This window comes from Equus quagga, chromosome 8 (assembly GCF_021613505.1).
Source record: "Equus quagga isolate Etosha38 chromosome 8, UCLA_HA_Equagga_1.0, whole genome shotgun sequence".
NCBI classification, from domain to species: domain Eukaryota; kingdom Metazoa; phylum Chordata; class Mammalia; order Perissodactyla; family Equidae; genus Equus; species Equus quagga.
The window spans coordinates 99,883,776-99,955,864 of NC_060274.1; the positions used below are offsets into that span (position 1 = coordinate 99,883,776).

General features: G+C 39.2%; 1 protein-coding gene and 1 long non-coding RNA gene across 4 annotated transcripts; one reads left to right on the plus strand and one right to left on the minus strand.

Moving 5' to 3' along the window:
- Positions 1 to 4,658: 4,658 nt before the first annotated feature.
- Positions 4,659 to 46,450, minus strand: LOC124243467 (uncharacterized). Of its 3 annotated transcripts, none has more exons than XR_006889676.1 (4): positions 46,389 to 46,450; positions 45,372 to 45,474; positions 8,780 to 8,805; positions 4,659 to 6,689 (listed from the first exon to the last, which is right to left on the minus strand). It is a non-coding gene; the product is annotated as an uncharacterized LOC124243467 (long non-coding RNA). The 3 variants fall into 3 exon arrangements; XR_006889677.1 differs by lacking the exon at positions 46,389 to 46,450 and adding an exon at positions 46,212 to 46,377; XR_006889678.1 differs by lacking the exon at positions 46,389 to 46,450 and adding an exon at positions 46,037 to 46,374.
- Positions 46,451 to 46,558: 108 nt separating this feature from the next.
- On the plus strand, positions 46,559 to 54,284 carry LSM8 (LSM8 homolog, U6 small nuclear RNA associated). The gene is made up of 4 exons (XM_046669010.1): positions 46,559 to 46,714; positions 47,882 to 47,922; positions 50,949 to 51,076; positions 54,030 to 54,284. The coding sequence occupies exons 1-4, from the start codon at positions 46,684 to 46,686 to the stop codon at positions 54,118 to 54,120; spliced, it is 291 nt and encodes a 96-aa protein (XP_046524966.1). The 5' UTR covers positions 46,559 to 46,683; the 3' UTR covers positions 54,121 to 54,284.
- The last annotated feature ends 17,805 nt before the right edge of the window (positions 54,285 to 72,089 follow it).

Consider the following 72,089-nt stretch of genomic DNA (forward strand, 5'->3'; position numbering starts at 1 on the left):
CGATTCAGAAGTTTGGTTGGGGAAGTTCAAATGATCTAGTAAGAAGATAACGCCATAGGGATGTCTTGTGATTTCCATGAAATTAGCACTTAATAACCTTTCGTTATTATTCATCTCTTCAATACTGTAAACACTTACTGAGCACCTATGGTATGCTCAGATACTTTCTTAGTGTTCAGGATAGAAAGATGAATGAGACATAACTCCTGACCTTAAGGAACCTGCCATCTAATGGTCTGTATTCCATTTGAATTTGAATGGAAGCATTAGCTTTAAAGAGTGTGCTGTCAACTAACTACTATATTTAAAAAATGTATTTTCCTCTATTTTTTATAAATATAATTTTTTCTTTTTAAAAAGGTAATACCTGCTCATTACTGAAGAAATGTCACAGAAACGTGCAAGTTAGAAACTAAACCTCCCGTACTAGTGTCATCTATTGTTTGGAACTGTAAGATATTTCAGTGTGACCATATTCTAGACAGTGCTGAGGAATCATTAAGTAGCTATTTTGTAATAAGACCTTGGAATGTCTTGTCCTGAGAAAATGCAAGTAAGAAAGGGGGCAAAGACAACCCAGAGGCCCCATGCTGTCAAAATACAAACATGGTCAAGGAGTACTATGATATATATATATATCTCTCTCTCACACAACTATATACAAATATATATAAAATATATAACAAGGAAAGCCCAAAGATTCCTGTTGGACAAATTTGAAAGAAAGAAATATTTATTGAATAAATATGAAGAAGAACAAAGAAATCCCAAAGGAAAAAACAAACAAAAACTGTACAGAGGATTTCCAATAAAAGAGAACAGAGGAATTAAATAACAGCATACATCACAGTCAACAAAGGTTCAGAACTGACTCTTTCCATCCTAACATCAAATAGTGAAGACTAAAAAGCCAAAAGACCCTCTGCAAAATTTGGCCAGCAGGGCCTTGGGTGGAATGTCTCAATTTTCCCAGAGCCATCTGCGTCAGAAGCCACCTCGTGTTCCAGCCTTCCTTGGCACAAACAGCACGATAAGACTAGCAATGGCGATGTATCAAGGGAACATTTAAAAAAGTTTATTCCAGAGCACTCAGTGCATAAATCCTTTGCCATTCCTTGGAAGCAACAAATAAATTATCTCTAGGACCAAGGGAAAGGGAAGGAATCGAAAGGGCCATAATGGCAAGAAGTGAAGCTATTTACAACTATAGTCTTCAAACGATTGGTCTCAGGACAACTTCATACTCTTAAAAGAATTATTGAGGGGGTCAGCCCTGTGGCCAAGTGGTTAAGTTCATGTCCTCCATTTTGGTGGCCTGGGGTTCGCCAGTTCGGATCCTGGGCGTGAATCTACATACCACTCATCAAGCTATGCTTTGGTGGCAACCCACATAGAAGAACTAGAATGACCTACAACTAGGATATATAATTATGCACTGGGGCTTTGGGGAGAAAAAAAAAGAGGAAGATTGGCAACAGATGTTAGCTCAGGGCCAATCTTCCTCACAAACACACACACACACAAATTATTGAGGACCCCAAAGAGTATGTTTAGATGGGTTATAACTATTGATATTTACCAATTATAAATTAAAACTGAGAAAAAGTTTAAATAGTATTTAATACATTTAAAAATAGCAATAATAATCTCATATATGTTGACATAAATAGTATGTTTTTATGAAAAATAACTGTTGACTGACATGCCTCCATAAATGTTTCATACTCCAGACATCTTGCTGTGTATGCCAAGTATGCAAGGCTCTGACAACTCTTTACCCAGGTTTTCTCTTGGTTGTGTAAGCAGTGAGCAGCCTTGTGGGATAAGGTAAGGCCTCCCTCCAGGACAAAGAGCAGCCTTGCTTTCTGCTGCTATAAATGGCAGGTTCCTTAAGTTCAGACTTTCTTGTCATGCAATCTACTGTGTGTACAGGCATCCATCTAGGCCTGTCCACGTCGCCCTTGGGGAATTGGTGCTCACTGGGGGAAAGTGATGTAAACTTACTGACACTCTGGCTATTGGTTTTGCTGTGAGTAATAAAGTCTTTTGACTCTGACACAGGAATCTCATGTCTTCTGTCAGGCTTCATTAAACTGCGGTAAGCTAGCTTGTTAACTTGCAAGTAGGACAAAACCTCAGAGCCTTTACAGTTCTTGACAAGAACAACAAAAAATGTAATGAGAAGAGCAGCATCAACATTTTTGCAAATCTCTAACGTCTGACTTAATACAAGAGATGTTCTCATTTGATTCAGTCTCTTGCAATACATTGTTTTGGTTAAAATAGATGAAGAAAATCTGGCCTCATACTGACATATAACTGGAAAAGAAACAACTTTGTCAACCCCCTAAAAGGATCTCAGGATCCCAGTGGTTCTTGGACCACACTTAGAGAACTGCTGATCTACAGCTATGCAGCTTACTGCCCACATTAAGATGATTTTACTATTGGAAATTCTGCATTTATATGACTTACCTATATAACAAAATTCTTGCTCCAGAAGATGAAGTTGCAAATAACTTTAATTATTAGTTTCGTTACTGTTATTGTTGCTTTTGTTATTTGTTATTTGTTACAAGAAATTTCTGAAAATCCAATTATCCAAATAATCAACCCTAATCCTTCCCTCATCAGAGTAATAGATCATTCACGGGTCTCATGAAAGGCTGTTGATTCTCCAAAGCTAACTTCAAAACCCTTGCCTTCTGGGTCCACCAATCCTAACCAATTATTTCATAATCTCTGCCCAGTCCCAATCAACCTCCTATCACATTGAAAGACCCACCTTAAACTAGACTCCCCAATCCTTACAAATGCCCTGTGTTTGTTCTTCACTTTCTGAGACACTACTAGCAACACAGTGACCTCCTTTAGTGCAATAAGCAATAAACTTGGTTTTCCCCTATAAACAGGTTAGTTGGTAGTTATTATAAGATGTTGTCAACTGACAATCTATTCCCTATTTAGGTCACTGCTTCTCTAGTGAATGGGTCTCTGTTTTGAGAAAGTAAGCATCAAATGTGCTTATATGATCTTTCCTGCTTACATTAGGAAGAGAAAGTTCTGGGGTCCTTCATTACATGAAGAAATCTTAGTATTCAATCTATCATTAAATTTCAAAAAATTAAGGTTGCCAGATTTAGCAAATAAACTTAGAGAACACCCAGTTAAATTCCAATTTCAGAAAAACAGTGAATAAGTTTTTAGTACAAGTATGTCCCAAATATTGTATTGGCTGTCCCATGTTTTATCTGGCAACTCTACATAAAACCTGTGCTACAGGACTTGTGGCTCCACTTTAACAGCAAACATTTTCCATTTACTTATTATTTTTGTTCGTGAAAGGTCCTAACCATTTTACAAAACTGAATACAGTAATTACTTTAGTTTCCTTACTTTAAGTTGGTAGGCAAATTACAGATGAAGTATGAAAAGAGCAAAATTCCAAGGTAGAGGAAAAAAATTCTCACTCTGTCAAAGACTCCTGAAATTTCTGTTTTGTTTAAGTTTTTGAGCACCAAATTTTAAGGTTTCAAGCTATAATTGTGGGCTAAAAAACCCTCATGGTAGTATGAAAGCTGGATTCAAACTATAGAGAGAGAAAGTCATGGAACTGCAGATACTACACACAGTATGTGAGAAAGTAAGCTGAGAGATTGGGGTACAGAGGTGATGCCAAAGATATTATTATATATATAATAACAAGTGTCAAGAGCTTTCATGTCTTATAGGTCCCATATACTGAAATGGTACAATGCTTAGTCTAGATTTCAGGGCATAAATGTGTTATACCTAATGGTCAACCCCACGCTGATATGCAACATTTGTTGAGACTATCTAATGTTCAAGGTGAAGGAAGAATAAGAACAATCCTCAAACTGTTATAGGACTATAATTTTGCATAACTAAACCTTTTTGAGAATTAACCTTTTATGTATTAATAGCATCATGACATAGAGGAAAATATACCAAACTGAGAGGCAGAAGCCTTGGATTTTAGTCCCAGTTCTACAGCTAATTAGCTCTTTAATCTTGGGCACTCTGGTTGCTATGTTAGTTTGATAAGGCTGTTATAACAAAGTACACAGGCTAGGTAGCTTAAACAACAGAAATTTATTTTGACAGTTCTGGAGGCTAGAAATCCAAGACCAAAGTGTCAGCAGGGTTGGTCTCTTCTGAGGCTTCTTTCCTTTGTTTGCAGATGGTCATCTTCTTCTGTCTTCACAGTATCTTCCCTCTGTACATGCCTGCAATAGACTGAATGTTTGTGTCCCCCAAAATCCATATGTTGAAATGCTAGTCCTCAATGTGATGGATGGTATTAGGAGGTAAGGCCTTTGGGAGGTGATTAGGTCATGAAGGTGGAGCCCTCATCAATGGAATTAGTGCCCCTACAAGAGAGACCCCAGAGAGATCCTTTGCCTCTTCCACCATTGAGGATGCAGTAAAAAGCTATCTGGGAAGCAGGCCCTCACTAGACACCATATCTGCCGGCACTGTAACCTCGGACTTCCCAGCCTCCAGAAGTGTGAGAAATAATGCCTGTGTTCAAATTTCCTCTTATAAGGACACCAATCATACGGGATTACCATATGACCTCATTTTAATTTAATTACCTCTTTAAAGACTTTATCTCCAAACACAGTCACCTTCTGAGGTACTGGGAGTTAGGATTGCAACATATGAATTTTGGGGACACAATTCAGCCTATAATAGTTCTCCTTTCTGAGTCTTGTTTTCCTCTCTCATCAAATAGGGATATTGGAATTAGTCATTTCTAACATCTCTTCTCACTCTATGATTTATATATAATAAATCAGATTACCTGTTACACTTTATGGACTACAAAATTAAAACTAGTGAGTATAAGTCTTAAGAAAACTAATATTCATCAACAGAAGTATCTGAAATCATGATGCTATTATAATGTTAATGAAAACCACAGATGGTAAATGTGCATTTGAATTTCAAATAGTTGTAGCTTTTCAAATGTAGCGAAATGATTCAGCAAAATTTGCATGGTAGGAAAAATGTACAAATTATATTTCTCTTATTCCAGTAGGACCCAGAAGGTCACTGTGCAAATATCTGTTGAAACCGTCCCTGAAAAGGTTTTTTATTGAGGCTATGGAAATTAGGTAATTCTATAACACCATGGTCTATGGTTTGAGGATATAGGAAGAGATTGTGTTTGTGCTTCTTGCTTTTTTTTTTTCTGTAATGATTTTACAGCTAAGGTATAGCATGGTGTGTGTTTTCTCAAAGTTTAGCTTTCTTTATTAATGACCTAGCAGGGGAGAAACCTTTATCCCTGGATTCACCAGGAGACACTAAAAGAGAAAGCCACCTGTAACCTCTTCATGGTAGACAAAGAGGCCTCCATAAACTCTTCAGATGCAATTTGCTCATAGCCACAACACTATGAATGCCTTCAGTGAGAAATGATCTAGACTAGTGGGTAATAAAATTGGCCACAGGGAATTATCTGAGGAGTACTTTAAAAATAAGATTATCCAGGCCTCACTTCAGCATATTTTGATTCAATATATCTAGGATAGAGAGCAAGAGTCAAAATTTGACCAGGACGTTATCCTTATCCCCACCTAGGAAAATGTTGATGTGGCTGGTCTGCCTGGGTTTGACAATTGCTGATAGAACCCCGGATCTCATAAGCCTTGGGATCTTGGAATCTACCTACAAGACTCTATCACCCCCTGGAGCATTGGGATGGTTTGGTTTTACTTTTTTGCCAGAGATACTCTCTATTACACAAGGTCAAAACCATGTGTAAGGGAGCAGTAACATATGGTAAAGGTATGGAGATCCATCTGAGATACTTCAACATATTTAGAAAGTCCTGTTCCCTAATAATCAAGAACCTTAAGTTCCCAATTAAGTGTCCTAACTGTTTATATGAATTTGAAAAGAAAAGAGTTAAGACTGTTCTCTTGCTTGGCCTTATCCTGGGGTGCATTTTCACCCAGTCTGTACCATTCATTTGCAAGAAAAAATTTTGGAAGATTGTGAAATTTAGTGAGCACACTGTCTAGTTCATCAATACAGGTTATCTCTGCCTTTGCTTTTGACTATATTATTTTACAACACTTAGAGGTATACATTAACTGTTGAAAACCGTTAGTAATGAGAATAATTTTTTCCTTAGAAATGCAAATTTTGTCCAGTGTATCCACTGATTATTGCCCTGTGAATATGAACCTGTTTTGCCAATTTTCACCCATTAGTAAAAATCATGTCAGTATTCCTTATCTGACAATAAATATTTGGTATTTTGAGTTTTCATTTGAGTGGTTTATATCTCACTTCTTCTCTCATTAATTAATGAGTTAAATAAAAGATTTGATAGGTGTTCACATGTATGAGACTCATAATATCTACTTTTAAAATCTATCACTTAACCTGTTCATTTATTAAGCAAACATTTACTGACTACGTATGAGGTACCACATTTGTTACAATAGTGAGCAAAACAGAGGCAGCCCTTGTTTCTACAGAGCATACAACTGAAAGGGAGAAACAAAGAAGTAAGCAGGTTCTATGTAAGCAGGCAATTATAGAACAGTATCTTTGTGGTAGGCGTCCTCTGATATTGCCCCCAAGGATCCAGTATACTGGTATTCATGCTCTTGTGCCATCCTCTCCCCTTGAGTATGTGTTGAATTTATTGACGTCTATAAAAAAATTACAATAGAATAGAATAGTATAGATTAGAATAGAATAGGATAGAAGTGATGAGATGTCACTTCCAAGATTAGGTTATAAAAAATTACAGATGCTGTGTTGAACGCCCTTTCTTGTTCTCTTGCCTGCTCGCTCTGAGGGAAGCCAGCTGCCATGCTGTGAACTGCTCTATGGAGAGCCTCATGTGGAAAGGAACTGATGTCTCCAGCCAACAGCCACATAAATGAATTTAGAAGTGGATCTTCCATCATTTGAGACTTGAGATGACAGCAGTCCCAGACAAGCCCTTAACTGCAAACTTGTGAGAGGCCCTGAGCCAGAGAGGTACCTGGATTCTTTACCCATAGTAACTGCAAGATAATTAATGTTGTTGTTTTAAGCCGTTAAGTTTTAAGGTAACCAGTTATGCAGTAATAGATAATTATTACATTCTTTTTCTCAGAAAATTGTTAAAATATTCTATAGGTACCCCACCAGTAACCACAAAGTTTAGGGTCAGTGTGGAGATCTTGCTACTAATATTGTTATCCTTCAGTCCAATTGTCCAGGAGTCTGTTTCAGACAATCCAGGTCCAGTGAACCATAGTGGAAACTGCAGACACAATAGCACAAACATCCAGAAAGAAAGAAAAACTATCCTTCTCCCAGAGAGGATCTAATATGACAACAGAATTCTTATAAGTACTACAGAAATGACAATAGCAAAAGGGAAATGTTTGTGATGCTATATAAATCTTGGAATAGTTCTTTTTAACATAGCCCATAATTTTTTTTAATAACCTGACCTCTGTTTGAACCCTATGGTTTCTTCTTACATGTTTTCCTATACTACTTGCTTTTATTCCCCCTTTCTTGTGATCTCATCAGTTCCATATGCCATCCCCTTTTAAGAGGTAGCATGGACCAGTATGAGAAACAATACAGTAAAAGAGAAAGCTCATAGATTTTGAAACTAGAAATGCCTGGGTTTAAATTCTGGCTGTCAGTAATTGTAGAGCTTGGGTAAGTGTCTGAACCTTTAAACAGGGATGCTAATTACCTTTCAGAGTTGCCATGAATATTTAAGCTTCAAATTTTGAAGTAACGCATTGAAGGACTCAGCAGATGGTAGGTCTAATAAATAACAGTCATCATTATTATTACTCCCTTTCTCATGTTCTTTTTCTTAAAGCTGATCTTACAGCATCTCCAACATATTTTATTAAGAATCTGTTTGTCGGGGCTGGCCCCATGGTCGAGCGGTTAAGTTCGCACGCTCCACTTCGCCAGCCCAGGGTTTTGCTGGTTAGGATCCTGGGTACGGATCGTCAGGCCAAGCTGAGGCAGCGTCCCACATGCCACAACTTAGGACCACAACTGTAATGTACAACTATGCACTGGGGGGATTTGGGGAGAAAAAGCAGAAAAAGAAAAAGAACCTGTCTATCAAGCTGTATGTAATAGCAAAAGACATTACACATTCTATCCACAGGCTTCTCTTAGGATCTAGAAAATCCTATTTCACTGTAAAAGTACCTCAACAACATGGAAATGACAAGAGATTTTCACATAGTGAGGAATATGGGGTAACCATTCAGGTTTAAAACTGATTGAGCTTAAACTAAAAAAGCCTGACTTATAGTCTATCAAACAGACATTGCACATCTGCTTTAACCATTAAAGAATGCGCTCTCTTAAGATAAGAATGCATACTTCCCCTCCTACACCCCACTGGCAACGCCCGGATTAGTCCCTTTCCTGACATCAGGGTCATGTTGACCTGCTAATCCACAACTGGAAATCTCTTTGAAACTTTGATGACTATGTATCCTGGGTGTGTTGAATGTATGTTCTTTGTTTTAAAAATGTATAAGACTGTACTGAAAACCATGCTTCTCCGGAATGCTTTCTTCCTCTCTGGAAAAGGCCTTCCAGGGTTATAGTCTTCACTCTGGCTCAAGTAAACTCACCTATCTCTCTTACCTATAGAATGGTTATTGATTATTTTGCATCAACAGAAATATTGGTTCGTCAGTGCGTATTGAATGTAGAAGAAAGGTTGTTTTTAGGTATTTGCCAAGTAAAAGCACAGCAAACTTACAAGGTAATCCATAGCGTGCCCCATCCCTGAAAATAAAATGAAATAGAAAATGATTGACAATTTAAAACATTTAAAAATCTTTGAACTAAATTTAACTATATTTGGTTGCCTACTGAGTGGAAAACCTAGAGAATCAGGGAAAGGAGCGAGAGGGAGAATTCTTTTTAATCGCATATTTGCTGCCACAGTAGTTTAAAATTTTCATATAGGCAGATACTACCTAATCAAAATGTTATTAATTAAAATGTATTCACTCTGAATCATGTTCATATTGCACAATTAATCTTTTCCTTTCAGTTTCATTATTTCCAACATTTCCTTTTTCTCTTTTAGAAGAGAACACTAATTCTAAAAATTTTCTTTTTCGAAAGTAGCACAAGTATCAGTTTTTCACTCAGTGGAGACAGCCGCCCACAATTGCAGTTTCACCTCCAGTTTGACTGAGCATTTCACCCAGCTTTGATCATCTGCGGTCAGGAAGGAATTCGCTTCTCCTTTGGATCTCTCCCGGAGGAGAGAAAACAATAAACTTCCCACCAGCTTTCAAGCCAAGGATTTCTCATTAGCCACAGCTTCAGGCCGTTCGTTCTTGGCCCACACCCAGGATGCCTCTGGATACATCAGGCTAAAGCCTTGTTCTCTCTTCAAGATTGCTGGATCACTGGGCTGTGAGCTGCTCTGATATTCTGTCCATGTTCTTGGAACATCATAATAGTGCCTCTTCACTGAAGAGTCAGAATAAGACGAAGAGGGAAAAAAAGCACTTACAACTTAAAATATAGAAGCCATTTTAATTGTTCTTAAACTCAGTGAATAGTAGTAGTTATTTCAATGAGCTTAGGGTTCTTATCTCTCCTGGACCGTTAGCAGAAAATTGATGTCTTCAAAAACATTGAAGCCGTCATATGCAAGATTCAGAGAAAACAAAACCAAACCAACACAGTTGAATCGATTCAAAGCAAATTAACTCCTAATTAACCCAGACAAACGAAAGGTTTTCTACCTTTGGTAGAAAAGAACTAAATGAGGCTCCATCACTGTAACAGGTATGGTGTTCGTATAGCAGGGATATTTGCTGGTCTAAGACCTGCTTCCAGCTCTGTGGAGAGTTGAAAGCTCCTGGGGTGGGGTAGGAGGGAGTGGCGAGTGAAAGGGAAGGTGAGGAGCGTGTGCCAGGCTCCCCACCCCTCACCACTTCACCAGGAACAGAAGGCCTCTGCCCGCCTCAGACGCTGGGAAGGCACACTCACTTCCAGACTCCATGAGACACCTTGGTTTTTCTGTCTGTTTATTCTGTTTCCCATCCCACCCGCATATTTTTTTCTCTTCTAATTCTCAACCTTTCTTTTTAAGCTCATTCACCTCAAGGACTTTATTTTATTTTTAACAAGCCCTCTCTTAATAAGTATGTTTTTCATTGCTGTCCTAGCTGTATTTCTGCTCTTCACTTTCCCTACCAAGCTGTGTGACTTTGGGCAAAGTACCCATTCTTTCTGGGCCTTCTTTTCCTTGCCATAAAATGGAGACAGTAATGCTCCTGCCTCATGGAGTTATCGGGAGAACTAAATGGGTTAGAAAAGGCACCTTTCTTAGTGCCTGATACGAAGGAAGCACTATATCGGGCAGATGTGATTATTTTTATGGAAAATTTCACTTATCTTCCCCTTATTCTATTTTTAACTTTTAGCTTATTTTACTGAATTTTAATTTTAGCACTATTTTCGTTCTTTGTCTTAGTTGTAGATGTCTCTGTCATTCTACGTCATTAGGTTTAACTCGGTCTGCTCTACTGTTATCATTCCCTAACAGTTTTCCTCAATTACCACTTTAAGCCTGTCCTTCACTTGGGTTTTGTTGACGCTCTTTGTTCTCCCATTTTTTCTTTTTGGTTGGACTGGATGGGAGTGGGGATGGGGATTGTTAGGGTGGTGGTGGTGACTTTTAATGACTTGTCTTCACTATAGGCAACAAGACGTGAGTCTAAAGAAGCAGTTACCAAATTTTAGTGTCTCTCAGAATCACCTGGAGGGCTTGTTAAAACACAGATTGATGGCACCACTCCCAGAGTTTCTGATTCAGTAGGTCTGGGCTGGGGTTCAATAATTTGCACGTCTAGCAAGTTCCCAGGTGGTGCTGATGCTGCCAGTTGGTGACCGCATTCTGAGAACCACTGATCCGGAGGAGCATGAATAGAGGAGAGGGTCCTTATTATAAACCCAGGAAACCCTTTTCCACGCGCCCTAACTTACCACGCATCCACGTTTTATTGGATTCTCCCCAACACATTCCACTCCCTGCTCAGTATGAGCTTTTCCCAGGGCCATTAACCCCCTCTGTATACGGGTCATTGATTGGCTGAAAAGGTTACCTATTAAAACCTCACACCATTCTCCTTATAAGAAAATATGTGACTTTGAATCCATGGTATCCAAAATATATGATGATTGGGTTTTAGGCAAACCTTGGAAATTGCATGCTGGGGGGAAGAGCCAGGTGAACCTCACACCCAGCAATATGCAGTTCTGTTCTGATCCTTCTCCGGACTCCACTACAGGAGCCAGGAGCCGGGGAGCTCTCAGAGGACCCCACAGGAGTGCAGAATCCCAGAAGTCAGGTTCCTGTCACTGCTTTCAAAATAATCACTTCCCATATAATTTGGGGAGAATGGTGACAGAGATATCTAAAACCCCCATCACGGCCCATCTCTGTCCCTTACCTTCCTCCCAAGGGGTAACTGTTTCTCTATAGTGGATGGGTATTTTTCCCATGCATGTTTGTATAATTTTATCATCTGTGTGTCTATCAACAATATATAGCATCATTACACATGATATTTACCTAGTTTGTATCTTTTCCCCCCACTTTATGATGATCATGATCTATGTCTCCCTTTATCTCTATTACCCTCTCCCCAACCCCTTCACTTCCTCAGATTCTGAAAGTACAGGGACATGGCTGAGCTGGGCTTTTCCAGTCTTTTTCCTTTGTCCCTAGAGAGTGCAGGATGCTATCCTCAGAAAACCAGAGTCCCTCAAAGGATAGTTTATCAAATTTGGATCTAAGCCACATTGATAAATCTGATAACAGACAGTTCCCTCTTTGCCCTGAATCTCCTGTTGGCTTTGTGTCCTCCACTAAGAGAAACATTTTCCTGTTGAAAGAATTCTTCCCCAACATTAAATAATCTTTCTGCATTCTTCCTCTTCTCCATCTTGTCATCTCAAATACACCACAAAGTTTCAGAAAGTGGGAGTTCACTTAGCTCCCTCCAGATGGAGGAATCTGCCCCATTGCCTGACTCCAGCAATCTCAGCAGTGAGCCTCAATCCAGTGGGGATAATGGTCAGTCAGAAATCCTGCAGACATACTCCACACCTCGGCCCAGGTGGGTTCAGCCTGCTGGATGTGCAGTGCACTGCTCTACAGGAAATGGCACCCTGGCACGCCAAGAGCCACACAGCACTACCAATGAGTGTGTCTTTTTAAGCTTGGTAGATCTAGAGTGTGATCTGCAGTCTCTAAGAATCCCCTCAAGCATTTTGGCTGGTTAGGACCTTGACAGTAAGGTCTCCAAAATGTTGAGGGCTTTTCATGTTAATTGCTTGCTAGAATTCTAGATCTTTCATTATCCATTTCTCTATATTTAGTCTTTTGGGTCTTTTCATTCTCTAGCTATCAGGGGAAGAAATCTCTTAGACAGATGAGTACAGATGGATCTACCATCCCTACATCCGTCAGTCTTAGAGCTGCTGTTGCAAAATGCCTAACTCATTAGGAAAGAAAGCTTTTCCTGTGATTTTAGATCTTGTTCTTTGGCAAGCTGAATATGATGTGTCTCCATGTTGAAGCAAGCACATGATTTATCATCTAAACTGGGACATTTTTGAGAGTGACAAATGCGAAACCATTTGGGGTGCTAGTACAACAGGAGAACACCAGACAGTCCAGACAAACCAGATGAATGGTCACGGTCATGCTACTTTAATGTGCACATTCTTTCTTCAAGAGGAAGCTTCCAGAGGAAGCTTTCAGCAAACCGGCTGTGGTGTCACCCCAGCCAGGCCCATCTGCTTGTGTTTGCAGCTCCAGGAAGCCTTGAGATTGGCTAAGTCACACAAAATATATTTGGACACATGTGGGATCAGCAATCCAACTGCCTGTGTTCTTCCGGTGGAGAAATCTATACGAGTCTATGTTATAAATAGAAATTTCATTATCTGTGCCCTGTGATTCTGCCCTGGCTCAAAATGTAGGAACTTCCATCAACATTTCCTTTCTCTAAGGAAAGTACTGGAGACTATGACGAACACTTCTGCCCTCTCAGAAGTGCCAAAGAAAAATCTTCCATTCTTAGCAACTCTCAATTACTAGCAACTCCTCATGCAAAGAGGAGTAACTTAAGTGATTGGCTACACCAGGGAAAACCCAGTATCCATTAGGCCGTATTTCTCAACTGGTCAGGGATAACGATAATAATATCTCATATTTATGGAGTGTTTGCAATATGCCAGAACTTTACATGGTTTTTATGGTATATTAGTTCTCTTGGCTATTATAACAAAGTACAACAAACTTGGTGGTTTACAACAACAGAAATTTATTCTCTATAGTTCTGGAGGCCGGAAGTTTGAAATCAAGGTATTGGCAGGATTGTGCTCCCTCCAGAGGCTCTAGTAGAGAATCCATGCTTTGCCTCTTCCCCCTTCTGGTGGCTATTAGCATCCCTTTACTTATGGCCACATCATTCCAATCTCTGCCTCCATGGCTGCATTGCCTCCTCCTCTTCTGTCATCTAATCTTCCTCTGCCTCACTCTTATAAGACACTTGTCATTGGATTTAGGGCCTATCCAGATAATCCAGGATGATCTCCTCATCTCAAGATCCTTAATTACATCTGCAAAGACCCTTTTTCCAAATAAGGTAATATTCATACATTCAGAGAAGTGGACATATCTTTTTGGGGACCATACTTCAACCTGCTACATATGGATCATTTCTCCAAATTCCCACAACATAAATCTAGAAGATGAGTACTAGTAATACCATCTCTATTTTTCCAGTGAGGAAATGGGGCATAGTTTCCCAGGTTATAGAGTTGATCAGTGGGGGAGCCAGGATTTGAACCCAGGGAGCTAGACTACATTCCTAACCATGATGTCACAGGTCAGAGTTCATGCATGGCTTTTCTTCTAGATCTCTCACTCTTTCTTAATCTTCTTTCCTCATAAATTAAAAAACGGTCTGAGTTCTTGGGGCTGGCCCAGTGGCTTAGTGGTTGAGTTCATGCAATCCGCTTTGGCGGCCTGGGGTTTGCAGGTTCAGATCCCAGGCCTGGACCTACACACTGCTCAACAGGCCATGCTGTGGTGGCACCCCATAAACAAAGTAGAGGAGGATTGGCATAGATGTTAGCTCAGGACCAATCTTCCTCACACACAAAAATGGTCTGAGTTCTTTGTTATTTCTGGCTTCCATATGGTAAACAGACCAAGTACAAACCAAGGGTACAAGCCCTACCTGTGGAGCAAATAGGTCAGAGCAAGCAGGGAAGCCTCCATTCCCTGCATTTTCCTGGTATGCTGTAATTTTTGTGAAACAAGACATATATGTGTGTCTACTATATAATGAAATATATATTTTGCTCAAAAAAAGTTGCTCAGTAAAATTATCAGAGCTTATGGGAAAATAGGGTATGGGCAAACCATTCAAAATCTATGCAACTTGGTGACCAGCACAGTAAAAAACAAATAAACAAATAAATAAAAACAAAGAGATAATTAGTATCTAAGGGAAAACTTGGCTTGCCCAGGCAGGCAGCTCAGCACAGCTGGAGGAGTCCATAGAGAATATTAATCATGCACAAACAAACCAAAAAACCCCAGTAGAGTGAAAATTTTGGAAACACGGTTTACTGTGTGTTTTAACTTAACTAATTCCATGAACCCCTGGCAGAGCTGATCATCTGCATGTGCCTACATTCTCCTGCTGTTGGTAGGCCAGTAGGACCCCACCTGCAGTTGCTGAGGCCTGCTTCCACTCGCCTGGTACCAGCAAGGGTAAATAACTGGCATTCAGATATAACCTGAAAATGAAAGAGCAAACAAGTCCCACCTTCATAGGACAGTTCTGCTACATACATTTCTGTAATGTGAGTTCGCTCATATATAATTAGGAAATAGGGGATGATCTCAGGTTAACACAGAAGTCAAATCGTTTCATACCCAATTTTTCCTTAGCCAAGGAGAGTAGAAGAATTATAATCTTCTGCAGGAAAGAAACAGCTCAGCTTCTACCCTGGCAGCAGGAGTAGTTTTAGCTTTAATTTTTAAAGTATGAAGCAAACATCTGGACTCTGAGAGAGACACCCCAGACTTTGCATGGTTCTTGGCTCATGGCAGGTTGTGCTGCCTCAAGTGCTCACCTTACAAGCACCCCCAGGGGCTCAGAGGTCCACTTCTACCCATATTGTCCCTGTGCCATCCAGTACCACCAGTACTATTGGCTACTTTTGTCTGTTGTCAATTGGTTCAGCATCTTGAAGGGAGGAGAAGTGGGATTAGGATCTCTCTCACCTTTAACTCTGTGGACACAGGCTCTGGTACAGGCAAAGCTCAACTCAAACCTCCAGTTATGGATGCTCAGATTCTCACAATAGCAATCACCGCGATAATAGCAATTTGCATGTTGAGAGTGCTTGGCATTTGTCAGGAATGTTCTAACAGTATTACATGGTCTTATATATCGAAGGGGATCAGGATATGCCATTCCAAAATATGCCATTTTTACATAAGGACTATTTTGAGATGAAGGCATTTGAGCTGCTATAATCTCTTATCTGCCGAAAAGCAGAGCCTCCCAAAGAACTCAATTGTCATAAATCCTCTCTGGGAAGTAACTCTAATCTCCTCTTCTGGGAGACAAGAAGTCAGCACCACACCCAGATATACTTGGTCACAAACTACCATCTCCCATATATTCCCCTAAGGGCCCATTTATCTTTCCAAAAGGTTATTTGCTTTTCCATTAGCGCCCTTTCTTCTCCTCCTTTTCCCCTACTAAGTTAGGTATATAGACCCCAAATTCCAACCGCCCCTTTGAGTTACTCATCTCTGAGTGCTCCTGTGTGTATGTGCAATGCATCTGCTAATAAACTTCTGTTTGTTTGTCCTCTAGTTAATCTGTCTTTTGTTAGTCCAATTTACAGAGCCCCAGGTAGAGAACCTAGGAAGGTAGAAGGAAAAAAGAATGTTTTCCTCCCTTGCAGTATGTAGGTATTAAATTAATTCATTTAATCACCACAACTTGATGGGGTTGGTGCTTTCAGCCTAGGAATCTGAGACATGAAAACGTTGTGTTTTAGCTAAGGCCATTGTTAGTACAACCACACAGCCTGGAGAAAAAGCCAAGTTTTAGAGCTGGAGTGACAGTTTGCAGGGAGGGGAGGTAAGGGTGAATAGAGAAAAGGAAAAAAAAGAGTTAATACCAAACTTCTTGGGTTGTTCACAAAGGGAAATTGTAGGATCAATCAAGATAAATTGGAATTTTGAAAAGTCCTATGGGTTTATAAATGTTATCCTGGGTTTGCCCAGATAATTGGTTAAACATACTGATTTTTTAAAAAAATCACATAACAAAATGAATTTAAACTATTTTTCAACTATAACAGCAGCCTAGAACAATTCTTCAATTTATAAAAAATGGACTTCGGATAGAAGAGCCAAAATTTTTCCACAAGAGTAAAGCAAAATTACCACTCCCACCATTCTTTAAAACTTGATTCTTAATGATCAGAGGCCACTTTCAGATGAGTTGGACACAGACTCATATGAAAGACCCAAAGAAAGATGAACATCGTTTTACAGACTAATGATGGGGTTATATTATTATCTGGAATCATGAGTGGCCTGAACAGACAACAGACTCTGCAAGCTCATTATTGCCAGAAAAGAGAGTTCCAGACCAACTATTTAAATGTAAAAATAGTTATTCTTGGAGGATGTCCCAGAACTTTTAACTAGTTTGTAAACAACAAGCCAAGACAACAAGTTGTCTCAGTGAACACATCTTGGTGAACATTGAACAGATAGGGCATCGTGGAGGATGTGTGAGGAAGTGGCTCTCTTCAAAGTCAGGGATTCACTGGGGCTAAAAGGAGGGTTTTTAAAAATTTTGTTTTTGTGGTTGTTTATCTGATGTGAGCATCTGGTTATAACTGCTTTAAATTGTTTTCAAGCTGAACCAATCGTTGCCATCCTACACAGAGCAGAACTTTTGGATTCTATTTTATGTTCATTTGTATGCTAGAAGAGATCCAAAATTATATTTTGGGAGAATTTTAGCCCTCTGCCAGTATTTTTCTAATTCATTTCTAGTACAGTAGATATGACAAAGGTCAGCACAGAGGCACATGTAGTATTTGGATACACATCTGCTCTGAGCCCCACCTTGTTATTCTTCTTTTATTTCAGTTCTAATATATCCTACCAGGTCACATTTGATGTATCACTGTAAGTAGCTATAAACCATTTTTTTTTTCTGCTTTATCTCCCCAAATCGCCCCCGTACATAGTTGTATATCCTAGTTGCAGGTGCTTCTAGTTGTGGCATGTGAGATGCCGCCTCAACGTGGCCTGATGAGCGGTGCCATGTCCACGCCCAGGATCCGAACCGGTGAAACCCTGGGCCGCTGCAGCAGAGCATGAACTTAACCACTCGGCCACGGGGCCGACCTCAGCTATAAACCATTTTCTGAAGAAGGTGAGGTATAAATAAAGTGTGAAAGAAATTAAATATATTCTAAATATATTGCTTCAAAGATATTTATATTTCCTTGTATATAAATGCAACTCCTAGTATAAATATGTACACTTGCTGTTAAAAAAAAAAAAGGCAAGCCCAAAACGGAGTCGCTGATGCTAAGTCACATGTCACCAAACTGAGACTCAATTGCAGTTTGGGCTTTCCCAGGAACAGAATCTTAAAGCAGTCCATCAGGAATCTCCCAATCAGTTAGGTAATCAGCCCGATAGACCCCTGTCACCCCTAAAGGAAAGTAACCTTTCAATAACCAACCTGTTTTTTTGTCTAGTATAACTTCCATGTTCCCACTCCCTTCTGACTATAAAACTTGTTCCTTCTGTTTGGCTCCTTGGAGCTCCTTTCCATCTGCTAGATTGGATGCTGCTCAATTCAAATGGATTTTTGCTCAAATAAACTCAAAATTTTTAATATGCCTCAGTTTATCTTTTAACAATATACATGGAAACTCTTCCAAAATTTGCATAGTTTCTTTTCCTAAACAGGAAAATTTTGCAATAGTCACCTTTCCAAAGGAGATAGTATTGTCTTTAAAAAAGGCTTACTTTATCTTGAAAAAGGAAAGCTGCATGCACATTTAAATGCATTATTTCTAAACTGGAGACATCTAATTCTTTGCAGGAATGGCCAAGCCAGAATGATTCATCCTTTCTAGTTGGTTGTCCAACTGACAGAGAACTAAACCTTCCCCTTCCCTTCCAGGAGCTTTATACACTGAAGCACAGGTCCAGCCCTCAGACTGTAAGTCCTTGTACTGAAATGGAAGGATGGAACTTACAGTCACAATTTCAACCATTTCCACAAGTCCTAACTTTGAGCTTTGTTCTTTAATTGGAACATGAAAGGATTTTTCTCATCAGACAAAATACCTCTCTAAGTTTGTTTACACCCAAGAGAAGAGTCAGAGAGAAGATCTTGGGTACACCTAGTTTATTTGGGTGGTGATCCTAGGACACAGGAATGAGAGACCAGGAAAAGTGAGTTTGGAAAGTAGAAAAAGCCAACATAAGGGTTCATTACCAAAATTCTCCCTCTGGGCAAAAGGAGCTCAGTTCACTGGGAAATTCTGAGAAACATACATCATGTTTCCCAGAGTCATCTTCCTGAGGGACTGGAGGCTGGAGCATCTATCCACCAGCTTCTATCTTCCATTGGTAAAAGGTTGTCCTCGAAGTTAACTCAACTGTACATTTAGGTTTCCTGGCATCAGAGAAGGAAGTAGGACGGAAAGCTGAGAAATCCAGCTCTGACTTGAAGTGAGAAGTTCAAAGTCAGCCTGAGCTTGCACAGAAGTATATGCCATAGCTTCAGCTAAAATCACAGGTGAGCCCCACGAATGAGATTCCGTGTACTAAAGGTATCTAATGAAGTACCCAAATGCGGTGATGGTTACTGTGGCAACCTGCAATGAACCACACCTCTGTGTAGTCCCCCTTCTATGGTCTCTGGGTTGGGGCTTGTGATTGCTCTGACTAATAGAATAAACAGAACTGATGTTGTGCCTGTTCTGGGTCTAGTCCTTAACTGACCTGTCAGCTTCTGCTTCCTACTTCTTGGAATGCTTGCTCTTGGAGCATTCCTTTGAAACCCAGTCACCATGACTTAAACTTCATATGGAGAAGCCCATGTAGGAGAGAACTGAGATCCCTGGCTGAGGGGTCTGGCTGAGATCCTGGTCAAGCCTCCAGATGACTGAAGCTGTCCTGATGACCCTGGGCAATACCACATGGAGCAGAACTGAGCAGTCAAGCCATGGAATTAAGAGTCATAACAAAACACTATTTTATGCCTTTAAGTTTTTAGGTATTTACTTTATTCAGCAATCAATAACTAAAATATTAGCCAAGAAACCTTGAAATAATAGATTTATCTAAGTCCCTAAGAGAGAGCCTTGTCTTCCACGACTGTCCATAGGAGAAGTGAATTTTCTAGTTTTGCCTATTCCTCATCAAGTCATACGACAACACTTGTCATATCCCTGCCCATCAATTATGGCTCTGGAGGATTTAGAGTAATTTGAATGATTCTGAAAGGAAATGCTTTTGATGTCTTTTGCCAGATCATGTTGCTGAGCACTATTGTGTGAGAACCTTTCCTGTATACTCTAACCTTCCACTCCAGTGATCATTATAGGGTCACCAGATTCTTTCAATCTTCAGTCAACAAATATTCATTTAAAATTCACTGAACAAATATTTATTGAGTACCTAAGATACGCCCAGCTCTAGTGGTCTAGCGGTTAAGATTTGATGCTTTCACTACAGCAGCCCTGGTTACTCTCCTGGTCAGGGAACCACACCACCCGTCTGTCAGTTGTCATACAGCGGCGGCTGTATCTTACTGTGATGCTGAAAGCCATGCCACTGGTATTTCAAATACTAGCAGAGTCACTCATGATGGACAGGTTTCAGAGGAGCTTCTGGACTAAAACAGACTAGGAAGAAGGACCTGGCCACCCACTTCTGAAAAATTGGCCATGAAAACCCTATGAATAGCAGCAGAGCCTTGTCTGATGTAGCGCGAGAAGGTGAGAGGATGGTGCAAAAAGACCAGGCAGGGTTCCACTCTGCTGCACAGTGTTGCTAGGAATTGAGATCCACTCCACAGCACTAACAACAAAGACCTACAATATGGCAGGTCCTGTTCTAGGCACTGCTATTATAATAATGAACAAAATAGAGAAAAATCCCTGTCCCCTTGGAGGGGGGAGACTGACAGTAAGCAGAATAAATACATAGAATATATAGTTTCTAGAGAGTGGTCAGTGTTAAGGAGAAAAACTAAAGCAGGGAAAGGGAATAGAGAAAATGTTAAAAGATAGACGTTAAAATTTTAGAACAAAGATGGCTTCACTGAGAAGATGGCATTTGAGTAAAGGGCTTTAGGAAAAGAGGGAGAGAACCACAGGGACTCTAGGCGAAAGCAGAAAAATAGCAAGTACAAAGAACTTGAGGCAAGACTGTGCCTGCAGTATTCAAGACACAGAGATGAGGCCACTGTGGCTGGAGCTGGGTGAGCAAGGGCACGGCAGTAAAGGATAAGGTCTGCGAGTTAACGGGGGTCTAGATCACAAGGGATCTTTAGTTGTAGTCGGGATTGAGATTGGAAGTTGTGGAGAGTTTGAGCAGAGGGGTGATATGATCTAAGTATTTAAGAGAATTATCTGGCTTTTGTGTTAAAAACAGACTGGGAACAAAGGACAAAAGATGACAAAAGAAAACCAACCCAGACATCATTGCAACAATCCAGGCAAGAGGAGAATGACTTGTACCCGAATGGTAACAGTCCAGGTGGTGAGAACTGGACAGGTTAGACAGCCTGGAGATACAACTGAAAACAGAGTCAGACAAGAGAATTTACTCACACTTTAGATGTGGGATGTGATTAATAAGAGGTGTTAAGCATTACTCCAAAGTTTCAGCCTGAGAAACTGGAAGAATGGAGTTTCCATTAACTGAGATGAGGAAGCCTGGAGGTTTTTATATAAAGAGTTTAGTCTTAGACATATTACTTTTGAGATGGTTATTAAACCTCCAACTGAAGATGCCGAGGAGGAAGTTTTAGCACAAGCCTGGAATCCAGGATAGAGATTCCAGCCAGAGATATAAATATGGAAGCCATCAGCATATGGTATTTAAAACCCTGAGATACGATAAAAATCACTACGGGGCTGAGTAGATAGAAAAGACAAGAGGCCTAAAGACTGAGTACAGGGCATTCTAAAGTGTACAGGCTGGGAGAGTGAGGATGTGGAGGGGGAATGAAAGAGATTGAACAGGAGCAAGCAAAGTAGAAAGAAGGCAGCAAAGTATGGTATCTAGGAAACTAAGTGAAGATGTTCTAAGGAAGAGAGTGTAACTGACCACGTCAAATGCTGTCGACAGTTCAAGGAAGATAAGATGCTGAGAGTTGGTTATTGGATTTAATAATACAAACTGTATTGGTGATCTTAATAAGAGCAGTTTTTGTCCAGCACTGGTGGTGAAAGCCTAATGGATTAAGTTCAAGAGAGAAAAGAAATAGAGAAAGTGAGCCAGTCAATAGAGAATTCTTTCAAAGAGTTTTGTTTTAAAGAGAAGCAGCAAAACGAAGTTGGTGCAGTAAGACTTTTTTAAAGCAGAAATAACAGCAGTTGCTATGTTGATGGGAATGATCCAAAAGAGAGGGAATAATTATGATCCAAGAGAAGGGGTGAGAATTACTGGAGTCATACCTTCAGTAGGTAAAAAGGGATGAAATATAGTACATCAGGGAGCGTTCAGCCTTAGCTAAGAGGATAGACAGTTCAAATTCATTGTTAGTAACAGGAAAGAAGGTAGAATGAATGGACGCAGATGTAGGATTTAAGTAGATGAGGTAGGAGAGTTCTGGAAGTTCTCCTCTGAAGGCTTCTATTTTGCCAGTGAAACAGGAACCAAGGTCATCAGCTAAGAGTGATTATGGTGGACGGATGCAGCGTTGGAGGTTTGAAGAGAGGATCAGAAAGTATGGAGTAATGAAGAAGGAAAGTCTGGATTAGGGCTATACAGTATCATTGAAGGACAATGTCACCTACTTAGGGACAGTGGTCCAGTGGTCCTAAGAGCGTGTGAGAGCAGTTATCATTGTCGTGTGCTTCCTTCGGTTCCTCCATGTGGGTGCAGGAGCAGCAGAGCTGGATTTAACCAGGCTGTGTTTGGCTAATCACAGCAGCATCTCACCCCCGCCCCCCCAGGCCCCCTCACCTCCTCACAGAAATATCGACTATCTCCTCCCTAACACATAGGAATATTGTTCAGATGTCCTGGGGATTCTGACTCAGTTTTTAATACCTCTCCCAACAATGTCTTGGAAAAGTTTTGTTTGCGTCTTATCTTTCACTTTTCCTCTTCTCATCCCACAATTCATATGTTTTTCTATCTTAAATACTAAGCAATATAGTTGTATCCTGACTAACCAATTTTCCAAAAGGTGAAAAGACAACTGTGGAAGGAGATGTATAATTAGGAGACTAACAATATCTCAATAATGTTAAATATCATTTATTAAGCACCTTTTATCTCCTGGGCACTTAACACACATTTCTCATCCTTTCAACAAGTTTCTCCATTTTAGGGGAATGGAAACTTAGAAAGTAAAATGAGTCACCCAGCTAATAAACGCCAAAGCTGAGATCCAAACCCTGGTCTGCATGTTCCACGGTGCTGACTCTGGCCACTCCACCCTCTGGCCTTTCTTTGCAAAATCAAGCTTGTGTTGTCCTATCTCCAACTGTGCATATTCAAATGTGTTGAGTGGGCTTGCCCAAGTAGCTTTAATCCAAGGTGTTGTTTCCAGTCTTTGTTTCCAAATGCCAGGCCTCATCTGCTCCTGATCTTGAAACAAAAATTCTAGTTTTCATGTTCCAAACCGAACTTATTCCTAAATGCTGAACTTTCACTGTTCTCCTGTCCAATTTTAAACCTCTGGATACATCTGCTGCCTATATTTACAAAACCTTTGCACTATTGTCATTTGAGGCCAGGTAACTTTTTTGTCTCGTGGAGGCCTGTCCTGTGTGTAGTAGGCTATTTAGCAGCATCCCTGACCTCTACCCACTGGATGCTAGTAGCATCCTCTCTCCAACTGTGACAACCGAAAATGTCACCAGACATGGTCAAATGGCTGTGGGAGGCAAAACTGTCCCTGGTTGGGAACCACTGGGTTAGAAGATTAGATAGGAATTAGTTTTTTCTCTTTTTTAATCTTACTTTAAATTCATATTGCCACTTTATCCATAACAATTAAAGATAAGTTATTGTACCTTTGGTTTTAGAATTTTTTTTAAAGAAAGATGAGCTCTTCTCAAACTTTTACCTCCTTTACAACTTTCTAAGAACTCCCTGATACAACATCATCACAGCCTGAATTAACTGTAATAATCCCTTTGTTCCTATTATACTTTGAAATAAAAAAACCTGTAATAGTACTTAACATATTCTACCATAGAATTTAAAAAACCCAAAAACCACACACATATTTCCAGCTACAAGAATATAATCTCTTTGGTGACGGAGATCATGTGATAGCCATTTTTGCACCTCCAGTATTTACAAAAACCCTAATACATGTGTGCTTACCTTGTGCTTTTAAATTGTATTGCAAGGAATTCCATGTGTTAGCTCTTTCAATTGTCTATGCCTAGGGAATGGCCGTTTATTGTCTCACGACTGTTACTCAAATCACAACCCTGCCATCTAGTGGCCAATTACCTAAATTGTAGGTGCAATACCCAGGATGAAATAAGCGAATACGCCATATTTCTTAAAAACAAACATTTAAAGTTACATTCAATATCACACGATAAAGACACTTATGAACCACTGTGATACGTACACAAATCTATTTTTCAATGACTGAAATACTCCAATTTTAACTTTTTGCCTAAATGAGTGAAATTAAGTCACATGTGTAAGATTTTTAGCTCCAATGTATAGCATTTTTATTTGCTAATAAGGAATATGTATACATATGTAACGTCTACATTACCTTCCTTTGGCTTTACACAATATCCTTTCCCAACCAAGTGTAAGCTTTGTTGCTTTTTCCCTTAGAGACTTCTCTTCCTGAAGAGTCTAAGCCATTCAACAAAACACATACCAGGACGGTGAACTCACCTAAAAAGGAAGACCTTGGAACAAGCTCCTCAGCTAGTAGGATTCATCACCTGATTGGACCCAAAGCTGTTCCACAATTTGGATTGAAATAAGCAATTTTTAACCAGTAGGTCATTAATGTGGTTACAGGGTTGACTGAATTGACCTACCAATTCAACCAAGTAGGTTAGTAGGAAATTAGTCTAAATATTAAAAAATTAATTGTGAAGAAGCATTTTCCTTACTGATTGCATAAACCTCCTCATTAACTCATTGTCTTCACCAATTGTGATTGTATACTTTCAAGTGTTTCATTCATGCATTATTCTACTGTTATAATAACAATAATACAGTTAACTAATTAACAGATTGGATTGGGGAGACAAAAGAATGGAAGGAGGGTGAGAGATAAGGGTTGGCAATTCAGTTTTAACATTAATTACTACTTAGCATTTGAGATATCATAAATCTACAACTAATTCATATTTATGAGTTACAAAGTGTATTTGCTTTAGCAGGAAGGCAAAACCAAATGTCTCTAAGATATGCTGAATTGTTCTGTCACTTATCTGTTTTGTTGAAATCATTAATATGCTTTGAAGCCAAATGTAGCAGATGTATAAACTCTCAGATATTTCTCATTCTTCCTAATATTAGCTCTTGATACATCACTGATTTGCAAAATGAATATTCATTTCTAATACTGTAAACTTATCAGTGTCATGATCCCATTCCTTCACACTCAGATATTTAAAATGTCTGAAGAAGTTCAAGAGATTATTTAGACCAACTCCTCATGGCATAGATGGCGAACATGAGGTTTTAAGAGGTTTTGAGAGGCACTAAATTCCTTGTCCAAGATAATGGAGCTTATTGTGGCAGATGATTCTAGAACTCTCAGCTGCTGAGAGAGTAACTATTAGTCCTGAGGGCATGCCATAACTTAATGCCTGAGGCTAACACACCACCAAGAGTATTACAAGGTGAGCCTCTCAGAACCAGTCCCACCACGCTTCACATCCCTGTGTACCTCACTAATCTGCAGGAGTCTCAGCCTCTCAGTCATTGTTTTTCACCACTTCTTAACCCACAGCTCTGTTTATCTTCTCCACTTCTCTTCCTTCCCAAACAAATCCTTTCAGTGTCTCTGTGACCCCAATCTGTGATCAGCAGTTCCCTTTCCTTCAAACAGTCCCTTCACCTCCTTGCCTTACTTGAAACCTACCGGGGCCCTGAGTGAACATCAGGGCCAGGAGTTGAGGTAGGTACATTGCTACTTTCAAATTATCTCACACTTTCCCTCCTGCAAAAATCACTGTTCTTTTAATGCTAATGTCATCTGGATATACCACTGTTTCCTACAGCTCCTTAGACCCTTCCGCCAACCTCCTAGTCACATCTGCTCATTCAATAGTCTTCTGTTCCTGGCAGCGTCTTCCATTTCCAGTTTCCTTTCTTTATCCTTAGTACTTTCAATATCTAAGGGGACAACCCATCAAAAAGCCCCAGCTTCCAAGTTTCTTGATTTCCATATTCCATTGACATTTCCTTTTTTCCACTTCAATCACTTTACGGTCACACCCTGGACCTTTACATCTCTTAAAAAATATAAACCTTTTCAAAAAGAAACATCTAACTTTCCCACTACAGCTTCCTATGCATTCAGTTCATTGATACAAGTACGTCCATACAACCACATAGTTCTTCAATGAGGGGGACATTTGACCCTTCCATCCCATCATTCTCTTATTATCCATCAGTTTTCTCTTGTCATCACTTTCCATCTTGTTCAGCACAGATTCCATTATCATCTGCATAGTGCCCTTTTGCAAATACTTTCAACTCCCAGTTCCTTCTTTCCCTCACTTGAGCTCACCTTCCAAAGCCTCAATCCATGTGTGAACTCTCCTTCCTTCAGACTTTTCCCTTGTTTGCATCTAAACAGGAAAGTCTTAGTAATCACAGAAATCACATAATCTGGTGGCTAGTTTTGCTTTAAATTCATAACGTTAGGCCACAGTTTGAATCTTGATATGACCCAGAAATCTTGCTACATTTCTCTAATGAATTTACTTTGCTGTTCCCCAGGATGATCATATTGATCTGGATCCTCTCTTTTGGATCTTCTGCCCCACCTCTTCCACCTTTATCTCTAGGCTGGTGTCCTTGCCCATACTTTACTAAAAATATGGAACTATCAGATGGAAGCATTCCATCTTCCCACGACCAAATCCCCAAGCCTACCTGCCACTAAACCATCTTCTCATCTCCATCAAATCAGAAGATATTAGGAATATGTCAGAATATAGATGAGAACTGGAGAGTTTGAGGCAATTGGTCTTAAGTGCTAAGTAGGGATGATGCCAGATTTAGAAAGATGGTGAATATTATGTTCTGTAGAAAATGGAAAGACTTTGTTGGGGAGATACATGTTGCAAGTTATGTTGTAGGACAGGGGTCAGCAAACTACAGCACTTGGGCCAAATCTAGCCTGTTGACTCTTTTTGTAAGTAAAGGTGTATTGAAACACAGCCACATCCATCCATTTATGTATTGTCTACGGATACTAGCATGGTACAGTGGCAGGGTTAAACAGTTGCCACAGAGACCACACGATCCACAAAGCCTAAATTATTTACTATCTATCCCTCTACAGAAAAATGTATTAGCTCCTGTTTTAGAAAGATAACTCTGGGGCAGCATGATAAAGGATAAATAATAATGGGGATAAATTAGATGCACAGAAAATATTTGGAAGGAAATTGTGTTAGACCAGGTAAGAATGATGAAGGCCTAGTCTAAATCAATGAAAGTAGACATGGAAAAGAGAAAAAATTGAGAAACATTTTGTGTATAGAATCAGCAGAATTAGACAAATGATTACATATAAGAAAAAAAGAGAAATAGGTAAAAAAAATGACTCCAAGTTTTCCATTTTTGTTGACTGTGAGAGTGGTAGTGTTCTAGCAGAACTGTGGTAGGAGAAATGGGGTAGGAGAAGTAAAAGGTTCCAGAAATAATAATGATTTTTATTTTGGATAAGTTCAATACCTACAGGAAATATGCATGGAGCTCGCTCCAATTATCCCCAAATTAATTGCTAAGGTTAATGGAGCTATGGAGGTCATTGGTCTACAATTGGTAGCTGGTACTATGGGAATAGATGAAATCATTTAAGGAAATGTAAAACAAACAAAAGTCTCTCAAAAGTCTGTATTTAGGAGTTGAAAACTTATGTCCGCACAAAAATCTGAACACAGATGTTTATAACAGTTTTATTCATCATTGTCAAAACTTGGAAGCAACCAAGATGTCCTTCAGTAAGTGAATGGATAAATAAACTGGTATAACCAGAAAATGGAATATTATTCAGCACTAAAACAGAATGAGCTATCAAACCATGAAAAGACATGGAGGAACCTTAAAGGCATATTACTAAGTGAAAGAAGCCAGTATGAAAAGGCTATGTACCATGTGATTCCAACTAGGTGACATTCTGGAAAAGACAAAACTATGGAGACAGTAAAAAGATCAGTGGTTGCCAGGGATTGGGAAGGAGGAAGGGATGAATAGGTGGAACACAGGATTTTTAGGGCACTGAAACTATTCTAGATGATATTGTAATGGTGGATACATGTCATTATATATTTGTCCAAACCCATAGAATGTACAAGACCAAGAGTGAACCCTAACGTAAACTCTGAACTTTGGGTGACTATGATGTATCAATGTAGGTTCATCAACTGTAACAAATATATACTCTGGTGGGTAATGCTGATAACAGGGGAAGTCATGTATGTGTAAGGGTACAGGGTAAATGGGAAATCTCTGTACCTTTCCCTCAATTTTGCTGTGAATCTAAAATTGCTCAAAAAAACAGTCTTAATTTTAAAAAAAGTCTTTAAAGGGTAGTTGAGACTGTCATTAATTCATAAACATAAGTACAGAGACGCTAAAATGAATTAACTAAATCTAGATATATCAAAATAGATAAATCTCAAATGCATAATGTTCAGTAAAAGCAAGCTGCAAAGGATGCTATATAATATGATATCATATATATGAAATTCTAAAACATAAAATCACATATATTGTATGTGGACACACAAATGTAGAAAAGTATATCAACGATAATACAACTTCAGAGAGGAGAGGGAAAGAAGAGGAAGAGTAGATTAGCTTTATCTGCCATATTATATTTCTTCTTCAAAAAATGCTTCCAGTAAAGGACATCAAAATAGAAAGGGGGGTATAAGTTGTCAGGAGGAAAATTAAGAGCAGACAGTAGGTCCTGGACATCAGCAAAGGAAGGAGGTACGTTTTCAAAAGAAGAGCATAAAACATACCACCCAATTTTGCAGACAAGTCAAGTGGAAAGAGGATTAAGAAGCTCTGTCTATTATCAGTCAGAAACCTCAGAGAAAGTTTCAGCAGAATAATGGGGGTGGGAGCCAGATGGTGGGGGGTGGAGAGGAGAGACTTGGCACTGAGGGAGTGGAGGCAGTGAGAGCAAATGGCTCATTCAAAAAAGTTGGCAATGAAGAAGAGAAGAGAAAAATATACAGCAGTTGAATGAGAAATATTTAATATGTCTGATGCTTCAAGTTCAGGCAAGGTGGATACTCAAATAATTCAACATTTTTTGCAAAACATTGAGTCTTTATATTATCAAAAATAAAAGACAGAAATAAATATCTTTTTTCCTTGAGGGAACATCTGCAAACTATCTCATATATTAATATGGCATAAAACGTCATTAAGAGGGATGGCCCCATGGCCGAGCGGTTAAGTTTGGGCGCTCTGATTCAGCGGCCCAGGGTTTCACTGGTTTGGATCCTGGGCGCGGACATGGCACTGCTCATTAGGCCACATTGAGGCGGCATCCCACATGCCACAACCAGAAGGACCCACAACTGAAATATATAACTATGTACTTGGGGCTTTTGGGGAGAAAAAGCAGGAAAAAAAAAAAAAAGAAGATTGGCAACAGTTGTTAGCTCACTGCCAATCTTTTAAAAAAAACCAAAAAACGACATTAAGAGGTTGGATTAAATCACAAATAACATGAATAGTAGAGGTGAAAAAGTTGAGAAAAGCTGAGCCATGAGACCTGGGGATTTTCCAGGTGTGCTGCTCCCCCAGATAGATGCCCACAGTGATCACGTATCTTGGTGTAGTCACTCAGTCCAGGATCTGTCCTTCACCCTTTCAGACTTCAGAAACTTCATCTCATCAGTGTGAATACAATCGGCAGTCCTAGGAAGCTGATCCACACTAACAGAGCTCATCAGAGACTGCTGTGAAAGCAACTTTACTTATTTACAATAAGGAGTGTAATTGCCAAGCGGTCTAAATATATCAGCCTGACCATTGAGCCCAATTATCACAAGGGTGTTTGGGAAACAAAGAAGCAGAACAAGGAGTTACATGACCAAATTCGAAATTCGTAATGCCATCTGGCTTCCTTGCCACAATAGCGATTTCTTCTCAAGTGGCTTCTTGAATCAGCCTAACAGAACATTCTCTCTTCAAGTGAAGGAGTGCTCTTGCAAATTTCCTTTTTCTGCACCTTTATTTCTAAACATCCTTCTTCTAAAGTACATATGCGTTCCTTACAAATGTTAATACCTTTCTGACTAGGAGCACATAATCTCTTTAAGATGGTTCTGCTTTTCTCTGAACTGAATGCAGGATTCTTATTATTATTTAACTTTCAAAGTTCTTTGAGGACATCTAGAATCACCTCCATATAGAAGATAACATTTCATTTGTATTTACAAGTCCATTAGCACATGCAGAAGTGCAAAGTTAATATTCCCCAAATTTCCGTCATATCTATGCCATTTTCATGATTTTTACAATATATGAGGGCAACTATAATTTCATTATTTTTTCTTCAAATAAACACTTCTTTACTTAAATTTATTTTTAAAGGATACTTTATATTACTACCATTAATTAAAACAACCTAGGTTAGGGGCCAGCCCAGGCTAGGCGCAGTGGTTAGGTTCACACGTCCCGCTTTGGCAGCCCGGGATTCGCAGGTTTGGATCCTGGGTGCTGACCTACGCACCCGCTTGTCAAGTTATGCTGTGGCAGGTGTCCCATATATAAAGTAGAGGAAGATGGGCACAGATGTTAGCTCAGGGCCAGTCTTCCTCAGCAAAAAGAGGAGAATTGGTGACAGATGTTAGCTCAGGGCTATTCTTCCTCAAAAAATAAAAATAGAACAACAACAACAAAAACAACCCAGGCTACTCTTGACATAAGTAAAAATAACTAGTAAGAATAATAAGAATAAAATAATTTTTAATAATTTGTTTCACTACTACCTGCACATATATATGCCACCATTTATTATCACAGCTGCCAAAATATGACATATTGTTTGTACCTTATGTAAGGTCTACTGTAGCCCGCAATCGTGGCCTGTCACTGAAGATTGCAGAAGTATTACTTTGCTATAACATCAGCACTGCTTTGATTCATCACAAGGGTGTTTCACCCTGATGTGAATGCTGGTTCAACCTTTAAAAGAAACTTAAAAAAAAAGACTATAGAAAACATGAGTTGTTTATATGGAATGTTCCTTAAGATAATATCTTTAAAATGAGACCAGTTCTCCATGGAAATAATCTAGTGTGTCTTTCATGAAATTCTATAAAAGAGCTCTGATGGTGCACTTAAAGGGCTATCATTAAACCATTTATTGCTGTGTAGGTGGTGAGTTTTAAAACATTTTCTCAGACATACAAAAGCGTAGATCTTTTGGACCTACAACAAAATGTTTATTTCGCTCAGCTCATTCTATTCAATGTGCATAGCACCCTAAGATGTGGTAAAATGTCTGAAAGTAATTATTAAGGAAAAGTGAAGAATAAAGAACTATGGGGTTTGTTGGGAAAGATACAAAGAGTATATTTTCAGAGGCTATTTGAAAATGTATATGGGAGCCGATCAGGTGCAGACACCACAGGATGAAAAACTTCTTTGCCCTTTGAGTTAGCAGGGCCCTGGGTGCTGCTATTTGTCCAGAAAGTTTGTGAGCATGAGTCCCTAGAAAAAATAAAATATTTTCTGCACCATAAAATGTTTAGGACTTCTCATTAAAGGATAACAATTGAAAATGACAGATATCTTTAAATCTTTATCTTCAAACTTGGGTTCATGGTTATACAAAAAAACCTCAAGGAAATTCAAAATTCAAAAGGAAAAAATAGATATTTTAATAATATTTTAGATACTATAGATATTATATGTAGGGAATATGATTCAACTCAATATAACTGAATTTATGAGCTACTTAGGCATCTTAATATGGGAGCTTTGTTGCATTCGTTTCAAAAACATCTTAGTGAAGAGTGGATATTTGTTGGCTGCTTCCGCAGCATCCATTTCCCCCTTTTTCCAACCAAAAGGACCTCATTTTCCATAGAACTTACTCATCCCAAGTACAAAGCAGCAAAGTGGTTTAAGAGAATAGATCCCACCAGCTGGTTAAGTCTAGCAGAACATCTTGCACCTGACCACAGTGATTGGGTCCGGGATGGGCATGTTATCACATTGTGACCAATAAAATTTGAGAGACTTACTAAGGGCTCCTATGAGCGAAGTTTCCTTGCTCTTCTGTGGGAGCTTCAAGGACTGGACCTGGACAGTATAGAAGAATGTGAGGCCCGTTAACGCTACCATGAGGGGATCTAGCATGCAAATGAGTCCAGCACCTGGAGGAGGACAGCGCTGCAAGAATCAAAATGGACAGGGTGTCCCGTTGGCATCATTAACCTATGAATCAAGACTCCCCAAAAGCCTAAACTTAGAATAGTCTTTTGACAATTTAGTCACTTGAATCTTTATATACCTTCACCATTTTTTTTAACCCATGTTGGTTCAGGTTTTCTATTATTTGCAACCAAAAGTCTCCCAGCCAATGTAGGGAGGCAATTTGGAACACTGGAGGAAGTATTGTGTTGAGGAGGTCTGAGCTCTGGTTTAGTTCTACCATTGAATATTTGTGTGATCTTAAGCCGGTTCTCCAACCAAATCCTTTAATCAGTTTATCCACGTGTAAAACAAGAGCATTAGTTCTAGAGGATTTCTAAAACATAGCACAGACAGGCTAGATGTCCACCTCTTGGATACAAGGAATAATCCACTAGTACTAAAATTGGATCCTTCCAATTCCCTTGTTTCCATTCAAGATCCTGCTCCCATTAAAACTTGAGCTAATTGTGCATAACTCCATTCCTGTGTCTGCCAACCCAAATCCACAGGGAAAACCACCTCACCTCCTCCTATTTTAGAAGTGATATCATTACACTGTAAACTCAAGAACAGGAGCTTTGCATAATCAACGATCATCACAGCGTTAGCATTCTGCTCCACCAACATTTGTAGAACTGATAATGGTCAGAAAACAAGATTCTTCATCTAGCAGTGTCCTCCTGATACCCAGTTATCTTGGCACCTAAAGCAGCAAAAGATACTAACCACAACGGGACTAAGAAGCCTAGCTATGCAAAGAGAGATACTATTCTCAGCAGGTGTGGCAACAAATACCACTGCATACTTTTCTTTCTGCTTTCCTATGATGGTTAGTGATATATATATATATATATATATATATATATATATATATATATATAGTTTACTGTTCTTGTGGAGACTACATATGTATGCTATATAAGAAACTGTCTTATTCATTTGATACTCTGTATCAGATAATTTTTCTATTTTTTTGGCATGTCAAACTTTCATTAAAGTTTTTTGTTTGTTTTTTAATTTTTCTGAGGAAGATTTGCCCTTATCTAACATCTGTGCCAATCTTCCTCTATTTTGTAAGTGAGCCACCAGCACAGCATGGCTGCTAACCGAGCAGTAGAGGTCTGTGCCCGGGAAATGAACCAGGGCCGCACAAGTGGAACATGTTGAACTTAACCAGGAGGCCACTGGGGTTGGCCCCCTCATTAAAGATTTTTGCATGGGTGAATAGAACAAATTAAACCCGACTGCAACATTTATATTTACAGAGAGATTTTCTGTGTGTGTGTGTGTTTCTTTGGAGGGGTATTCAGTGGAAGACAAATTTAGGATAAAGTTGCATCAACAGGTAGAATTCAGGTCAGACTGGGAATTTTTGATGTGTTTACAGTCATCTGTTTCCATGAGTTCATCTGCATGGAGTAGAAAGAAACTACAAAGAGGATCTTTTTCTTCAGTCATCCCCATGGTCATATCTAAACTCTGGGAGCAAGGGGGCAGCTACAGACAGAAGCAAGAAAAGTTGGTTTCACAAGGATTCTCTGAGACCCAGGTACACTTGCAGCTCTCCTTCAGAACCCAGTAACAAGCTGTGCTACGGAGATAAGGAGAGAGAATCCTCCTGACTTAAGGTCTGAATACAGTATGGCTTTAGCTCAGGAAGGATACTGAGAACAGACGATCATTTTGGCAAGCTTGACAGCCTGAAACTCTGGAAGTTTGGGGAGACACCCTCCTTCTCTCCCACTCCCCGACTCCCCCAGAGACATTCATCTTGTTGCGGCAGGGATAAGTCATGGTGCTGGTAGAGAAGGCCACCCTAAAGGGAATTCTCAAGTCTCCATGATCAGTAAAGAAACCTGGAATAGAAGGAAAGAAAAGACTCCTGGTGAGTTATTGTGAAACACCCCAAGTCGACTCTCAGAATAACCAGGAAGACTTTGAATGGAGGACGGAAATCCTGCATGAGGCAGATTAGGCAAGAGCCAGAGAAATCTGAGTTATTATTGTTCTATGACTTCCTTCGGGCCCTCAAGCTATGACAACTCCTGGGCAAACTTGGATTACTTATATATTAAAAAGCAGTCCAACAATAAAGTATGTCCACAGATGTTTCAGACAATATAAGTCTTTGTTAATGTTATCAGAAAATTTATTCTATATAGTGCACAATCCTCTAGAAGTCCTTTTTCTTATCCCTATCCATGTAACAAAAGAATTGCCTTGATCGTAATGAACGTGTTTGGGGCTGAACACCTTGTTAACAAGAATTAGAAACACATTTTTTAAATCCCTTTTACCAAATTGGAATTACCTTCTGACCCTCCTGACATTTTCCCACTTCAAACATCCCCCAAACCTAAATGGACTAGAAACCTGAATCACCCACCGAAGCGGACACTGTCAGCACCCTACCCAGATTCCCTAAGATTGCTTTCACGTTTCTGTGCACCTCTCTCCTGGCCAGGGCCTGCACTCTGTTCCACAACACTGCCTACAGCTGGGCTGGTTGGGCTTTGCCCTCACTCACAGTGAGCTGCAAGTTTGCCTCCTCCACCCAAGTCAGCCCTTCCTAAGGACTGACAGGTGGGGGCTATAGAACCCCAGGTCCCTTGCCTCAGGTGGGTACAAAACCGTGTGGTGTCAACTCACACAGCACCATTCCCCGGGGGGTCACACTGAAGCTACCCTCGGTGAGACCTAGCCAACAAATGCACCCGTGCTTAACTTCCCCCCCCTTCCCCTCCGGCTTCCTTCACTTCCTGATTTCTCTTGAGAATACTTCTTTAATAAATCACTGACATAAATCCTTGCTTCAGGGCCTGCTTCTGGGGACTCTGTCCTAAGACTCTTCTTATAGAAAAATCTATAAAGAGATCCCAGGACTCAGAGGGGGAATATGATCCTAAGACTCTTCTTATAGAAAGATCTATAAAGAGATCCCAGGACTCAGAGGGGGAATATGATAGAGATAGTCTCCCAAAAAGGTGGAATAAACCATCAGCATCCCAACACGATTTGAGGAAGACAGGAGAAGCCTTTTGCTTAAGTATTTGACTGTCACTAGTATTGGAAATGCCAACATAAGTGACTTATTCTGTAAGCTCCGGGCCCTTGCAAGTTCATCACCCCATGCCCAGTTATTCCAGGAAAGAGACATGGGTAGCTTGAACCTTCATCTCCATCACCAAAATTACCAAAGTGTTCTTGGCCCAGGTTCTAAATGCCACAACTAGATAGATCACAGTGGTGTTGGGGAGGAAAGTGAACTCAGATTTGTTGAAATTACCTGAAGTGCCCAATTTTTGGGGGACGCACAGGTTTATTGGTGGCACTTACCTATGGCCAGACCACAGGCTGGTCAGTGTTTGGAGATGGGTCAGAATAGCAACTCAGACTCACTTACTGGTGCTTTCACTTTGCCTTGCTTTTGCAAGAGGGGCAAAATATATACATGAGATTAGGATCTAGAATAGTCACTGTGGCAACCAAGAGGCACAGCCAAAATTTGGGGATCTCATCCTCTCAGAGGGAGGAATCAGCAGGTCACAGAAGCTCTGAACTTTGTGCTCTCTCTGCCTTTTATACAGCTTAGGCTTGATAAGGGACATCCGGAAGTGAAGAATCTACCCTAACACCATTAAATAAATTCTACCTGTGCCGTAGTCAGAAAATTGAGTAATTTCTGCACTTCACTCATACTAGAACATTAGCCTAACTGAAGTTCCAGTGCAGCAGCCTGGCTAAGGTACCCCATGGTATTTCGTTTTTGAGTCAACACCCCACTTTAGACCAACTTTGGTGGCAGCAGTGATTGCTTACCCAGGGCTATTTAAAGAGGCCTGCACAGAACTGTGCAGAGGGGCAGAAGTGCCATCCCATCCTATGTGTCACGTAAGAGATGATCAGGTGAAATCAGATGATGACAAGGACTGCAGTTAGGCTAGGGCTATCCTCAAACTCGAGTAAGATACACGCTCCTTTGAAAGGAAGAAGTATTCATGATCTCTATCTTAGTTTGGGTTCCCCCAAAAGCAGACCCTGAGGCAAGAATTCAAGGGCAAGTAGTTTATTTAGAGAAAACTAGTAAGGGAGTGGAGAAATGTTACAAGGAAAGGAAGGCAGGCAATGAAACGGGCACTATTAAACCAGCTACTATGTTGAATGCCTGGAGATGTCCCATCTGAATTAACCCACCTGCTTGATAAAGGGGCTGAGGTATTTATAAACCCACCTTGTCAGTCATAGACTGAAGACTGCTTCCTGGGGTTGCTAATTCCCCAGCATTTCCAGCCTGCCACACTCACACAGGGTTCCAGAAAACACCCTCAAACACAGAGATGCACATATCGACAACTGAAAGTCACTAGAGCACAGTGAAATAGTTTTGAGAGAATTGGAAAATGGTTATTGTTATACACCTACTTACTTAGAAATTGAGCTAGAAGGGACATACAATTGGCCCAGGTAAAGAGGGACCAGGGCCTTGCATTCGCAGCACACCCAGAAAGGATGTGTGGGGATGTTCAGGACTCATGGTCGACTGACTTTCCAACAATCTCATAGAATGCATGACAACATATTTATTTAAATCAAAACATAAAGTCAGCTGATGGGTTTCATGTGTATGGGCTTCGCCATAAACTTATGAGTTAAATCTGCAGCTCTAGGTTTTTAATGAAAATATATGTATTTAAAGCACATAAACAAAATACTATGTGACAGAAATTACGTTCTTTGTAATTAATAAACTTACGATACAAAACTTTTGAATTTTAAAGGAAGCATATATAAAGAGGTTTTAGTTAAAATTATTTTTAGTTTAAAAAAATTTAGAAGCTAGGGGCTGGTTCCGTGGTTAAGTGGTTAAGTTCACGCGCTCTGCTGCAGCGGCCCAGGGTTCGGATCCTGGGTGCGGACATGGCACCACTCGTCAGGTCACGTTGAGGCGGTGTCCCACATCCCACAACTAGAAGAACCTGAAGCTAGGATATACAACTATGTACAGGGGGGTTTGGGGAGATAAAGCAGAAAAAAAAAAAGAAAGATTGGCAAGAGTTGTTAGCCCAGGTGCCAATCTTTAAAAAAAAACACTCTTCTTAAAAAAAAAAAAATTTAGAAGCTAAAGGGGCAAAAAAATGTTTGAAGAGCACTGTAGCTCACTGCTCACATTACACTTCAAGAACATTTCTACAGTCAAAATTCTTGGTCACTAGCTTGAAACCAGAAATCAACTTCAGCTGACTCAAGCAGGAAAGGAAGTTACTAAACGATATTCAGTAGCTCACATAATTGTGAGGCAGGCTGGAGAACAAAATTCAGAAGTTACATAGCCATGTGGCCTGTCCCAAACACACAGCAAAGCTGGATCAGTTGGGACCCTGTGGACACCACTGCCAAACAATACAGACTGAAGCTGGCATGCAATCAGGCCCCGGATGCCATCGGTTGCATCAATGGCATGGTTCCTTTATGAACTTGCTCATGCTGCAAGTGGTGTGACCACAAGAGTGCATTTTCTGTAGGTCCCAACTCAAAGCGTGAGCAGAGCCTAGACCTCTCTTGCAAGAAAGACCAGGAAAAAAAGTACCTGATACACTGAGCTCTATCTCCCACTCAAACTCAAATTCTCAAGAAATAAAAAGAGAGTTCTGATGTTGAACAGCCAAAAAACAATGATTAATATCCCTGACAAACAGTTGTCTTTAATTTGAATTACCACTTTTTGTTTCCAAAAAAACTCTCTGCTGAGAACTTCTTTTAATTCACTGCATCATTATGACACATCTGTGTTTTTTAATTTAGTTTCTGATGCCTATGTTAAAATGCGGATCATTCTTTATTTTCTATCATTATTATTTCTCCGCATGAAAAATCACATTACATGAGTTATTACCAGATGGGGTAATGACTTAGAAAATGTTTCTGTAGTTCTAGAGTGAAATTCCAACAACAATAGGAAGGGAGAGAGGGAGGAAACAACAGAGACATTCTTCTGAAGTCTGAGTTTTTGTTTGTTTTTGTTTTTCATGGTACAAATTGATAAATTCAGAGAAAGGCAGGGATTATGTCTCAAAGCTGGTCTACATGGGCAGGATGATAATACCTGGGGCTGATCACAATGACAAATCACCTCACTTTCTTGGTGGAAGAGTGAGTTGTGCCCTTTGTAGAGGGCGATTTGGTAATGTGGATATAAAAGCTTTAGAAATCTCATTTGTTAACATCAGAAAACAGAGGTCTGCAAACTTTCTGTAAAGAGGCAGACAGTGACTATTTTAGGGCTTTGTAGGCCATATAGTCTCTGTCATAACTACTCAACTCTGCCATTGTCACCCAATAGCAGCTACAGGCAATACATAAATTAATAGGTGTGGCTGTGTGCCAATAAAACTTTATTTACAAAAAATTTGGTCCGACGGCTATAGTTTGCCAATCCTTGTTAGAGAAGTTTAATATTAACAACACCGATACCTAGTATTGAAGGAAAAAATGGAATAAATGCACCAGAGACATTTACTATTGAATAAAATTTTGGAAAGTGTTGAATCTTTGTAACTGTTGTAACCAGCAATCTGAAGGAAGAGTACAAGTGCCCACAACTGGGCCATTAACCATAAATGACCTTTCTATATTTCTTCACTCTATTGGGCGCGTCCCTTGGACAACAATGTTAATATCGCAGTGTAGTGCAGTGGAGCTTGAGTGCCTAGGTTCAAAGACTGGCTCTCTCATTTACTAACAAAATGACTTCTGGCAAGACAAAACCCAGAGAAGAAACCAGCAGAACCATGGAACAAGTTCACAAGAGAGATGGAGGCTGGGAACACAGTGAGCACTTGATCAAGAAGACTTAAGATTTCGGTAAAGGCTGAACAGGCACCACTCCTCTTTCCTTGACAGTGGAGCCTCCACCTTATGACATGACAGTATAACGCATAAGAAACACACACATGAAGTAAACAGTAATTTGGGTGGGAGAAATCCATCTTTTACTTAATTCCATCACGGAGGACATTCCGGGGAGAAGTTTAGAATTTAGAAAGACTTTGTGCCACAGACAAAGATGGTCATAAGCAATAGTATTAAAGTTGTTTATAAAGAGTCAAATATACTCTAAATCTCCTACAAACGGTACAGTTGTTTTTCTCAATGACTTTCTTTAGTCAAAATCCAGGAAGATAATAAATTAAGAGGCTACCTATCTCCATTAGTTTTCTATTGCTGCCATAACAAATTACCAAAAACTTAGTGGCTTAAACAACAAAACTTTATTATCTTATAATTTTATAGGTTAGAAGTCTGGTATGGGTCTTGACTGGCCTAAAATCGAGGTGTTGGCAGAATATGTTGCTTTCTGAGGCACCAATCCGTCTCCTGCTCACTTAGCTCATTGGCAGAATTCAGTTCCTCGTTGTTGTGGGATCAACGTCCCTGTTTTCTTGCTGGCTGTAAACTGAGGGCTGTTCCCAGCTAAAGACAACTACACTCCTTGGCTCATGATCCCCTTTCTCCAACTTCAAAGCCATCAACAGTAGAATAATTCCTTCTCATGTGTGCCTCTCAGAACATTCTCCTGCCTCCCTCTTCCACCTTTAAGGGCTCAAGTGATTAGAGTGGGCCCATCTGGATAATCCAGGATATTCTCCCCATCTCAACTCCTTAGCCTTAATCCCATCTGAAAAAGTCCCTTTCTCTATATAAAGTAACACAATCACATTTTCCAGGAGTTAGGATGTGGACATCCTTAGGGGACCATTATTCTGCCTACCATAATACCCCCTTTGCTTTTCTTATTCTTCCCAGGTACTGATATCTGAAAGATGTCCAGCTGCCTTTGAGTACTTGGATATCAATTCCTTCTAATCATTGAAAAAGTCCACCAAGAAAGGCAGACAACGACATATCAATGGATATGTGCTTTTTCTTTTTCTTTTGGCTGAGGATGATTCACCCTGAGCTAACATCTGTTGCCAATCGTCCATGTTTTGTATGTGAGCCACTGCACAGCATGGCCACTGACAAGTGGTGTGGGTCAGCGCCCAGGAACCAAACCTGGGCTGCTGAAGTGGAATGCACGGAACTAACCAGTAGGCCACTGGGGCTGGCCCTGTGCTGATTATCTGTAGATATAGACTCAAATTTTGTGTTGTGAGTAAAACACTTTATTATCAATTATTGTAAAGAGCACTGAACTAGAATCTAGGAGGCCTTCATTGTAGGCTCTGTTATGTGACCCTGAGAAAATCACTGAGGTGCTTTGGAAACTCACTTTCCTTATCCACAAGATGAGAAACAAGGGCTTAGAAAATTCTAGATTTCCTTCCACCTCTAAATATTTAGATCCATGGTCTAAAAAATGGGTAGAGGAGGGAGAGTAATTATATTTCAGGTATAAAAACAAAACAACAGCAAAACTTACATAATGAGAACTTTTCAGAAATAGTAAGGAAAAGTTTTGGTTTGCTTTTTCATTTTTTCCTACTCCCTATGCATTTTAACGTAATTTCAGGCATTTGCTTTCCATTAGTGACTCAAGGTCCTTATGCTTAGTTTTGTCAATATAATTCTTACACTTCACTTTAACACTCCATTTACCTTTCTGTACCTCCTCACATTATTCATCCTTCACAGCCTAAACTCAGTATTTTTCTCCACAGATCTCAATAAATTAGTTTCAATCTCTCTTGCAATATAATGTCTGCAACAAGTCTAAGTCAATCTATTCCTTCAGCGCGGCTTACGGCTTACACCATTCAGGAATGAGCTCATATTGAAGCTCCTCAACAGCTATGTTAATTTCTGCCATCAATATTATTTCCCAATTATGGTATGCCCAAATCACAATAAAAGGGACAGTATAATTTTATTGCAGTCCAAGCCTCTGAAGACTCTAATCTTTATAGGCCAAGCAAAAACTACAAAAAAGCAAGCAAATGCACTCAGTTTTAAAAAGCGTTCTTTAGCCTGCTTTACAATAATGCTAACACATACATGGGTAATTTATTCTAAAAAAATATGTTGAAAATGCTCAGGCCTACATGCTCCATTTGGATTAGTTGTACTCTTTACTTGCTATTTAAATTAAGCTGCTCCAAGTTGTATGAATTCAAATACCTTCTTAGGGCAAAGTCAGAGGTATGAGACCAGTGATCTAGTGGTTAACATTCTGCGCACTCACGGCCACGGCCCAGGTTTGTTTCCCAGTCAGGGAACCACACCATATTGTGGCGGCTGCATGTTGCTGTGATGCTAGAAGCTATGCCACAGTATTTCAAATACCCGCAGGGTCACCCATGGTGGACAGTTTCAGTGGAGCTTCCACACTGGACAGAGTAGGAAGAAGGACCTGGCCACCAACTTCCAAAAAAATTAGCCATGAAAACCCTATGAATAGCAGCAGAGCATTGTCGATACAGCGAGGGAAGGTGAGAGGATGGAGCAAAAAAGACTAGGCAGGGTTCAGCTTTGCTGTACATAGGGTCACTAGGAGTCAGAATCGACTTGACGACACTAACAACAATTCATAAAAGAGTATGAAGCACAGGAGGAGAAAAGTAAAATAAGGGCAGGTTAACCACATTTAAAGTCCAGATTCTCAGTGGAATATTAAGTCTGTTGTGCTATAGCACTGTTTTGTGTAATATGAATCAGCTCAGATATGATTGTTAAATGTGGGAGTAATGTTAGAATAACATGGACGTCGGGTTGGTTTATACTGAGTTTTTCCTAGAACTTTAATGTCTTCTGCTACCAAAAAAACAATAGCTGAATGTCAAGTACAAGCAACACAGTTGATTGCATGAACACACTAGGCCTGGTGGAATACAGTACACAAACGACAACCTTTTACTGTGTGGCACCCTGTTCTTCTTTTCACTTAGTTCAGCCATGCACCCCATTTTGATAGTGCTTATTTTGCAGTTCTCTTAGATCTTTGTGCAAGAGCAACACCAGACAATGAGTCAGAGCCATCCATCTCTGGCATCTCTAGATTTTGGGCAAAGTTTGCAACTGCTTCTCCACCTGCAACTTCTGACGATGTTCTTCTGCCCTTGTTTCCATCACTCAGCAGTGTCAACTCTTCCATAAACTGTCATTTTTCTAGCTATCTTTAACTATTTTTTTAAAAGGTAAAGCTCTATAAGTTACTATAGCATGTATTTATTCGTTAGGAATTTTACAAGTCCTTTCAAATGTGCAGTTTTCATTTGGATTTTTACTATCTCTGTTAATGCTGCAGTTCAGTGGTTCCCATACTTTGCATCATGTTACCGTCACCCAGGGAGCTTTTAGAACCCTGATGCCCAACCTCTACCCTCATACCATTTAATTCAGAGTGTCCAGGGATGGGAGCCAGGACATCAGCAGTTTTCAAAGATTCCCAGGTGATTTAATGAGCAGCAAAGTTTGGAACTACTGCTCTAGTTCAGTTGTTCAGGTTTTGAGTAGTCTTTCCCAGGCCTATTTTTTCCTTAAGCTCTCTTATTTTAAATGAGCTATTTTTTTTGAATGTGAGGGTTTTCAGGAATGTACAGATCACATTGTAGCCAAAATGTTTATATTACCGTTTTGGGTTTCCAAAACAAAAATGTAAAGAATGCATAAAAGTATTTATAAGTATTTTACTAACGTGTCAACCTATATATACTGAAACAGTGGGCTTCCTAAGGCAGACTGGTCCTCCAGACATTCAAGGTAAAGTGTATGCCATTGTAAGTACAACCAGTGTGTTATGTGGCCTCACCACTGGCTGGCGAGCAACATGTGTCACATTTACACATTTCTACAGATTGTCCCCATCTACTTTGTTAACAAGCAGTCCTGTCTTTTCCTGCGTCTCCCTACTCTTGCCATCCTTCCAATTCGCCAACACTATCACTATGTTGCCCACAGTGCTGCCCATAGATTAGCTGTCTGCCCCACTGCCTTTTTTAACCACTATCTTTGAATCATGTATCCTTTTCCCTTCCAGTCCTACTGCTAGAAATTAGAAACTCACACCTGGATTCTTGCTAGCCTTCTTATCCTCAGGTCCTACTTCCACTAAATAATTCATGTCAGATTAATTTTCCTAAAGTGCATTTATGCTTTTTCTCAAGCCCCAATTTTTCATAAAACCTTCCAAGATTTTAACACATATCCATCTTCCTCTTCCTTAAGCACTTAAAATATGTACCACTCAATTTGTCCAATCAGGGGGAAAAAAAAACAGTGAACAAAATATTGTGGAACAAGCTTTGGGACTGAAAAAAGGTTACCTGTGATGTAGTTCATGTCTTTAAGCAATAATAACCAACATTACGGAGTGCGTATCACATGCCAGCCTTTATAAGAATTACTTTTAGTCCCCCATCAACAATTTGATTAGATAAGTACTATCATTTCCTCCATTTTACAGATGGGGAAACTGAGGCAAGAAGGTTAAGTAATCCACTCAAAGTCAACAAGATCTGAAGACAGATAGGCTAGTTCCTGAGTCTGTTCTTAATCAGGATTCTATACTGCTTCTCAATTAACAAGTCAGATATATTTGATTTCTCTACATCTCTTAAAAAACGGAGTTAAAAATGCCTGTCTTTGGGGCTGGCCCCGTGGCCGAGTGGTTAAGTTCGCACGCTCCGCTGCAGGCGGCCCAGTGTTTCGTTAGTTCGAATCCTGGGCGCGGACATGGCACTGCTCATCAGACCACGCTGAGGCAGCGTCCCACATGCCACAACTAGAAGAACCCACAACGAAGAATACACAACTATGTACCGGGGGGCTGTGGGGAGAAAAAGGAAAAAATAAAATCTTTAAAAAACAAAAAAAAAATGCCTGTCTTCATTACTCAAAAGAAAAAAAACATATGAAAAACACTTTGTAATTTAGTGTTAAATAAACTGATATTGCCACATCAGTCATCTTTCTTTATAATTTGGGATATTTATTATTTTTCCATGCACTAATTATTTCAAGTTTATAATTAAAGCTCTGTACTTATTCAGCAATTTCCTTGTTTAAGGAGAGACTATGACTTATTTATGTCCTTTTCACCTTGGAGAACCCTAGAAAGATCAATACAATATTTATTGTTAATTGGTTGACACTTTTGGTACTTGTAGAAATAAAAAACAATAAAAAATCAAAGTAAGTAAAAGCTCCTATCATACTGGTTAAAAGTAATTTTAACTTTAATTTTCCAATTATTATTGTCATTGTTTCCCATGAACCACTCACAGGAAAGTGCAAATTCAGTTCCCCCAGATGCTAGTGTGAGTTTGAGTCTTGAGGTTAACAAAGAATACAGGACACAAAGAGAGATGAGCTATGCCCTAATTCGGAGGGGGAGCATTAAGATCCTCTACAACAGTGCTTCCAGAGACCCACTTTATTTATATACATTGGTTTCTACTAACAGAAAGTAACTCCAGGCATGTCAGATATCTAGGGAACTCCTTCCTACCCTTTCCTATCTCTTTTTTGCCCTATTCTTAGTAAGTCTTGATTGTTGTTCTAGATACACGCAATTGGATTACTACTGAAGGGGAGGCTCCTGACTGCGTTGGGAGATATATAAACTAACAGTCTAGTCTTAAATGAACTAAATATGAAAATTTCACCTTCTACTCAAGGTTTAGATTCAGAACTAACAGAATACAATGAGTGTCCATTCCAGCATAGTTTGGTTGACTCTTTAAGGGTGATAGAGTATCATTTAAATGAGTGGCACTTTGAGAGATTTTGATTTAAGCTGAAGGTCTCTCTATACCTTCTTAAGTTTTTAGTTCTCAGATGTTCACATAAATCATTTTCCTCTGTTGGAATTTTAACTTAGTTTTCCTTTATGAAGTGTTGAACTATGTCTATATACTCCCAAAGTCACAAGTCTAATTTATATAAATCACATAGGTAACGTTTGCATCCAGATATAACTTATTTTTGTCTTACTAAATGAACTTTTCTTTATCCATAGACTTTCTCTCTGCATGTGTGATCCTTAGGAACTACAGAAAAGATAGCAGTTTCAAGACATGTGTAAAAGAATTTGTGATGCTCATAAACACTGCACATCTACTAAATAGTAGTCTGGCATATTACTTTAATGGAAAGGACACAAAGTCATAAACTTGTAATGTATTTATGATGAAATTAGTCCCAGAGGTTACTATATAATGTCAATAAACATTTTCAAAGATAAGCACACTCTAAGAGATGAAAAACACATATTATTCATTTTAAAAATGTGGCATATTAGTTTCTTTAAAACTCCTTATTAATGCTACCTCATTTATCACTAATTAGTACTTTGGTTTTCTTTTAGTTCAATGTCTAACATTTGCAAATCACACAATATCTTCATTTTTTCACTTATGGTAGATACTTTAATTTTCCCCCCAGAAAATACTAGCATACTCACCAACTAATTCCTGATTGTATGTGGTTTCAAACAGGTCAGAGTTCTTTCAGTGTATAAAATATTAAACATTTGGGAGCGATCTGTAGGTAATTTTGTGGGTATCCTGTAATGAAAACAGATGCTTCACTTTACAGAAGAAAACTGCTGAAATTGCACGAGTTATTTCAAACCCACAATTCTTCGGTTAAGAAATCTCAAGCCTAACTGAAATACAGATTTCGTAAAAAAGGGAAACCACTCTCGCTGGTATTTTGTGTAGTATAGATCCTCTTCTCACTTCAAGCCCTTTGAATTTAGGGCACCACAGTAAAATAAAAGGGAAAGAGTGACGTTTCCAATAACATTTGTTAATATCCAAAATGATAGCTGTCGCAGGATCTAAGGAAACTCAGGCCCAAATGAATTGATGTTCCTTGTGCAAGGAGAGCCACACGATCCATTAGCAGAGCCAGGACTGGAACCTAGTCCAGTGCTTATTTAGAAGATTCTTCCTTCATCAGTCCTTTCCTGGACAGTGCAGCAGACCTGCCTTCTATTTGCTAACCTCACCCCAAGGACAGGAGACCTGTGGCGTGGTACAAGGGAGAGTTTTCTAAGGGAGGCTCACACATCTTTCCCAGTTTGTATTAAGTTTTTTAAATAAGTGAATAACAACGCTTCCATACCGAAGCACTTTTAGAGGCAAATGCAGGATATGCGAACATGCTTTTTATTTTGTGCTCTTTTGAGATGTATATCATATGGTCATAACGTGCTCAACTTTGCCCTGGGCCATTTGGTTTCTAAAAGATGAATCTTCGACCCCTGCAGCAGAAAACTAGGGATTCCACTTCCCCGCACCTGTATTTCATAGGAAAACAGCACTTATCTCTCTACTTCACTTGTGATGTAAACACCTTATTCCGTTTTCTCCCGCCTTTCCTGTCTTTTTTCAACATTTTCTTCTAATAATTTCTACCACACTGCCTTCCCATCCGCTGGGACAGCTGCTGTTCTCGGTTCTCCCTCCCACCGCACCTTCAGGAAGCTGCTTGCTTCCTTCCGCCTCCCGCTCGCTTTTGTCTCTCGCGGCTTCCGGGATCACCAGCGGGAAACACATTGCGCACGCGCACTAAGTCGTCAGCGCTTTGCCTCTGGGATGCGGTTTGGCAGGTTTCATTTAGCCTCTGACTGGCGGAAGCTAAGATGCGGTAACTCTCGCGATATTTGCTGCCGCCAGTCGGCGGGAGCTGCTGCCGGTTACCCGCGAGGCTTTTTACCTCCACTTACTGCCGGCGCTGCTGTGTCGCCCGGAGCGTCCGGCCCGAGCATCATGACGTCTGCCCTGGAAAACTATATCAACCGTATCCTTGGGCCTGCCGCCACAGGCGCTAGCCGGGGCCGTGGCGAGGCCGGCGTCCGCGCTGGAGAGGCCAGGGGTCAGGATCGGCGGGCGGTTGGGACGCCGGGCCACTGCGGGGCGCGGGGTGCGGGTGCAGGGAGTGAGGACCCGGGACCGGCCAATCCTGCGCCCGGGGCTGGAGCCCGCCGCTCCTACGGGCCCAGGGCTCCTTTTAATTTAACCTAAACAAAAAAAAAAACCCAGTGTAATTATTCCGAGCTTTTCCCTGTCTCCATAGAAATCAGCTATTGGCTCTCCCTAGGGCCTGTGTATTCAAGTTTGGGAGTTAGATGAGCTGTCGTCCTAGCGGCGACGATGGTCTTGTAAATCTATGTACTTGTTTTATTCATAGACTTGCTCACTTCGAGGATAGCACAAACTTTAAAGATGGTGTACAAATTGAATTTCTGCCCCTTCACCACTTGAAGTCTGAGCTGCTTTGTTGATAGAATGAAAATAATGCTCGCTGTTGTAATGGATCGTCATGAGGGGCAAATAACTTTAAAAAGCCAGTGTGAAGTCTTAAAAGTACCCTACACAAGTGTTGCAATTTTGAAGTCTCAGAACAGGAGTACTGCATTGTGCTCTCGTGCAAATTTGGGACAAAAGTGAAATATGAAGGCCTTTAATGATGCAACCATATTGGTACCTTGTGACATTGATTATAGCTTCTTTTCTTTTGAATTTCAGAAGGCAGGTCCTAGAAGGCAGTGTGTTAACGCGCCTGAAATCATTCAACATTGATTAGTTTTGCACTAATCCAGTTTTCGTTTTAGAGATGAAGAAACAGATCTAAGAAAGGGGGAAATGTCTTGCTCAAAGTCAGATTGGCAATATTCCCAGTAAAAAAGAATATTAAACTTCCCAGCTGTTTGAGACAGGATACACTGATCACATACAGAAAGGGATTTTCTTTCTCTGTTTTTTTCTTTTATTAATTGTGTAGTTATCATAAAGAATTGAAGAAAGAAACTCTTTAGGTTTTTATGTTGTGAATGTAGTGGCTTTGTTGAATAGTTGTATCTTAATTCTGTCACCTTTTTCCTGGTAAGTCATATGATTTCCCTACCATATTCCAAGTTTTCAGTTTGCATTCCCTGCAAAATGCTTTCCTTGATTCAGTTATCAGGAACTGTTGCTGTTATTACTTCTGATGGGAGAATGATAGTGGTAAGTATTTGGCACATTCATTCTCTGCTTTTTTTGTAGTCTTACTGGTTGTAAATTTTTATGTAGAACCTCTGAACTCTAATGCCTAGTACCCCAGTATACCTGCCTTGCAGTTTTCTTATGATTCAACTCTATCTGTCTGATAAATACCTGCCGATCCATATTTTCTTCATTAAAATACATTGAATATAAGTTGCATACAAGGCTTCTAGGATCTGGGAGGAGTAATAGATTCCGGCCTCAGAAAGTGTCTAGTCTGCAAATACCTTCCTGTATTTATATTTATCTTCCTCTTCCTTTTTTTTTTTTTTCTGCTTTATCTCCCCAAATCCCCCTTGTACATAGTTGTATATCTTAGTTGCAGGTCCTTCTAGTTGTGGGACGTGGCACGCCTCCTCAGCATGGCCTGATGAGCAGTGCCATGTCCGCGCCCAGGATCTGAACCCTGGGCCGCAGCAGCGGAGTGCGCGAACTTAACCACTCGTCCATGGAGCCAGCCCCCCTCTTCCATTTTTTATTTCCTTCTCCATCAGTGCTCTGACATTCACTATATGAATCATATAATTTTTTTTGAAATTTTGCGTATACATGTTAGAGACTTTTTTATGGTTTAGATACTGCATATGTAGAATAACGAACATTTAAGGTTTGAATGATGTTAATATTCTCTGAATATTCTTAGATTGTAAGACAACCTGAGGACAAATTATGATGATTAATTCTAAATTTATTTCACCTCATTTGTCCTTTTGTTACAGTATCCTCTTTTCATTCCAGAAAAATTTTGGTTTCTCTCCTTGACCTCTTCCTTGATCTGAGGAATTTATTCCATGATTTTGGGCAACTTAATTATTTCTTCATTTATAATTCACATAGTTGTTTTCTTTCAAAAAGTTTTAAGGCTACTAAACTTTCCCTATTTTCTAACTGTATTTAGTTTAATTTCTTATTTTCCCATTCTGCAGTTTTGCTTTTGTTTCTTTTTAATCCTTGTGATTTGACTATTATCAAAGTGTTAGTCTTTGCCGTTTATTAAGTGTATGTCATGTACCAGGCACTTTACGTCTGTTGTATCCCTTAATCTTCAGTACAACCCTGTGAAGAAGGATTACCCCTGTATTCCAGGTGAAGAACCAAACTCAGAAAAATTTGCTTTCCCAGAGTCACGTGGATAATAAGTGGCAGAACCAAACTAGGATTTAAATTGGATTTTGATTCCAAAGCTAAGGCCAGTTGGCGTTGCTTTTTTTCTTTGTTTTTAAAGATTGGCCCTGGGCTAACATCTGTTGCCAATCTTCCTCTTTTTTTTTTCTTTCTTCTCCCCAAAGTCCCCCCCAGTACATAGTTGTATATTCTAGTTCTAGGTCCTTCTGGTTGTGCTATGTGGGACGCCGCCTTACATGGCCTGATGAGTGGCGCTAGGTCCGTGCTCAGGATCCGAACTGGTGAAGCCCTGGGCCGCTGAAGTGGAGCACATGAACTTAACCACTTGGCCACAGGGCCAGCCCCTGGCCTTGCTTTTTTCTTACTCAAGAGAACAATCATGGTTTTTTCAGGTACCTCACATTGTATTTTGTCTAATAAGAACAGTTTGAAATATTTTAGTCTCAACACTTGAAGAAGCCTCTTGCTATTTACAAATATTTGCAAATAGTTTTTTATTTTGTGAAAACCTCAAGTTTAAGTTTTCCTATTTTTGTTAATGGGATAGATAAGAAATTGGAAAATTATTTTAATTTTATAGAAGGAAAGATATTTAAAATGGGCATTTTGAGTACTAAAGTTCAGTAGCCCTGTATTTCTTTGACACATAGTTCACTTGATAGAATAGTTACGTGTAAAATGAAGCCAAGAGGCTGTAAGTGTGATAACAACTATTTATGAACAGTTTAGTATAGTAAGTACTCCACATTTTGTTTCTCTTCCAAATTATAGGTTATCATTTTCTCTTTATTTCATTCTGATTTTATATATTTTGATTTTCAAGACAAACCATTTAATAGTGAGCTTGAGAGATTTAACCAGCCAAAGCCAAAATAAGTTGACGTTTCTTCAGAAACTTGAATAGCATCTGAGTTTCTGTGTTGTGCTAGGCCTGTGTCTTTCTTTATTCAAAACCAGGGTTCTTCCATAAAACTTTATCTGAATATTTCCTGCAAGTTCTGCTTCTAATTACAGTCATATTTGTATCTGCCTAACTGGGTTATTGGGAGGATTAAATAAGTAAATAAATGTGAGGCTCACAGAAACACTGTCTGGCAAATAGAAGTACTCATTAAGTGTTAGCTCTTACTACCATTTGAAGTTTGTGTGCTGATTTGATTCTCTGAAAAATGGCAAATTATATTTGCTTGTTCATAGTTGTATCATATAGCAGTTCAGTGGCCTGGCTCTGAAGCTAGCCTTTCGTGGTTCAGATCCTAGCTCTGTTACTTTGTACCAATGAGACCTGGAGAGATTACTTAACCTCTCTGTGCCTCAATTTTTTTTCTCTGAAGTGCATATAATTATATATACCTCAAAGGGTACAGATTAGTTGAGATAATGTGTGCAATGTGTTTAGCACAGGGCCTAGTCCTAGGATGTAGCATGAAGAGATACTGTTACATTGCTGTAGCTGGTATTTATGGTTCCCCTTTATATATATAGTCGTATAGTTTTCCCTTAAATTTTACTTGTTTTAGTTTGTGCCTTTAGAATGTTAGCTTCTGGACTACACAGGCTTTTATGCTGCTTTCCTTGGAAATACATACACTGGTACATAGATAGCCTTTGTAACTCTCAACAACTCTGCACATTAGTCAGATGTGTGGTGTAGTTCTTTTCCCCTCTCTTAAAAAAATCAAGAGGTGAGTTTTGTGCCCAAGAATACTCTTGGTTATAAAGAGTTAATTCTGTTATAGTAGACTTATATTTAAAATAGGTACTTCTGTTGGATACCTGGCAACTAAAATTATTGTGTGGTTGAATTTACGTATTCAGGTAAATCAGAATATTTGTTTTTCTCTTGAATATTTTCTTTACAGGGAACACTGAAAGGTTTTGACCAGACCATTAATTTAATTTTGGATGAAAGCCACGAACGAGTATTCAGCTCTTCGCAGGGAGTAGAGCAAGTGGTACTAGGGTTATACATTGTAAGAGGTGACAACGTGTAAGTAAAACATGTCTTTTTTTAAGACAAGATAATTACTCTATAGGTGTACTGCCTTGCTATATGGAGAAGAGGTTTCTATCTGCTGAGATTTGTCCAGTGTCCTGGGTAGGGTTCAGAAAAGGCCCTGCCTTACACTGAATTCTTCATTACAGAGGCTTCGTAAAATGTTCTTCCAAAATACCCCTAATTTTAGAGGAACATAAATATACTCCTGGGGTCCAAGGCTAGATTTGAAAATACCTTTGAAAACTTTTGTGTGAACAGTTTTAAACAATTCATGCTCTATGACATAGCTGAATTTATAAACAAGTACTTATCCATTACTTATTTTTGTCTTTTAAATTTTTAGTATAATTGGCCAACTTAAGATGTCCCATGTTTATACTGACACACTGATAGGGCAGTTTGAGAAGATGTATTTTAGTGGTAGCAATTTAAGAAAAGTCTGCAACAGTTAGAGCAACACTGCCCAATATAACTTTGGGGGATGATGGAAATGTTGTATATCTGCATGGTCCACTATGTTAGGTACTAGACAGGTGTGTGGCTTTTGAGTACTTGAAAAGTGGCTGGTGTGACTGAAGAACTGAATTTTAATTCTCTTTTTTTTTCTTAAGATTTTATTTTTCCGTTTTCTCCCCAAAGCCCCCTGGTACATAGTTGTATATTTTTAGTTGTGAGTCCTTCTAGTTGTGGCATGTGAGATGCCACCTCAGCATGGCTTGATGAGCGGTGCCGTGTCCATGCCCAGGATCTGAACTGGCAAAACCCTGGGCCACCGAAGCAGAGCGTGCGAACTTAACCCCTCAGCCACGGGGCTGATCCCATGGAACTGAATTTTAAACTTTATTTCATTGTAGTTAGTTTTGATAGCCACATGTGACAGGTAGCTACTACATTTGTGCAGTTATAGGGGCTAGGAGATTATTGAATCAAACTTCTGGTGAGTACCATATATGATTAAAACATAGCTGGAAGGCAGCAAAAGATATATTATCATCTCAGATTATTTAGGGGGACAAGTAGGATACAGAAGATGAAGGAATAGTTTATTCATTTGAATTGTTTATCTTAAGATTGCCTTTAGATAGGTACATTATTTGATCTTTAATCAAAATCAGGAGTTTATAAAATATTCTATAGAGATGACTTTTAGGTGTGAAGTTATAAAATGAGCTGTAAAGAACAAGAGGAAGACAAAGCAGGTGGGCCCAGGTCCCCTGACCAGAACAACATGGGCTATTTATATTGGGGCTCTGCAGAAGAATTGATTTTAATAAATTTTCTTCTGCTTTAATTTAGAAAACAAACAAACATACATTGTTTTAAACTTAAATTTAAAAAAATTTAAAACTTTGCTGTAGACCCAGTGGTGTGCTAGAGGTCAGCTTGTGCTGGCTCATGAAAATAGATTGTTGTATTTTTAGGAATTTTGCAAAGTGATGGATATCTTCTTAGTAGCTTGAAATTGGCTATAGTGGGAGTATTTGCGTATGGTTATCAGTAAACACGGCAAATCAGGTACCCTTTCTTAATTGGAGAGCTGGGTTTAAAACATTTACCAGTACTCTACTGTCTTCCATAAGGATTTTAAAGGATACTAAATTTTTAAGGGTGGAATTGAGATCTTTGATTTGTTTTATATTGAGAAAACTTAGTATATTCTCCTAGAGTTGGGTACTTTCCATTTATTAGAGAACTGAAGCCTTTATACAATTTAAAGCAAAATTGGGCAAATTCGTATTACAAGTATTTGTAAAATTTACTCTGATTAAACCCAAACAAATTTAAGCAACCAGTTCTTTGTGGAATAATGTTTCATACGTGTCCCGTGGTGTAGATGTAACAGTGATTATATCCAGCTAGAGAGCCATGACTTGGTTACTTAGCGTGGTATTAATGAAATTATAGTCATGCACCACATAACAACATTTTGGTCAACGACAGACCACATATATGATGGTGGTCCCATAAAATTAGTACCATATAGCCTAGGTGTGTAGTGGGCTCTACCATCTAGGTTTGTGTAAGTACACTGTGATGTTCATGAAATGAGGAAATCACTTGACACATTTTTCAGAACATATCCCTGTTGTTAAATGACTCATGACTGTCATGTTACAGACTTTTATGTTAGTGTAGAATCGAGGAAAAATTTGCTCGTTTTAACCCAACCAATCACATCAAAAAGTCATTTGTTAGATACCTAAGTACCTGTTGCTACTATTATCTTTGTATATGAAGAACTATGCTTTTTGGGGTCAGCCTAGTGGCATAGAGGTTAAGTGCGTGTGCTCCCCTCTGGGGACCTGGGGTTCGCAGGTTCAAATCCTGGGTGTGCACCTATGCGCTGCTCATCAAGCCGGGCTGTGACAGTGTCCCACATCCAAAAAATAAAGGAAGACTGGCACAGATGTTAGCTCAGGGACAATCTTCCTCAAGCAAAAAAAGAAAGAACTGTGCTTTTCGGTTTTGGATTTAAATTGAGTAAACTGAGAAATCATGAAAAGGAAGCTAATAGATATTCTATATAATATCATTGATGGATTAAGTTCTTTGACCTTAGTCAAGTAATGGACACTTGTTTGTTTATTTAGTAGTGATTTTGTGATTTTTCCCTCCCTCCCACAATACAGTCCCTCGATTGAGTTGAAATCATAGGATTGGAAGTTTTGGGTTTTTGTACCATATCCATCCTATATGTGTCTGTTTCCTTTAAAGGCTCATGATCCAATCACACTATATGCAATCTGTCTTTAGTATTGGTTCCTGTAATAATTTTGCCTTCAGATTATTTCTTCTTGAGTTTTGTGACTTAAATGTGTAAATCACTACCACATGAAAATGCTGCTTGTTATTCACCTTAAGTAGTTCTTTTTACTATGTTCTCTCAGTGTTGTTCAGAAATGAGATTGTTTTAACTGACGTTTTTCTCCTCAAATAATTACAGTGCAGTCATTGGAGAAATTGATGAAGAGACAGACTCTGCGCTTGATTTGGGGAATATTCGAGCAGAACCTCTAAACTCTGTAGCACACTGAGGAAAAACTACCTACATTGGATATCTGTAAATCTTTGTACAGAAACTGATTGTTTCGGGGCGGGTGTGTGAATTTTTATCAATGTTATTGTGGATTTTGACTCCCTACTGACTCCTTGTAATATGATGTGTAAATTAAACTATTTCTACATTTTCTTGAAAAAACTTTTTTTTTTGCCTAAATCATAGGTTTGGTAGCTCGATTTTATTTTTCTATTAAATAGTGTGAAAATCTAATGATTGAGAACTTGTAGAAAAAATTTTCTGATATTTTGCTATTTATGGAAAACTGGTTAAAGGAGAAATTCATGTGCTATATAAATCAGGCCTACAAATATCATCAGTAGGGCAGGATACATGTATTTCTCTCCCTGCTTTTTAAGGAAGTCACAGGAAGGTAAGTCTTGTCCTTTGCAGATATCTGAGCCATATCCATTTATTATTCTGCCCTGGTGGTTGCTCCCTGGCACTTTAGAAGTGTGGGTAAAAATGTGTTTGGTAGAGAAAAAGAAAAATGCTAACAAAGTTGTATATTATCTAAAAAAATTATTCCAGGGGCCAGCCCGGTGGTGCAGAAATTAAGTGCACACATTCTGCTTTGGCAGCCCGGGGTTCGCCGGTTTGGATCCCAGGTGTGGACCTACGCAGCTCTTGGCAAGCCATGCTGTGGCAGGTGTCCCACATATAGACATATGTCCCACATATAGAGGAAGATGGGCACCGATGTTAGCTTAGGGCCAGTCTTCCTCAGCAAAAAGAATAGGATTGGTGGCAGATGTTAGCTTAGGACTAATCTTCCTCAAAAAAAAAAAAGTAAAAAAAACATTGATTCCATATAGACTTAAAAGCCATCTTTGCTTTTAATTTTAAGAATTGGGGAATTTCTAGTATTAAAGGAGTTTTGTTGTTGTTTATAAATGTGAGTAAGTAAATCTTAAGTTTATATTGAGGCAGTGCTTGTTATTGTCAACAACTTTCCATGACCCACTGATTGCTTAAACAGGACTTTAGAAGAAGTAAACATGGTTTCTCATGGCATTTCAGGCCTGTCCTTTGGTTGATTATTTGAGTAAATCACTTAAGTAGATAATGTCCCTCCATCCACAAATAGGCTGTTTTCTAAAACTCCTTTGTACAATTGGTTGATTACACTTTTTAAAGAATCCATAAGACACTGTTATAAGTAGTGTTCAGATATCCAGGCTGGTCCACAACAATTGTCAACTCACGTGTAGACCAAAGTGAAAATCGAAAAGTATTTACATTCTTGTAATTCAAACAAAATTTAAATAGGTTTTTTCTTATTTTGAATGAAAGTGCTTACAGTGGGGCTTGGCCAGATTTTTTGGTAAGGATGCAGATAGTAAATATTTTAAGCTTTGAGGGCCATATGGTCTCTGTTACAGCTACTGTCATAGCATAAAAATGGTCATAGATAATACATAAATGAATAATCGTGTCTGTTCCAATAAAACTTCATTTACATTAACAGGCAGCGGGCTGGATTTGGCCTGCAGGCCCTAGTGTGCTGACCCCTGGCTTAAAGTAAGGAATACAAGCTCAGTAAGAAGAGATGATGGCTAATGGGTATAAATTCTGAAAAGGGCTTCTGGAATGGATCCTTGCAGAGGTTAGAAGTGGATTTCTTTCGCATTTTTTTTTTAATATTTAAAACTCTTTACTTATTAGACATGGTAGTTTTGGGGTTCACAAATAAAATATTTTCCAGAGGAAAATATCTTCCCTCCTTCTCAGAAACAAGACTTGTTAAGGAGAGAACTGTTGAGATAGTTTTCTTCCTTGGTCATCAAGCACCATCACCCCGAATAACCTGGTTGATGTTCTGATGTTCAGGGCTGTCTCTGGAGGATTAGAGGAAGGTTAGCTAGTATTGGCTATTCTTAAAGATTTGGCTTTTGTTGTATAAGGTTTTATGATCAATTTAGTAATAAAATGCAAGTAATACAGGGTGAGTAAAGCAAAGAGGCAGGTTTAATTAGGGTCTGTAAACCAAATGTTCTATTTTGATAAATAATCATATTTTAAATTGGTAAACTAATTCCAAAAATCAGTAAGGAATACAGATCATTCGGTTGCTAAGTGAAATGTATTTTGACGGTACAAATGAAGTCCAGAGTCAGATGTTTTCCCAACATACTTGACGTATCAACAGAAATTACACATAAACCAATAAACAAGCCATAATTCCCCTCCCTCATAGTAATGAGGTTCTAATGAAATTATCCTTTTGAAATCTTCTGAAACACATATGTATTTTCCTGGTTGATGTCAGAAAAATTGTTCCCAAAATGTGAATTGGATGTTTTTATCAATGGTTTGTAGGGGGAATGAATGAAAACACACCAAATGGTATATGCAATTCTTTATTCCTGGGCGCACATGGTAGGCTTTTATGTTCATACCCAATTCAAATTGGATTTCTTTTTGGGTGACCATTGTAAGGGAACCACAATTATGAGTGGTAACATAGTTAACCGGCAGTGTCAAGTTTTTTATATTCTCTAATGAGACTTTTATTCCGTAATCAGTTTCCTAGTTACAAAGAGATTCAAATCAATTTTAACCTGTAATTATCTCTGTGCTCTGTAACTCAGGGACTAAGAAAGCCCAGCTTAATAATGAATGAGAAATAAACTTGGCAAGATATTTTCACTAAAATTTTTTTAAAGGGCAAGTAACTGCAAAAAGGACCTAATTTGTTTCTTTTTAACTGAAAAGATACTACCCAAAATAATAGTTTAAAACATTACTTTTAGGTTGAAGCACTTTGATAAGTTAAATGGCTTTACATGCAGACGGTTTTGGCATAAATATAAATCTTGATGCCAGAAGTATACGAGATATTAAAGATAAACTTTTATTACTATTTGCTTTAACTAAAAATCCTGTTTAATACCTTTATAAAATCATTCTTAATTTTTAACCTAAGGAGATATAAGTATGGTAAAAACTTTTAAGTAGTATTTAATACAAATATAGGCTGTCCATGTCAACAGTTTCCTCATACGTGTTACAAAAAAGATGCACCATGTGGATGAGAAAGTTATAGACTCTCTTCATAAGGGCATGCCAACCTATGTATGTAGTAGCCAGAGTTATAGAGCAATCCTTAACTGGCAATATAGCGTATTCTGGGTCTTCACCTTCAAAATTAGCAGTTAGCATTTACTGAGTGCATGTCATGTGGCAAGCATGATGCAAGGTGCTTACAACAGTGGCCGTTTTACGTATGGGGAATTGATGCTCAGCAGGGTTAGGTGCCTTACAAGAGGTCACACTTGTGAGTAACGGCTCCCATTCCACCAGCTCTTTGTACTCTATCTAACACTGCCTATCGGCAGATAGTATAATCTCAAAATCTCTGCTGTCAAGTATTGATCAGAAGCCTGATGGAAAGAAATAGTCAGATGATCTAAGGCAATTACCAAAGCTGGTTGTGGGCCGTTTTCATTATAATTACCTGAGATGCTTTATTCTTAGGCCCTATTCTCACTGACTGGCTCAGTAGATCTGAAATGGGGCAGGAAAGAGTATTTGCTGACTAGCAAAGTAAGGAAAGTGTGGTGGAATTATTAAAAGACCTAGTACTTGTCACGTGCCTGGCTAAGTCTCTAATTATCCCTCAGAATCCTTACCTTAAAGGCAGGGATAATAATACCTATATTCCGGGGTTGTGAAAAATGAAGTTCGACTGCATTTAAAACTCTTGGTATGATTTGTGGGCTATAGCAGTCAACAGCTGTTCTAGGTATTCAAAGGCCAATGTGGAAAAGTTACAGACGTGGGTCTTGTCACCTTAGGTTTTCAGAATCCCTTTGCTTACCATAGCTCTTTACAAGCGACTGGAGTATATAAATTATGAGGAATTCAGGTTAAGTGGAAGGTATGTATAATAGACTTATATTATTTTAACAAATAGACAGTAGGATAAATTTGTTTAATGCCGTCATGACTCATGGAGTTTGAAAATGAAAACTCAAAAGTCTCGTGTGTAAACTGGGAGCTCTCCCTTCTGAACTTGCGCAGTTACATGCCTCATCTTATAAATTTACTCACTTAAAATTTTACTGTACTAATTTTAGGCTTTTTTCAAACTTGTTTTAAATCATGAGCAAATTGATAAAAATTATTTTGTATCACATGTAAAGCAAAAAAATTGTTGACAAGGTCGAGTTCTCCATGCAGGTTGATACTAACCTGTTAAACAGCATGGTGCTCTTGCTCAACCAGCTACAAATTCACGTAATTGTAAATTTAGTCGTCATTTTCCATCTTGTTTCCAGGGATTATTCATGTGAAATTTTGGTCAAATGCTTTGATGTGATCTTCGTTCCTCTCTGTAGCCGGGAGCCTGTGGCATGGGCAGAGTTGGTCTTCATGAATCGATGCTGCCTCCTAGTGATTGCTGCTTCCTTTTCTGTGTGTCCACAAACTTTAAAAGTAGATTTTGGAATTTTGTCAGGGGCATTTGTCAAGCCATTGATGCATGCTAGGTACTGTGCTCAAAGCTGCGAATATACCAGGGAATGATATTAAGAAGTCCTTGTCCTTGTGAAGCTTGTATCTATCTATGGCACCTCAACCAAATCATCTTGACTCAAAGATTTACTGTCCAAGGTCATGAGTTGTTTCATCAAATTCTTTCAGAACTCTAGGATATAACTTATGGAGCTTGAATTCATTTAAAGCAACTAGAAACTGTCTGTTTAAGTGGATATAATTCATATTAATCATTTTCACAACCTTTTTTCTGTTTTAAGACTGCAGAGCCTGTAAGTTGTGTAACACTAAGGATAAAGGCAAAACGGGACTTCAGCAGCAGTTTTCTCTCATTAGTTGAGAGTATACCATCTGCTGCCTACCGTCATCATTGGGGAGGGAGGAGTTGAGATCCATTCTTCAAGACGTCTTGCAGATCTTTTCTTAGGTTTAGCATTAAAAATTTTAAAAAATCCAGTTTTTGTATTGATTTTTTTTTTTGCTATACTCTTTTACTTCCATCTTTTTTTACATGCTTCTTTTTAAATATCCTTTTATTTCACAGATCAATTACTTGCCAGAAGCGACACAGGTCAAGTATTGCTAAAACGATGATAATCCCATCCTGTTATTTCCACACCAGTGTTCTTTCAACTGTATGATATGGCTTCTTCTCTCTTCTCCTTAGAATAATTTTCAGTTCGACTGTAAACATTTTGTTTTTAGTTTTCTTTTCCCCATATACTGGCTTTACAAATAGCATATAATGAAAATGGTACCAAATTGTTATTACATTTGAAATATGTTGAAAGGAAAAGAATCCAGGAGTGGGACCTGTGGGTGGGAGATAGCTCTGGGGGATACAGCACATTGTGTCACGTATGAAAAACGTGTGTGTTGCGGGTAGCAGGCAGGAAAGTAATGTGTTTCTGTTTGATGTCTGAAAATGGGCAAAATATCCTATGTTTCATCTAATTTGCATCGTATGAGGGAAATCATAGATTATAAATTGCACTCTGCAAAGAGGAAAACTCATAAACATATAAGTTACCAGAGAGTGCTGCAATATGGCTTATAGGATATTTTAAAATAAACAGCATGAAAGAGGTCATAATGATACCTAAAATTTTTTTTAACTTTATTTAATCTTAAAAGTTATAATTTTATTTAGAAAAGTGTTTAGATGTCAACCTGACTTGGGTAAACTTCATTGTAATTATGCAGAAAAAGGCCAGAAACACTTCAGATAAACAGAAGGTATAATTTTTAGGAATTTTTAAATTAGAATCAGGTGAGGCCAGTGTAGCGTGACCGTGAAGGGAGTCAGACTTAGCTTGGAGTTTTAGCAAATTAATCTTTCCATGTCTTGGTTGCTCCAATAAAAATGGGATAGCCCTCCTTGAGTTGTTGTGAAGATTAAGATAAGAAGCACTTAGAACACTGCCTGGAACATAGTAATTTGTCAACGTTAAATTTAGCTAACATATATCCTAATATTGAATGATGGCCTCCAAGTTATCCATTGTGACCTAGGAAAAGTACTCAAAAGTAATTGAGAGCATTTTTTGACGGAAAAAAAAACTCATAAAATTCTGTACAGACCTCTAAGTTTATTGGAAATGAAAGTATCTTTCTCTGTGCAAAAGGGGATGTGAAGTTTGCGTCACTACATTTTTAAAGAAATACCAGAATAGAGAAAGTGCAGAGAAAAGCGATTAAAATAAAAATGATTAGAAGTCCGAAAAAACATCTCTTCAGTGTAAAAAGATAAATGGGAAATGGGAATATGTTAGAAGTCTGAAATGAATGAATAAGAACTAGCTTATTTAGTATATTAAAACTAAGTATTCTATGAAGATTGGAAGGATAGTTTAGAGCAAATGAAATTCTACATTAAAGAGTGAATAATAAACCTACACGATTCATCAATAACGCTTCATTTCTTGAGTATTTACTGCATGGGAACCTAAACAGAGACATGACATGCCCAGTAAAGTGATATTTGAAGGCAATATATAAATGTGCCCGATGTATGGCAGAGATTGCAAATGCTTCTATGTCTAGAGATGTGGGAGAGCTTTGAGGAGAGTTCATGGAAACGGATAGACTTGTGCTGGGCCCTTAAGGATAGTAAGGATTTGCATAAATGGCTAGGAAAGCTTTCCAAGCTGGTGGACACAAAAAGACAGGAATGAGCAAGGTGTCTAATAATTCCCTGCATAATAAGGAATAGACTGATCTATCTGTGCAGTAAAGGCTCAAATCTTGCATACTCCAAAGAAAGGACTGGGCCTTGACCAGCTCCAGGGAGATAACCTCTGAGCCCTTGGAATATCCTGCCTGATAAGAGTGCTTTTGTATGCCGGAGTCCTGAGCCATGCTTGTTTCAGTTTAACCTTCAAGGGCTTGGAGATGCAGTAGCTAGGTCAGTCATGTGGGAGCTGTGCATCTATGTTGATTACCAACACTGGTGAGCTGCTGTAGTTGGTGACACTTTTCATGTGTTGTCAGAGATCATTGCTGGGAAAATTAGGTGCTGTCTGTGCAGCTCCACTGGGAGAGGACTACTGGAAGATTGTACCTTGTTTTTCCTGGACTTCACCCCAAGTACCTTTTTCTTCTGTTGATTTTGATCTGAGGAAAGAGAATGCATCAACTGATCTATAGTCTTGAGGCCACAGCTAACTGAGACCTGCCCTCAAACCTTGTATAGTGAAAACAAGGTATCAATTACTACTTTAACCTGTCACACATATTAAAACAAATAAACTCTAGGCTCAATCAGGCTTCTTAGAAAAAGATTTAAACCAGAGCAAACATGTAGCTAAAGCTGACTTCTTGAAGTAGAGCTTAACTGGGTCCTGTGTCTTGATACTATTGCTGCAAAGGCACTATGGGGAGAGGAATGTATTTGGGGGCCTGGCAGGCTTGGAGTTAAATTATGGTTCAGCCACTTAACTGTGAGATTGTGGGCCAATTAATCAATCTCTCTGAGCCTTAATTTTGTAATTAATAAAAAGAAGAAAGTGACAGCATGGCAACCTTGCAGAGCTATTATGATGATAATACAGAGAACATACGTTAAGTACATAATATGGTGTCTAGCCCAGAGTAAAACACTGAATAAAGTTAGTTCCATTTCTCTTCATTCCCTTATTTAAAAGGTGATGAATGAACTATAAAATCCTATCGCTTAATGAGTCTTCCTCAGAACTCTCATTCATTATTCAAAAGTAAAATCAATTTGAATCAGCAATACAATAGAAAAATATATGATAATATTAAGAGTATAATACTCTGATGTTTTGCCACAAAGTATCTCTTTGGAACACACCTGGAGAATATTCCAGAGTGGTAGGCAATTGATGCTTTAAAATCTCTCACTTCCCTACTCACGTAATCATTATATACAAAGGAAAACATGAGTTATCAAAATTTGATATGTACAAGTGAATTACATTATCATAATTCAAACTTAACCCCCAAATCAACAAAAAATGGCATCATGCACAGAATTGGTATCTCAATTGGAGAATAATAAATTTAAATAGCATGATTTTTCTGGATTTCTTCCACGAGGGCAGTAAGGAGACAGTATACTTATTTTGCTCTCTCATTCAGTCCAAGGAAGGAATGTGGGTAGAGACTGTTCAGTATAGCGTGAAGCACCCATCGGAAGGTCTAGAGGTACTGCACTTCTCAACACAGCAGGAAACAGGTAAGAGACAATGATCCTTGCAAAAACTTTCCAGCTGCCAAGGGAGAGAAGTACCAAAGAGACCAATGTGTTTACTTCCTACTCTTCTCGGAAGTCCTAGTCATCTTATCTAGCCCGTGAATTGAGGCACAGGGCTATTTTCTCTCTCTTGGAAAAACATTAAGAACTTATCTACTCTGAACTGCTTGGAGGTTAATGAGATATGTTTAAAGCAAACCATTGAGGAGGTGGTGGCAATTTGCCAGAGTGGAACCTGCCAGATGCGAATAACAATTTATATCAACATATTCAAGCTCCCAGAGTGTGACATCCGTTGTCCCTCTCTCTAGTGGGAGAAATTCTTGTTCACAGCACATAAGCCAAAACAGTGCCATTTTCAAAAGTACTTTTCATGACAGAGAAACTAGTTGTAGAAAGTAAGCCACGTTGTGTGGTATAGACTGTTTTCAGATCATTCCTCAAGAGAAGAGAATCAGTGAGGAGCATCTGAAACAGCGTTTATATTCCATATTGACTCTCTTTCCAATATGGAGATGACTATGAAAGAGTCTGCGATTCCAGTTTTAAGCGGTGATCTCTTGCGATTCTCTTTCTGGTGCTAGAGAAACTGTACTATTGTATAGCAGGATGGTCCCAAGAGTAAGTTTTGTGTGATGTCCTTTTCTAAGCCCTTTCCATAATCATGCTCCGTCAACTTGTAAGGCATATGACAAGCCCTGTGCCAAAGGACAATAAACCTTTGCTGTTAACTTGGCATTTTATTTTTTGAACCATCTTAAAAGTCATCCACTGATCCTCCTACTACAGTATGTTGTAGCATGACTGAGCTGCCTTGAAAATCAAATATAAAGATCAAAGTGAGATGTTACCCTGAAAGTAGAAGCATATGTAAATACACAACGCAAATCATTTTAAATGTATACTGGGGTAAGAAAAATACTTTTTATTCCCCAATATTAGAGCAATACTAGTACACCTAAAAGACACTTAACAATTATTTGTTGAGAGAAGAAAATGAATGAATGAGAACAATGTTTTCCTTGGAAAAGATTTTTGAAAAACCATAGAAATTAACTCTGCTGTACACTTAGTACCTTGAGGATCAGAACTACATCGATTTTATGTTTGTATTTCTGACATCTAGCAAAATGCCTGATTTATAAAAGGTCTACTAAATTTAGATGAATCTAAAGGTGGCCTCATACAGTTGTTCAGGTCATGCACTGCACAACTTACCACATCTAAGGGAGCACAATTTTCACTGCAGCATTTTTGTTTTTGTGACATATTTTTGTACTTCCATTAAAATTTTAAATCCAAGATGGGCCATTTGTATATTTATTATGTAAATACAACTTCTGGCTCATGGTAATAAAGTATCTTGTTCCAAAAATATTAGTAGTTTTATGGACTTAATGTTTGTGTCCCCCCAACATCCATATGTTGAAACCCCAATTCCAATATGATAGTATTTGGAGGTGGGGCCTTTGGGAGGTAATTAAGTCATGGGAGCCCTCGTGAATGGGATTAGTGCCCTTATACAAAGAGGCCAGAGATAGCTAGCTCTTTCAGCCGTACGAGGAGACACAGCAAGCAAACGAGGAAAAGGGCCCTCCCCGAGAACCTGACCATGCTGGCAGCTCTCAGACTTCCAGCCTCCAGCATTGTGAGAAATAAATGTTAGTCCTTTAAGCCACTTAGTCTATGACAATTTGTTATAGCAGCTGAACTGATTAAGACAGTAAATCATGACAATTAGCCAACAAATGGAAGAAAAGTATTTTGTTCCAATGGGAACAAAACATTTTCTTTAACTTATGAAAGAGACAGATTGATAATAGATTGTTAATGCAACCACACGTAAAGTAACTTGTGATCCTCAATAAGGAATTGCTCTTCTGACTACTATACTGATGTGCACAGTAAATGCAGAATATAACATCCCATCGGTATGAGCGTGCACCGTTTGAACCCGGCATTTCTTACTGCAGTTCATATTGTTTTTGTTTGTTTACAGTCCCAGTTTAAATAGGTTATTTCATTATTAAAAAAATTGCTATATCTATCATTTATTATAAACAACTGCCACTTAATAATCATTTATTCGAAATAATTTGTTGTAAAAATAATAGACCCATTCTCTAACAAATCCAATTTGTCTGTAATTATAGAGAAACAAATAACATACTTTATTTCCTAATGTATGCAAAGGCACCATGTGGGGTATAATGAACTTAGTGAAGTTTTGAAACTAAATACATTTCTCTTCAGACATCATTTCAGAATTTCACAATTAACTTCTTAATAATAAATTGTAGAACTTTAAGAAAAACTAACAGTGAAATTTACATGTTGATTTTTAAATAGCCCTTTCATTATCAAATTTTCATAATCCTACTTTCTGTATCTTTGGCAGGACCACCAAGAGAAAATCCACTCCCAGAAGTTTTAACTGGATAGCTATGTTTGAGATGAAGAATGTGTGGATCTCTTTTATTATTTTTCCTGAGAAACTACATGGTGATTGTTATGCAGAAAAAATGTGATGAATAACATTGCTATTTTAATACTGATAGAAAGTACTAACCGTATTACATAGTACTCATATTTCTGATAATAGAAGAGACAGCAGCTCATACCTCTATTAATAATTATATAAAATTAATATATAATTATTTATATACTTCAAATATCTGAGCTGTACTAGCTTTCTACTAGCATTTAAGTGTAAAATTATCATCAAGTGGTCCTGAATTTAGGGCAGTATGGCTCATTAAATTAACCGGAGGTAGCATGATACGATGGGGAGAGGCCTGAAGTCCTGAAACAGGTTAGTTCTTGTCCCAGTTCTGAGACGCATAGCTTTTTTTTCTTGGTCAAGTCCTTTCTCTTAGGCTCAGTGTTGGCTTCCGTCAGATGCGGGTCTCGTCTCCCCTCCTCACTTGCAAGGGTTGTTGTGAAGATTTAATGAGATAACATATCCAGGTATTTTGTGAGAGAGTGGGGCAACAGAAGAATTTGCTCTTCAAGTTTATTAATGTCCTCTTCTGGATCCCTAAATAAAACGCATTGTCTGTTTTTACACAGTTTCTAAGGTTTCAAAGTTTTACAGTTTTCACAAAGTGTTTTAAATCTTAATATTGCGTATTTGGTGGTCTATTGTGTGTGGCTGGTAATTTCATGACTTGCTCAGCTACTACATCATTTGCAACTAAAGTTATATGTATTATAAATCATTAGAAAACATATTGTGATTGCATATAAAACATCTTAGGGTCTCTCTTAAGAGTGGCCAATCATATTAATAGGAGAGAGCTAACAGAGGTCAAGTCTGATTTGGAACTATTCCTTCTCGATCCATGCACATTCTAAACTAGAGGATCTTTATGAGAATAATGCTCAATCTCCATGTTGATCCCCAGTCGTCTTGGAAAATGGAAACTAATGTCTGCACTTGGATATTGATATCTGGACAGATTTGAATGAACCTTCCCTGGGAGACGTAGGTCCTTTAGATTCAGAGAATCCTGTTGAACCATGAAAATTATGGCAGCCTCTCCGAAAACTGAAGTGGAGACCCAAGTCACGTTGGAGATCTTCATTATGATGTCAAACTCATGACTCGAGCAGCTGGTAGTAGTGGGAATCTAAGGTGAAGAGTCCCTCACTGCTCTGGGAAAAGATGGCACAGGACCTTCCATATCCTGACACAGGCAGCTTGGTAGGACACAGGTCTTGGGAAACCATCCGGGAACAAGGAAAGGAGACTGGTCCCTTCTTGAAATACTATTTCAATCTGATGGCTTAAGCTGTTCCTATTAGCACTTCTTAGATTTGCACCGTAAGTGTCCCACCCTAGTCCTAGCCCTGATTTCCCGGCAAGAACAACAAAGGTCTCAAAAGGGAATCTAGCATAATGGTCTGGGTGATGATTTGGGCTCCACACAAAGTTCTGACTGACTTGGGAGAATGCTTTGGAAACAATGGCTGAGCACTTCAATGTGAACTAAAAGAGCTATACTCTTAGCGTCCAAGTGTGGTTCACTACTAAAGATCAGGCACTTAGGAATAATTTAGTCTTTCCCTACTGATTTGAATTGTCACAATGATCAAGTACTAATTCTCATATATATTTGGGTATGTTTCTAGACTTCATATTTTATTCTATTCATTTGTCTCTCTGTTTTTCTGTCAGTAAAACAACATTTAATTAGTGGAAATTTATAAATCTCAATCTTTTTTCAAAACTTTTCTTAATCTCATCATAACAGTATACCAGACTAGCAACACAAATAATCCTAATTTTTAAAATCTTGATATTTTGATGTGGCTTATAGGGAATTGTTGGAATAATAACAGAAAAGTTCACGTATTTTAGCTAAATGAGTCTCGAACAAGGACAATGAGTCTTCCTTGTTCAAGAACATGGATCACCTCTCCACTCCAAAGGTTTTTCTAAGATTCCTTAGTGAAGCACATATATACCTACCTACCTATCTATCTACCTACCTACCTACCTATTTAAAGTATGTTGATTAAAACAATGACATCTACACACCTATTAGAACAGGCAAAATCCAGAACACTGATAACACTACATACTGGTGAGGATGTGGAGCAACAGAACTCTCATTCATTGGGAATGCAAAATGGTACAGACGCTTTGGAAGACAATTTGGCAGCTTCTTAGAAAACTAGTCATACTCTTACTATACAAGCCAGCAATCATGCTGCTTGGTATTTACCAAAAGAGTTGAAAATTTATGTCCACATGAAAACTTGCATGTAGATGTTTATAGCAGCTTTGTTCATGATTGCCAAAACTTGGAAGCAACCAAGATGTCCTTCAGTAGGTGAAGGGATCAACTATGGTACATCCAGACAATGGAATAGTAGTCAGCATTGAAAAGAAATGCAGTGTCAAGCCATGACAGGACACAGAGGAAACTTAAATGCATATTACTAAGTGAAAGAAGCCAACCTAAATAGGCTACATACTGTATGATTCCAACTATATGACATTCTAGAAAAGGCAGAACTATGAAGATGGTAAAAAGATCAGGAGTTGAGGGGAGGGTGCAATGAATAGGTAGAACACAGAGGATTTTTAGGGCTGTAAAATGATTCTATGTGATACTGTAATGGTGGATACATGTCATTATACATTTGTCCAAACACATAGAATGTGCAAGACCAAGAGTGAACCCTAAGGTAAACTATGTACTTTGGGTGGTTATGCTGTGTCAACGCAGGTTCATCCTAGGTAACAAATGTACCATTTTGGTGAGTCATGTTGATTATGAGGGAGGCTATCCGTGTGTCGGGACAGGTGTATATAGGAAATCTCTGTACTTTCTGCTCAATTTTGCTGTGCACCCAAAACTGCTCTAAAATATAAAGTCTGTTGAAAAAAAGTATGATTTTTCATCAAAAGTATCTTTAGTTCAGAAGCTGATATATTATGGGAGCTTTTTCTCTCATTACAAACTTTAATATGCTAATATTTGATAATTAAAAATGTGTATGCTAAAAAACGAAATAATGGTGGACTTTCTTTCTATTTGTATTTAAATTTAGTTAAACCACTTTAAATTTGTCAAAAAAGTGCCCTAAAACAGAGAATTATGAAAGGATCAGGATCCAGCTAAAATAGTTTTTTTTTTATTTTTGCTGTTTATTTGATTTATGAAAGACTGACAGACACACTGGCACTGGATCCTGCGTGAAGTCACTATTTTAAGTGCTACAATGTCTCAGATACTAAGGAGCCTTACAAGGGAAAAAACTGCCTCCCAGGGTAGGCAGACGAAGTCCAGCTCCAGGGGCAGGGTGGAGTCAAGGCAGGAGCACACTCCTCTCCCAGAATCCGCCCCCACCTCTTTCCTGCCGCCATCCTCGGCCCGGCCTCCTGCCACGCGGTCCCTATTACCTGTTCTGATTGGCTCTTCGGTTGAGGCTATGAGCCCCATCAAAGGCTGTACTACCTTTCCGCCACGGTCCCCACGCGGCCCCCCGGGACTTCGCGAGCTGTCGGCCCACTCAAGGCCGGCAAGTCTCCCACGCCTGCGCACCCCGCGAGTTCGCCTCTGGCCGCAGAAGGTGCTACAGCGCCACTCGCCTTTCCTTCCACGGAAGAACACAACCTGTTTCATGCCGTGGGGAGGAGGTTGAGAAGGGCCTAGACGAGTCCAGATGCTCGCCAACTTTCCTCCCTGTTTTTCGCCGCCATCCTATCCCTACGAGCGCTAGGTCTCAGGAGCAGGTCTCACAGAGCCGACCCCGCACCAAAGCTCCGCTGCTTCTAAACTTGCATCTTCGGGGAAGGCAACAAAGTTAACCCCTGTGATGTGAAACCAAGCTCCCAGGCGGCAGCTCTGGGCATGCGCACACATCCATTACCCGCAGGGACCCAGTGCTCCTGCGTACGGTCGCCTCTTCTCCGGTCTGGAGAAATCCGGGAGCGCTGCGCCTTTTGCGAGGTGCAGAGGCAGCTGGGGACACTGATGGGGAGGTGTTCGAGGGGAGGCTGCGCCTGTGGACAAGCTGCCTTGCACAATACCAAGGGTGTGCACCCTGTGGCTCCAGGACCGTGGGAGCCTCGTCCCCCAGAAGATTTCCCCAGACACCTTGCACTTTGCTTTTTTTTTTTTTTTTTTTTTTTAAATCCCGTTATCCGACGTTAGTGGCAGAAACGTCATTCCTGGAATTTACTCCCCTCCCACATCTGGAAGCTAGTGGAAATTATAATTCGGGGGTCCATCACGTGTCCCCAAGGGGAAACCTATGAGGAGGAAGGGAAGTACCCTGTACAGATGAAAAGAAAAAAAGGCATGTCACAGAGTCTGTCCTCCTCTCGTCCTCTGACTGTCTTATGTAATAAAACCTTACTTTTAAACTTTGTCCCTACTGCCGAGTTTAATGAATTCAATCACAGAGCTAATGCTGACAAGATTGGAAGAAATTGCTCCTCATACAACTTTAGAGAATTGTTAACATTATCAACCTTCTACTTTTGTCAATAGCTTTATTACGTGCAAAACGGTTTTGTGTTAAGGGTTTCATTTTAAAATTTATTATTCAAAATAAATGTATTTCATGTGTCCCTCGCTCCCCCCTGCCCCCATTAAAAAATATATATATTGAGATGCTCAAACAAAATAGCTTCAGTTACTTATGATTTCTGGTCTTTCATTTTTTTCAATGCAGTCGCCTTTTTTTCTTCTTATTTTGCAGCCTAATTCTGATTCAAGAGGATCTTAAAGCATGAAAGACTTTGGAAAAATATTTAGTAGTGTATTTTAAGCAACATAGGGTCTGGCTTGTGGCCAAGCCGTTAAATTTGTATGCTCAGCTTGGGCAGCCCAGAGTTTCCCCGGTTTGGATCATGGGTGGGAGCCTAGTACCGTTTGTTGAGCTATGCTGAGGCAGCATCCCACATAGCAGAACTAGAAGGACCTGCAACTAGAATACACAACTATCTATTGGGATGCTTTGGGGAGAAGAAAAAGAAAATAAAAACCCACGAAGATTGGAATGAGATGTTAGCGCAGAGCCAATCTTTAAAAAATTTTAAAAAGAAACATAAATATTTCCATATATTGTAAACTAGTAACCGCAGTCCTAGCAGTATCTCCAACAGAAATAATTCCAAAGAAGGGAACATGGATAGGAAGATAAGCTTTTCAGTCTTTCATAGTGAAACAATGAAAACAACATAATACCCCAAATTGGAGAAAGTCTGAGTGAATTAGAATATCAGGAGTGAATTAGAACAAATCAATACAGTTTATGTCAAAGATACATGATTCCAAAGATGCGGAAGTAATATACGCAGACTAAAGGAGAAGAGGGTCTGTCTCATGAGGACAATCCTAGGAGTGATTAGTGTATCATCTTTACATCATGTTGAAGGAACTGGGGCTATAGTAACGAAGCTTGAACATTCTTCTGCTGCTAAGTGGCTAGGTAGGAATTGAATCTGCTACATCTTTTCCACTCTGCTACCAAGACATCAATAGAAACGGTAAATATATTTAGGAAGTGCAGGAGTTGGCAAATTTTTCTCTTTAATGTTTGTAGAGGGCAGAAAAATAGTTTAAAAACCTTAATAATAACGCTCATTAAGTGCTCACATTTTCTCAAGATTTAAAACTCAGAAGTCAGGAGGTAAAGACATGAATATTAAAATATGTGGGAGAGATGAATATACAAGTGGACGATGGCCAGAGCATGTATGAAAAGAGAACTCTGACCCACAATCTCTGCAGCAATCAGCACAGAAGAGTTGAAATCTGGTCACTGATTGCCAATTTCCCAATATTTTACCCCTCTCTCTTACTGTTTCCAACTCAGCACCAACCAGAGAAAGCCAAATCTGTTCTTCAAACTAATCACGCAAGTCGCTCCACTTCCAATTAGGCAAACTCCAGCTTCCCGGTGTCGACAACTTCCCGAGTGTACCTGAAGTCTTTCCTTTTTTTTTTTTTTCACAATTAAAGCTTTCCCACTTTCCTGTTTGCCTTTGAGTCTCTGTCAAATGTAAATGATGGTGGCTGACTCCCTTGCTATAGCATCTCTGAATGAATAGCCTCTGTCTATTCTCATTGGGTTATCTTCATTTCCGTGGTTTTCTTAGACCACCACCAACATTCAATTTACCTTGCCTATCACTGCAGATCCAGTTTCACCCAGGCGTGGTTCCCACAGAGACTTCTTGTGCGTTGCCTTTAGGGGTTTGTTGAGCCCTTGCTGACACGGTGAGTCATCACTGGGTCTGAACTCTGCTCTCTTTGTGTTGAATTCCCAGGCTAGTGATTCTCAGTTTGGAATCTAGGTTTTGTTACTGACTCCCATTTGTTTAGCATCCTTGGTGGAATCAGGCCATTCTTTTTCATCCATTCTTCCTCTGTTTTATGCCTTCATTTTATGTTGTGCTGTCTAAAAGCTTTGTCACCAAAGGAGAAACACCTGTTGTTCAAGCTGGCAGCACACACTGGTGAATTCGCCAGACTGGTATCCATTTGGACAAACTTTGCTGTGGGTCACCAATAAAACTGATTGAGGTCTCAATTTTTTGTCCTGAAAGCCTGGCTTTGAGTGTTCTCTCTGGGTTTCACCCTGGCAGGGAGCTGAGGGAAGGGTGCAAATTGTAGGATCTGTATTTGGAGGTAGTCAACCAGCAGGTGGGGGCCCAAGACACAAACTGCCCGAGCATCACTTTCAGCTCACCGTTGCCAGGACTCATGTGGTCTTCCAAGCCCAGATCCTCTCCTCCTCCAGGAAAAACTACTGCTTTTTATGTGTACTCTTTTATACACTAATAAAAATAACACTCATGTTTTTGCGAAAAATGAAGCTAAAATGCATTCTAGGCAGAGAGAAAAGCATGTGTGAAAGCCCTGAGGTTACAAATGGTTTGGCTCTTTTGAGAAACCGAAAGCAATTTAGTGTGACAGAAGTGAAGGTGAGCAGGGGCAGAATGGTTTAGTGATAGACTTGGAACATTGATCATGGAGAAGCTTAAAAGACTTGCTAAGAATTTTCAGTTTTGTTCCCTGAAGAAACAATGTGGAGTTTTAAGCAAGGAGAGTGACACAGTTTGATTTATGTTTTGAAAGAAATATCTATGTAGGAATTGTTCAAAAGGTTTTTTCTTTCAGGTAGGCACAGCCTGATCCTATAAGATGGGCAGACATCAAGAGCTCAGTGACTTATCTGAAAACCACTCCAAGCTGGCTCTATCTCCTCTGTGT

Excerpts from the sequence above, each read along its gene's own strand:
- LSM8 (XM_046669010.1), top strand. The coding sequence starts at position 46,684 with ATGACGTCTGCCCTGGAAAACTATATCAACC. Across the intron at positions 46,715-47,881 it reads CCTGGAAAACTATATCAACC|GAACTGTTGCTGTTATTACT; the intron begins GTATCCTTGGGC and ends TTCAGTTATCAG. Across the intron at positions 51,077-54,029 it reads ATTGTAAGAGGTGACAACGT|TGCAGTCATTGGAGAAATTG; the intron begins GTAAGTAAAACA and ends AAATAATTACAG.